The 72,089-nt window shown below is 36.1% G+C and overlaps 2 protein-coding genes across 2 annotated transcripts in view; both read left to right on the top strand.

Annotated features, from left to right (window-relative positions):
• The first annotated feature begins 39,551 nt into the window (after positions 1-39,551).
• On the top strand, positions 39,552-40,012 carry LOC127121844 (uncharacterized). Its single transcript, XM_051052278.1, has 2 exons — positions 39,552-39,867; positions 39,957-40,012. Exons 1-2 carry the CDS (start codon positions 39,552-39,554, stop codon positions 40,010-40,012), a joined length of 372 nt encoding a protein of 123 aa, XP_050908235.1.
• A 31,165-nt stretch (positions 40,013-71,177) lies between these two features.
• Positions 71,178-72,089, top strand: part of LOC127117984 (lysM domain receptor-like kinase 3) — a 4,194-nt gene continuing 3,282 nt past the window's right edge. The window contains exon 1 of the mRNA XM_051048112.1: positions 71,178-71,899. Coding sequence (XP_050904069.1) covers positions 71,254-71,899 — 646 coding nt within the window. The 5' untranslated portion in view covers positions 71,178-71,253. The remainder of the gene's footprint in view (positions 71,900-72,089) is intronic.

The raw sequence follows: 72,089 nt of genomic DNA, 5'->3' as shown, positions 1-72,089 counted from the left end.
ATTTCAAGCCGGTGGCTCAACCACAACGCCGCTTAAATCCTACAATGAAAGAGGTTGTAAGAAAGGAAGTGGTGAAGCTTTTGGATGCGGGAATGATTTACCCGATCTCGGATAGTCCGTGGGTTAGTCCCGTGCACGTGGTTCCGAAGAAGGGTGGAATGACCGTAATCCGTAATGACAAAGACGAATTGATCCCGACTAAAGTAGCAACGGGGTGGAGAATGTGTATAGATTATAGACGGTTGAATACCGCGACTCGTAAGGACCATTTTCCACTCCCATTTATGGATCAAATGCTTGAAAGACTATCGGGCCAACAATACTACTGTTTTTTAGACGGCTACTCCGGGTACAACCAAATCGCGGTTGACCCGGTTGATCATGAGAAGACGGCTTTCACGTGTCCGTTTGGAGTGTTCGCATACAGAAAAATGCCTTTTGGGCTTTGCAATGCGCCGGCGACATTCCAACGATGTGTCCAAGCTATTTTTGCCGATCTAATAGAGAAAACAATGGAAGTCTTCATGGATGACTTCTCGGTGTTTGGTGGGACGTTTAGTCTATGCTTGGCAAATTTGAAGACGGTGTTGGAAAGGTGTGTGAAGACTAATTTGGTGCTAAATTGGGAAAAGTGTCACTTTATGGTGACCGAGGGGATTGTGCTAGGCCACAAAGTCTCTAAAAGGGGGCTTGAAGTGGATAGAGCTAAGGTTGATGTAATTGAAAAATTACCCCCTCCGGTCAATGTGAAGGGCATCCGTAGTTTTTTGGGGCACGCGGGGTTCTACCGGCGCTTCATCAAGGACTTCTCAAAGGTGGCTAAACCTTTGAGCAATTTACTCGCCAAAGATCAGGTATTTCTCTTCACCGACGATTGTTTGCAAGCTTTCGAGGTTTTAAAAGAAAAATTGGTTACCGCTCCAATAATAGTCGCTCCCGATTGGAATGAAAATTTTGAACTAATGTGTGACGCGAGTGACTATGCCGTTGGAGCGGTACTTGGCCAAAGAAAGGACAAAACTTTTCATGCTATACATTATGCGAGTAAGGTTCTTAACGAGGCTCAAATAAATTATGCCACAACGGAAAAAGAACTACTCGCAATAGTGTATGCGCTAGAAAAGTTTAGGTCCTATCTTATAGGGTCTAAAGTCGTGGTGTACACCGACCACGCGGCGATTAAATATCTGCTGACCAAGCCGGATTCGAAGCAAAGGCTCATCCGTTGGATCCTCTTGTTACAAGAATTCGATGTCGAAATTAAAGACAAGAAGGGGTCGGAAAACTTGGTAGCGGATCATTTATCCCGCTTGGTGAATGTCGAGGTTACCGCATCTGAAAAGGAAATCTGGGAAGAATTTCCTGATGAAAAATTGTTTAAGGTTCAAGTTAGGCCATGGTTTGCAGACTTTGCAAACCACAAGGCTAGTGGTTGTGTGCCGGCCGACCTAACTTCGAACCAAAAGAGGAAGTTCCTTTCGGATGCGAAGTATTATGTTTGGGATGACCCATACTTGTTTAAGTTGGGTAGCGATAACCTGTTAAGGAGATGCGTAACTGGTGATGAAGCCCAAAGCATCCTTTGGCATTGTCACAACTCGCCTTATGGCGGACATTATAATGGGGTTAGAACGGCCACAAAAATTCTTCAATCGGGATTTTATTGGCCAACTATTTTCAAAGACGCACATACCCATGCGCAAAGTTGTGACAGTTGCCAAAGAAGTGGTGGGATAGGTAAGAGAGATGAGATGCCTCTCCAAAATATCCAAGAAGTGGAAGTGTTCGATTGTTGGGGCATAGATTTTGTTGGACCTTTCCCACCATCTTACGGGAATGAGTACATGCTTGTAGCTGTTGATTATGTCTCTAAGTGGGTTGAGGCGATTGCCTCACCTCGGGCGGATGCCAAAACGGTGATAAAATTTTTAAAGAAAAACATCTTTTCCCGTTTTGGAACCCCCCGAGTGTTGATAAGTGACGGAGGGTCACACTTTTGCAATGCACCTTTGGAAACAATTCTAAAACATTATGGTGTGTCGCATAGGGTGACAACTCCGTACCACCCTCAGGCTAACGGGCAAGCGGAGGTCTCTAATCTAGAGATTAAGAGAATCCTAGAAAAAACCGTGTCTAATTCTAAAAAAGAGTGGTCCCAAAAATTGGACGAAGCATTATGGGCCTACCGTACGGCCTTTAAAGCTCCAATTGGCCTAACTCCGTTTCAATTGGTATTTGGTAAAACTTGCCATTTGCCGGTTGAATTGGAGCACAAGGCCTTGTGGGCCCTAAAATTTCTAAATTTTGAACATGAGTTGGCCGGTAACAAAAGGAAAGTACAACTACTTGAGTTGGAGGAGATGCGCAATGCCGCATACCACTCAAGTTGGTTGTACAAGGAAAAAGCAAAGAAGTATCATGACAAGAAGATCCGTACCAAAGAATTTGTGCCCGGACAATTGGTCCTATTGTTCAACTCCCGGTTGAAGTTGTTTCCCGGGAAGTTGAAATCGAAATGGTCCGGGCCATTTCGGGTGAAAGAAGTAAAAGAGTACGGGGCCATTATCATTGAAGACATGGACGAGAAAGACAGTTGGACCGTGAACGGCCAACGATTGAAAGTGTATCTCGGCGGTCATGTGGATCGCGAGAGTTGTGCTCAGCCGCTCGATGCTCCCCTGTGAGCATCGCACCGTCGAGCTTAGCCGACGTTAAACAAGCGCTAGTTGGGAGGCACCCCAACATTGTAAGTATTTATTGTTTTATGTATCATGTTGAATTCTGTTACAGTGTGCGAAACAAGGCTGGATGACTTGCAAGTGCTGCATTTGCAAATGCATTTGCTGTCATGCTCGCTTGCAGCTCGCTAGGCGAGGCAGAAGCGAGCATGCTCGCAAGCTGCTCGCTAGGCGAGGCAGCAGCGAGCGCTGCAGTACTGTTTTCTATTTAAACACTTCAGCAGAGCCATTTTGCCCTACCTTCAAAAATTTGTCTGAACGGCTCTGCTGAGGATTTCGTGCGTGGTTTCTCAAACTCCCTCTGTTGCATCTTTATCACCGACACGTGCTTCTTTCGCCAATTGCAAACTCTCCCCACTTCTCTTTTCCAAATCCGTTTACCAAGGTTTGCCCCACTTCTTTTTCTTTTTGTTTACTCTTAAATTCCAAATATGCATAGCAAATAGGATAAATTTGGTATGGGAAACATGGAGGTTGCATGAGATATTGTGGAGTTTGCAATGTTAGGTCGTTTAGGTTTTCAAATTGGGGATTTCATCTATTTTAGGTTTTGCATGCAATTAGCCAATCCCCAATAGCATAGAACGACTCATTGTCATTAGAAATCATTAGGTTTCTGTGTAGGAACCATAGAGTACGGGTATTGGGAGAAACATCTTTGAAAATGCAGAAAATCCCAAAACCCGTAAGGTTCGCTAGCAGCTCGCTAGGCGACCTGGGGCGAACGTTCGCTGCAACTTCGCTAGGCGAAGCAGCAGCGAACATGACAGTATTTTGAATTTTGTTTTAATGGCTAATCTGTTTGTTGGTGTGTATTGTTTCTTTGTATATTTTGCAGAATGGAGTCTAGATCTGGAGCTGGTAAGAAGAGAAAAGGAGATGCAACTACTTCCAGGACCGTGCCGATTCAATTCGACCACGACAAGTTTGTAGGCCCGAAACAAGCGGCACGTTACATCGCTTTGGAGAAGCGAAAAATCCTTCCTGAGAGGCGTTTTCTGATCAACCCGCAGGGCACTTACCGAACTTTCGCCGGGTTGATAGACGCCAAGAAGTGGGATAGGTTGATAAGTCCCTTGGAGCATTATGACATTGGTACAGTGCGGGAGTTTTATGCTAACGCACTGCCCGACGACGACGAGCCCTTCACTTGGGTTTCTAGAGTTGCCGGGCGTACTATTCCTTTTGACCGGGATGCGATCAACAGAATCCTAGGGGAACCGCTCCAGCTGGGAGCTGATCAGAGAGACCAGTACCACACCGACCTCAGACTTCATCGAGACGTCGCTGCCATTACCACCGACCTGCTTTTGGCTGGGAGATCGGTTGAGCCAAACCCATCTGGGGTTCCTGTGAGATATCACCGGGAGGACATGACTCCCATGGCTCAGCTGATTCTACTTCTGGTTTTAACCAACATCCAACCCAAATCACACACCTCTACTGTGCCGTAGCCCAGATGTGTTGGTGAAGGTCGACAAATTCTTTTTCCCGGTGGATTTTATTGTAATTGATATGGAGGAAGATGATGATGCTCCGCTCATATTGGGCCGACCATTCATGAAGACCGCAAGAATGATGATTGATGTTGATGACGGTTTAATGAAGGTGCGTGTTCAAAATGAGGAGGTCACCTTTGATCTATTCGAGGCGATGAAGCATTCCAAGGATAGAAATGATAGCTTTCGCATCGATGCGATCGAAGACGCTATTATGGAAGTTTCAAAGCATATTCACGAGATATCTCCTATGGAGTTAGCTCTCGACGACTCATTGGAGGTTTTCACTGTTGAAGAGGAGCTAGCTCTTGAGGAATGTTTGAAGGAACTTGATAGCTTGGAAGACCTACAACCGTGGGAAGTAGAGGAAGAAAATTTGAAGAAGGAGGTAATTGACGAGAAAGCGCCAATTGAATTAAAAGAGTTACCTTCGACTTTGAAATATGTGTTCCTAGATGAGACCGAGGCAAAGCCGGTCATCATAAGCAACCTTTTGACAAAAGAAGAAGAAGCCCGTCTAATCATTGTGCTAAAAACCAATCAAGAAGCTATGGGTTGGACTCTTTCCGATCTTAAAGGAATTAGTCCATCCTATTGTATGCACAAGATTTTGATGGAGGAGGATTTCAAGCCGGTGGCTCAACCACAACGCCGCTTAAATCCTACAATGAAAGAGGTTGTAAGAAAGGAAGTGGTGAAGCTTTTGGATGCGGGAATGATTTACCCGATCTCGGATAGTCCGTGGGTTAGTCCCGTGCACGTGGTTCCGAAGAAGGGTGGAATGACCGTAATCCGTAATGACAAAGACGAATTGATCCCGACTAAAGTAGCAACGGGGTGGAGAATGTGTATAGATTATAGACGGTTGAATACCGCGACTCGTAAGGACCATTTTCCACTCCCATTTATGGATCAAATGCTTGAAAGACTATCGGGCCAACAATACTACTGTTTTTTAGACGGCTACTCCGGGTACAACCAAATCGCGGTTGACCCGGTTGATCATGAGAAGACGGCTTTCACGTGTCCGTTTGGAGTGTTCGCATACAGAAAAATGCCTTTTGGGCTTTGCAATGCGCCGGCGACATTCCAACGATGTGTCCAAGCTATTTTTGCCGATCTAATAGAGAAAACAATGGAAGTCTTCATGGATGACTTCTCGGTGTTTGGTGGGACGTTTAGTCTATGCTTGGCAAATTTGAAGACGGTGTTGGAAAGGTGTGTGAAGACTAATTTGGTGCTAAATTGGGAAAAGTGTCACTTTATGGTGACCGAGGGGATTGTGCTAGGCCACAAAGTCTCTAAAAGGGGGCTTGAAGTGGATAGAGCTAAGGTTGATGTAATTGAAAAATTACCCCCTCCGGTCAATGTGAAGGGCATCCGTAGTTTTTTGGGGCACGCGGGGTTCTACCGGCGCTTCATCAAGGACTTCTCAAAGGTGGCTAAACCTTTGAGCAATTTACTCGCCAAAGATCAGGTATTTCTCTTCACCGACGATTGTTTGCAAGCTTTCGAGGTTTTAAAAGAAAAATTGGTTACCGCTCCAATAATAGTCGCTCCCGATTGGAATGAAAATTTTGAACTAATGTGTGACGCGAGTGACTATGCCGTTGGAGCGGTACTTGGCCAAAGAAAGGACAAAACTTTTCATGCTATACATTATGCGAGTAAGGTTCTTAACGAGGCTCAAATAAATTATGCCACAACGGAAAAAGAACTACTCGCAATAGTGTATGCGCTAGAAAAGTTTAGGTCCTATCTTATAGGGTCTAAAGTCGTGGTGTACACCGACCACGCGGCGATTAAATATCTGCTGACCAAGCCGGATTCGAAGCAAAGGCTCATCCGTTGGATCCTCTTGTTACAAGAATTCGATGTCGAAATTAAAGACAAGAAGGGGTCGGAAAACTTGGTAGCGGATCATTTATCCCGCTTGGTGAATGTCGAGGTTACCGCATCTGAAAAGGAAATCCGGGAAGAATTTCCTGATGAAAAATTGTTTAAGGTTCAAGTTAGGCCGTGGTTTGCAGACTTTGCAAACCACAAGGCTAGTGGTTGTGTGCCGGCCGACCTAACTTCGAACCAAAAGAGGAAGTTCCTTTCGGATGCGAAGTATTATGTTTGGGATGACCCATACTTGTTTAAGTTGGGTAGCGATAACCTGTTAAGGAGATGCGTAACTGGTGATGAAGCCCAAAGCATCCTTTGGCATTGTCACAACTCGCCTTATGGCGGACATTATAATGGGGTTAGAACGGCCACAAAAATTCTTCAATCGGGATTTTATTGGCCAACTATTTTCAAAGACGCACATACCCATGCGCAAAGTTGTGACAGTTGCCAAAGAAGTGGTGGGATAGGTAAGAGAGATGAGATGCCTCTCCAAAATATCCAAGAAGTGGAAGTGTTCGATTGTTGGGGCATAGATTTTGTTGGACCTTTCCCACCATCTTACGGGAATGAGTACATGCTTGTAGCTGTTGATTATGTCTCTAAGTGGGTTGAGGCGATTGCCTCACCTCGGGCGGATGCCAAAACGGTGATAAATTTTTTAAAGAAAAACATCTTTTCCCGTTTTGGAACCCCCCGAGTGTTGATAAGTGACGGAGGGTCACACTTTTGCAATGCACCTTTGGAAACAATTCTAAAACATTATGGTGTGTCGCATAGGGTGACAACTCCGTACCACCCTCAGGCTAACGGGCAAGCGGAGGTCTCTAATCTAGAGATTAAGAGAATCCTAGAAAAAACCGTGTCTAATTCTAAAAAAGAGTGGTCCCAAAAATTGGACGAAGCATTATGGGCCTACCGTACGGCCTTTAAAGCTCCAATTGGCCTAACTCCGTTTCAATTGGTATTTGGTAAAACTTGCCATTTGCCGGTTGAATTGGAGCACAAGGCCTTGTGGGCCCTAAAATTTCTAAATTTTGAACATGAGTTGGCCGGTAACAAAAGGAAAGTACAACTACTTGAGTTGGAGGAGATGCGCAATGCCGCATACCACTCAAGTTGGTTGTACAAGGAAAAAGCAAAGAAGTATCATGACAAGAAGATCCGTACCAAAGAATTTGTGCCCGGACAATTGGTCCTATTGTTCAACTCCCGGTTGAAGTTGTTTCCCGGGAAGTTGAAATCGAAATGGTCCGGGCCATTTCGGGTGAAAGAAGTAAAAGAGTACGGGGCCATTATCATTGAAGACATGGACGAGAAAGACAGTTGGACCGTGAACGGCCAACGATTGAAAGTGTATCTCGGCGGTCATGTGGATCGCGAGAGTTGTGCTCAGCCGCTCGATGCTCCCCTGTGAGCATCGCACCGTCGAGCTTAGCCGACGTTAAACAAGCGCTAGTTGGGAGGCACCCCAACATTGTAAGTATTTATTGTTTTATGTATCATGTTGAATTCTGTTACAGTGTGCGAAACAAGGCTGGATGACTTGCAAGTGCTGCATTTGCAAATGCATTTGCTGTCATGCTCGCTTGCAGCTCGCTAGGCGAGGCAGAAGCGAGCATGCTCGCAAGCTGCTCGCTAGGCGAGGCAGCAGCGAGCGCTGCAGTACTGTTTTCTATTTAAACACTTCAGCAGAGCCATTTTGCCCTACCTTCAAAAATTTGTCTGAACGGCTCTGCTGAGGATTTCGTGCGTGGTTTCTCAAACTCCCTCTGTTGCATCTTTATCACCGACACGTGCTTCTTTCGCCAATTGCAAACTCTCCCCACTTCTCTTTTCCAAATCCGTTTACCAAAGGTTTGCCCCACTTCTTTTTCTTTTTGTTTACTCTTAAATTCCAAATATGCATAGCAAATAGGATAAATTTGGTATGGGAAACATGGAGGTTGCATGAGATATTGTGGAGTTTGCAATGTTAGGTCGTTTAGGTTTTCAAATTGGGGATTTCATCTATTTTAGGTTTTGCATGCAATTAGCCAATCCCCAATAGCATAGAACGACTCATTGTCATTAGAAATCATTAGGTTCTGTGTAGGAACCATAGAGTACGGGTATTGGGAGAAACATCTTTGAAAATGCAGAAAATCCCAAAACCCGTAAGGTTCGCTAGCAGCTCGCTAGGCGACCTGGGGCGAACGTTCGCTGCAACTTCGCTAGGCGAAGCAGCAGCGAACATGACAGTATTTTGAATTTTGTTTTAATGGCTAATCTGTTTGTTGGTGTGTATTGTTTCTTTGTATATTTTGCAGAATGGAGTCTAGATCTGGAGCTGGTAAGAAGAGAAAAGGAGATGCAACTACTTCCAGGACCGTGCCGATTCAATTCGACCACGACAAGTTTGTAGGCCCGAAACAAGCGGCACGTTACATCGCTTTGGAGAAGCGAAAAATCCTTCCTGAGAGGCGTTTTCTGATCAACCCGCAGGGCACTTACCGAACTTTCGCCGGGTTGATAGACGCCAAGAAGTGGGATAGGTTGATAAGTCCCTTGGAGCATTATGACATTGGTACAGTGCGGGAGTTTTATGCTAACGCACTGCCCGACGACGACGAGCCCTTCACTTGGGTTTCTAGAGTTGCCGGGCGTACTATTCCTTTTGACCGGGATGCGATCAACAGAATCCTAGGGGAACCGCTCCAGCTGGGAGCTGATCAGAGAGACCAGTACCACACCGACCTCAGACTTCATCGAGACGTCGCTGCCATTACCACCGACCTGCTTTTGGCTGGGAGATCGGTTGAGCCAAACCCATCTGGGGTTCCTGTGAGATATCACCGGGAGGACATGACTCCCATGGCTCAGCTGATTCTACTTCTGGTTTTAACCAACATCCAACCCAAATCACACACCTCTACTGTGCCGATCCCAGTGGCACATTTAGTCCATTCCATCCTCACTAATGTTGAGATTGATGTGGCGAGGATAATCGCCAATGAGCTGAAGACTGTGGTTGAGAGTGGGCTGAAATCGGGGGCTCGTGTGAATTGCCCACTGGCCTTCCCGTGTTTGATTATGAGCTTATGTATTCAGGCTAGGGTGAGACTTCCGTCTCGTGGACAGGTTAGGATCCCGGCTCCAATTGATGATCGGTATGTAGCTAAGTATTGTAGAGCTAAGACTACCGCTGGCAGTGCGGCCTCGGGAAGTACTCGGGCTGCTGATGGTCCTAGTGCTTCTTCTCCCGGACTTGATCCGTACCTGAGGGCTGTTTGTGACTACAGTTTTGAGTGGATGGCAGCATTCCAACGAGCTATGATTGACATGCACAACAGTATGCAGAGGTTGGAGCTGCAAGGTAATGACCCCTCCGGTGCTCGAGCATTGTTAGCGCGTGAGCAGTTTATGCTCAACGCTAATTGGCCTGTGGACAGGCCAGTCTATGGTGAGGGGGAGGGAGCTGAAGCTGATGATGAGGATATTGATGATGAGGCTACCGGTTCTGAAGCCGGTAGTGAAGAGGAGTCTTGAGCCCTTTGTGGGTTAAGTTTTTGAGTATTTGTATTTCAGTTTTTATTATGTCATTTTTATTTGTACTTTCGAATTTTGTATTTTGACCATGGGTTGTACTATTGGGGTGTTTTGTCCCCCACGAACAAAATTTTATTTTTCAGTTAATGTTATTTATGTTTGTTGTTAATTTTGTGTGTTTAATAAATTTTTGGTTGAATGAGTGGCAAACCCTTTTAGATTGGTTGCTCCTCAAGAAGTACCCAATGAAGGTGCATCCGAGCTTGGATGGCAATGATAAGAATAACAAGTGAATGAAGCTAAGGTACATGGTTACCGTCGGCTAGAATTTTAGAATGCATTAGGAACTTTACTCTTTTTGGTAAATTGAATATTGTCTTTGTGCAACATAATTGAATGAATGTTTCATCTAGAACCTAAAACCACAAAGTGTGAGGAAACCTCCATTGTTCACTTAAATGCTGGATTCTAATAAGTTTTGTTGATTCATGTGATTCATTATTTGTCTGTTATTATTGTGAAATTGTGGAAGCAATTAGAAATGATCAAGGCACTTGTTTTCTTTCGAGCACAACTACATCCAAAAACAACTTACCTGTGAGCAGAGAGAGTATTTGTTAACCCCTTTGAGCCTAAACAGTTGAATCTCGGCTTGAAATAAAGCGAGATCTCAAAAATCTTTTTTTTTTACAACCCGGAAAATATTGATTATTGTTCTTTTGCCGTAAAAAGGTAAGAGCATTCACTTAGGGTGTGGAAGAAATAAGTTGGGGAGAACGAAAAAGAATTGGTAAGCACCACAACTCTTGAAAAAGAAAAGAAAAACCGAGCAAGCATAGAAAAATATATGTATAGAAAATATAGAAAAGAAACATCTGTTTTGTACATTTGATGTGAAAGAAAAGAACAAAAATATAAAGAATGAAAATGAATGCTTGCTTGGAAGAAAAATAGTGAAAAATAAGAGTTGAGTTGTGGAATATGTGTTGTGAAGGTTACAAATAAGAAACAGATGAAACAAGTCGAGTAGTGTGAATAATACTGTGAATGTCTCTTTTGCATCGGCACTTTCGTTTCAATAGCCTTAGAAATGACCCTTGTTTGTTAACCTAACCAAGCTTCAACCGAAAAGCCCTTAGTGATCTTTATGCTTCCACAGTAGCATTTTTAATTGATTAGACATTGTATGAATCTGTTTGATTTCTTCATTATTTGTTAGAGAGTGAGATTAGTCCCGCGGTTGCAAACGCGCAAAATCTTCATTCCTTATTCGAAGAGGAGAGATAGGATGATTCATTCAGAAGAGTATTGTTGTAGATAGATAAATATTTTGCATTGCTATTTAAGTTTAAGTTCCTAGGTATTATTTTATTCAAACCGTTGGGAACTTGTATATGCGAATTTCGCTTGTGTTTGAGCCGTTTATCCAACTTCGGAGAAACCGTTTCTTTATGCAAATCCTCTTGTCTTTCAAGAGGCATACTTTGCTTGAGGACAAGCAAGAATCTAGTTGGGGAGAGTTGTTAGATGCCCAAAAGTGCTTATTCGAGCTATCATATGTGGGCATCTTTCACTCTTTTGCCTTGCTAAAATTGTCAAAATCACATTTATTTTACATGGAATGCGTACATTGATAAACAAGCTTGGTGCCTTTGATGTGTTTGTTATTGTGCAGGAAAGGCATGAATTAATTGATAATAAAGACACAAGAGAATTGGCAAAGGAACCAAAGCAAAGGAGCATTTCATCTGCCTGCTCGCTAGGCGAGGCTGTGGCGAAGAATGGGTTCGCTAGGCGAGCTCCTGGCGAACAACTCCAGTAAATTAGCAAATTAATTCGCTAGGCGAGCTCATGGCGAAGTCTGCAGCGAATTCATTCTGTTTTGGTGAAAAAGTGCAGCCAGCACTCACTCGCTAGGCGAGGCTCTAGCGAGTCCCCAGCGAGCATTCCAGTAGCAAAACCTCTCAACCTCGCTGGGGGCGAGCTTGAAGCGTTTCCTTCGCTAGGCGAAGGTATGTTCGCTAGGCGAACATGACAGTTTAGCAGGCCCTGTTTGCTCTGGGCGCAGGGGCTTTTTGTGCCCATTTTAGGACCTCGCTAGGCGAGCTATTATGCTCGCCTAGCGAACATGACAGTTCTGCACTTGTCTATAAGTAGCAGGTGCCACTTTTGGGCACCATACCTCATTTTTACCAACTTTTCCATTTTTTGTACTTTCTCCTAGATATTTTACAGCATTGCTTTGTGGGAAATTTTATGCCCTAATTTCATTTCTCTTCATCTAGCAACCATCTTCCACAAAAAGAAGGTGGATTCCCATCCAACTTCGATTATTCGACTTGGATGTTGATCAACCCTCTTTCCTTACTTGCCGACCAAGCTACCATGAAAATGAGTAGCTAAGTCTTCCATTTGTCAAGGTTAGATATAGGTGATTGCTAGCTTTGTGTGTAAATGTAAGGATCCTCATATGTAAACTCTTTAACGGTAAATATATGATGAAAACTTTGTTTCTATTTAAAACTCTTTGTGTTGGTATTTGATCGAGAGATGTTTACCGATTCTTGACCTAGGTTTTCATCCAAACTTGTTTGTTAGCTAGAGATAGTAACGAATGATTTTGTTCACCATAAGGTTGAACCAAAACGTTGTCTTTTTGATAGATTGTGTTCGAGAGAAACAATGGATCAAAATGACAAAACTCACAATGGGTGTTCGAGAGAAACGCATTGAGAGGACTTTGTGAAATTATTTATCATCCAAAGGAGTTTATAAGATGATTGACCGAGCAAATACATGCAAAGCAAATGTAATCATTGAAACCTAACTTTGACAATATTTCTCATATTAATCAAAACGTAACTTTTACCGCAATTAATTACTTTGTATGCAAGATAACTTGATTAAAACCAAAACCCTAGTGTTACATTAAGTTAAGATTAATTCAACCATTGAACGGCAGTGATATCTTACAATCTCTGTGGATACGATAACAAAAACCCGACACTTAAAAACTGTCTCAACACAATCCTAATTGTTAATTTTCTTAGAACAAGAAAATGCTAGCACCGCGTTCCACTTTATACTCGTGTGGACTTCATAGAAATGATGGTATTTTCCACGTTCTTGATCAAAGTTTAAGCATACTTTAAGAGGTAACTATGAATCCTTATTTTGTGTTTGATTTGTAATTAATGGTTTAATCAATATCTGTTCATCGGGATTGTTTCGCCAAGAGAACAAATTTTTGAAAATTCCCTCTTAAACCTTTCTGAAAAACCATCTTAATATCATAACATTCATTAATTTATCATCATCAAAAGTGGATTTCAACACCTTACTAAAAATATCCTCTAGATTATGTTCAAACCCAAATATGGTCATCCACCTTGTTAGGAAGACAATATTTTTCAATTTCTTTCGTGTGAGCATCATCACACATTTGAAGAAAGCCTTCATCAACTCCTTCAATTTTCTTTCGCAACCTAAATCCACTATTATCATACCCCTAATCTTTTACTAAGCTACTACCTCAAATATATATATATATATATATATATATATATATATATATATATATATATATATATATATATATATATATATATATATATATATATATAATATATATATAATATATATATATATATATATATATATATATGAATCTTAACCCTCCACAATTATTTCAACACCTCCTATGTAAAACAAGAATTTTTCTTCAATAAAATTACCCCATGATGAAATATCAGATTGAATAGACCCACGTCTGCAATGAACTAAATAAATCACTCAGTAAATTAATTCACTTAGTCGTACAAAGTAAAGAAAGCCTATTTAATATCCCAACCACAATAAACGAACAATAAATTACAAAATAACAAATTTTACACTTACTTTTTACAAACACAAACATGTGGGCTCGGGACCTTATAAGATTTGCCTCCAATAGAAAATTGTAAGTTTAAGTAGTGCCTTAGAGGGGGGGTGAATGAGGCACTTAGACGATTTTCCGGATTTTTCACGGTTTATGACTTTTACTTTCTTGAGATGCTTATGTGATGAAAAACAGTAAAGTGCGGAAAGTAAAGAACACCACGATGTATAGTGGTTCCCCTCACAGATCGAGAGTACTCCACTCCCCTTTCAACATGAAAGAGAATTCACTATAATGTTAGATTCCTAGACAAGACACCTTAAGTTCTTTCTATCTAATTCTAACACACCAAGCACAATCCTCTTGGATTTACAATGTTTAAAGTCCAATCGAGACTCAATTTCTCACAAAAGGACCTCTTGTATCCACACACCGGATAACAAGGATAACACCTTACAAACTTATTCTTAACAATCCTAAAAATAAGTTGTAATCAAGAAATACAATTCTGAATTTTTGTAGAAGATAAAATAGTTGGAAGTTTGAAGTATATCAATTTATCAATTGATCTTCTCCTTTATAACACTCAATTCTCACAATAATTATACAAGTGTTCTTTGTATGGAATGAAACTATGATACTTAAAAAGAAGGTTTATGCAAGGTTTCACTCTTAAGAAAATTTGGAAGAACACTTAAAAATATGTGTAATTGATTTGAAATTTTTGCAAGGAGGTGAATTTGAAATCTGAAAAAAATGATGTATATATATTGTCTAAACACCTCCTCAAGTGGATGCAACTGCCCAAAGGATGCCATGGTTCATGGTAAAGAAAATAGAAAAGTCTCCATGAAGAGATGCACTGATTTTTTCCTCTGGGTCAGTGGTAATCGATTACCTTAATATGGGTAATCGGTTACTTACCTCCAACGTGCAAAAATATTTGAATTTTCACAGAGTAATCGATTACTTCAAAAAGGATAATCGATTACTTGTTTCCAACGTTCAAAAAATATTTGAATTTTACACAGAGTAATCGGTTATCATAAAATGGATAATCGATTACTTTGTCATAAATTTGAAAAATAGTTAAAAGAAAGAAGTGTTATGATTTGTTTGATGCATAAAAATACTTTCAATGATTATGGCATGGATGAGACATGTTTTGAACACTTGTATAAATATCTAGAGGTCAAGTGTTATACCTATCCATTTGAAAGATGATTCTTCATGAGTTTCATCGAGACTTGATCATTAGTTGAAAACTTCCTTCATGAGCTTGAATCTTGATCAATCCTTTTTGTTAATCAATCTTAGACTTGTAGAGAAGTTTGTTGTCATCAAATTATTTGAGAAGTCATGTCTTCACAATCTCCCCCTTTTTTATGATGACAACCCAAAAGAGTGAAGGTTCGATCCAAGCATGTTTCTTTAGCAAATGTTCCCCCTTAATTGATGCTCCCCCTTAATTTATGTTTTAAAGAGTCTTTTGAAATTTGCATTTTGTTAGAGAGAAACAGAAAACAAGGAAATAACACAGTAACAATTTCTTCTCCCCTTTGTCATTAACAAAAAGGGTGAAATAGGGAAACAAGTAATAACATGCAAACAACATATACTAAGCACCACATAACATAAAACATAATGCAAACATAACATAAGAAGGCCAATGGTCATAGCATAGTCTTAAAAGGAACTAAAAATGTACTAACTTGAAAAAACATAAACTAGTGAATATAAAAAAATGACCAACTTAATCACTTTTTGAAGGTTGGAGAGAGAGTATCAATGCTGAAGTAATTGACTTAAGTAAAAAGAGCACTTAACACAAACAATGCAAAAACTCACGTGTATTTAAAAATTTAAAAAAATTCTGGAAGGAACAGTGGTAATCGATTAATCTAAAGAGGGCAATCGGTTACACAATTTAAAAATTCGTGAGTGAGGTAAAAACATGCAGGGTAATCGATATGGAGTAATCGGTTACACAGATGCAAAAAGTTCATATACACATTTTAAAGAGAAATTTCACAAAATAAGAAAGATTAAGAACTTGTGTACCTTGGCCTCATTATAATGTATAATGAATAATTGTGAAAGATTTATATATCACCTTCATCCAAAATGCCAACTTCTCTTCAAATCTTATAAAATGGTTCTTTTGCGAGTGGTTTTGTGAAAATGTCCGCCAGTTGATTATGAGTATCGACAAAGGTAACTTTGACATCGCCTTTAAGCACATGATCACGAAGAAAATGGTGTTGAATGCCTATGTGTTTGGTTCTTGAGTGCATGACCGGATTCTTTGTGATACTAATCGCACTTGTGTTGTCGCATCGGAGTGGTATGCATCCAAGATCGATTCCATAGTCACTTAATTGTTGCTTTAGCCAAAGATTCTGTGCACAACAACTACCCGCTGCTATGTATTCTGCTTCAGCCGTACTAAGAGCAACACATGCTTGTTTCTTACATGACCATGAGACTAACGCATTACCAAGGATGTGACACGTTCCACTAGTACTTTTTCTATCTGTTTTACAACCTGCATAATCCGCGTCAGAATAACCAATTAACTTACAAACACTACCTTTTGGATACCATAAGCCAACGTTGGTTGTTCCTTTGAGATACTTCATGATTCTTTTGACCGCCGTGAGATGTGACTCCTTTGGATTTGCTTGGAAGTGAGCACATAAACACACGCTAAACATTATGTCAGGACGGCTTGCCGTCAAATATAATAAAGAACCAATCATACCTCGATACTTCGTAATATCAATTGACACATCTGATTCGTCTTGATCAACATAGGTTCCGGAGCCCATTGGTGTTGACATTGCTTTACAACCATCCATTTCAAATCTCTTTAACAACTCTTTGCAATACTTTGATTGGTTGATAAAGATTCCATCTTTTAGTTGCTTGATTTGTAATCCAAGGAAATAGTTCATCTTTCCCATCATAGACATTTCAAATTCACCTTGTATTATCAACGCAAATTCTTCACATAGTTCTTTGTTGGTTAAACCGAAGATTATGTCGTCTGCGTAGACTTGAATAAGTAAGGTGTTCCCTTTTATCTTCTTGATAAATAAAGTCTTGTCTACCTTGCCTTTTTTAAAACCTTTTTCACATAGAAAATTACTTAGACGATCATACCAGGCCCTTAGTGCTTGTTTTAATCCATAGAGCGCTTTCTTCAATTTGTATACATGTGAAGGATGCTTGAAGTCTTCAAAGCCCGGGGGTTATTTGACATAGACTTCTTCATTGATGTATCCGTTCAAGAAGGCGATTTTGACGTCCATTTGAAATAACTGAAAATTCACTGAACATGCGTAAGCAAGTAATAAACGAATAACTTCTAACCTTGCACCCGGAGCGAAGGTTTCTTCAAAGTCGATTCCTTCTTCTTGATTATACCTTTGAGCGACCAATCTTTCTTTATTTCGAACAATTATTCCATTTTCATCAAGTTTGTTCTTAAACACCCATCTTGTTCCAATGATGTGCTTACCACTTGGTCTAGAAACCAGTTCCCAAACTTGATTTTCATGCATAGCAACAATCCATTGATCATCTCCTAGAGCTTCATCAATTTTAGAGGGTTCTATTTGCGAAACGAACGCCATGTTTAAGCATGCATCCTTGAGATTCAATCTTGTAGCAACACCTTGACTAATGTCACCAATTACTTTGTCAATAGGATGATCTTTATGAGTCCTTCATTCCTTAGGTAGATCATTTTCATTTGACTCTAGTTGAATCGGTTCTTCTTGATTCTTATTTGAAGTATCTTCTTTAGGAATTTCTACAAAATCATCATCATCACAAATAACAATTTCCTCTTTCGAGGGGTTAGATTCGTCAAACTTAACATGCATAGATTCTTCTATATTTAAAGTTCTTTTATTATAAATTCTATATGCTTTACTTGTAAGAGAATAACCAAGAAAAATACCTTCATCCGATTTTTCGTCGAACTTACCAAGGTTGTCTTTGTCATTGTTAAGGACAAAGCACTTGCATCCAAAGATATGAAACAAAGCAATGTTGGGTTTCCTTCCTTTTAAGAGTTCATATGGAGTCTTCTTTAGGATAGGTCTTATGTTAACTCTATTGCTTACAAAACATGTCGTGCTAACCGCATCCGCCCAAAAATACTTAGAAAGATTTGAGTTGCTAAGCATTATTCTTGAAAGTTCCACCAATGACCTATTCTTTCTTTCAACTACTCCATTTTGTTGAGGAGTTCTTGGAGCAGAGAAGTTGTGAAATATTCCTTGATCTTCACAAAAGTCTTCAAAAGAGGTATTTTGGAATTCTCCACCATGATCGCTTCTTATGGAGGCAATTGTTAATGATTTCTCATTTTGAATTTTCTTTTCATACTTCTTGAATGCTTTGAATGCATCACTTTTCTGCACTAAAAAGAATGTCCAAGTATATCTAGAATAATCATCAACAATAACTAGAGCATATAAGTTACCTCCGAAGCTTCTTGTTCTTGATGGACCAAATAAGTCCATATGTAACAATTATAGTGGCCTAGAAGTGGACACCACATTCTTGGATGTGAAAGTTGATTTGGTTTGTTTCCCCTTTTGACAAGCATCGCAAAGTCTATCTTTGATGAATTTTATCTTTGGAAATCCAATGATAAAGTCATGTTTTACTAACTTATTCAAGTGCTCCATGTGAATATGAGCAAATCTCTTATGCCATAACCATGAGTCATTGTTATTTGCCACAAGACACTTAACCTTCAAAGAAACATCATCAAGGGAAATCATGAAAATATTATTAATTCGCTTACCTATAAGCATTACCTCTTGTGTGACTTCGTCTTCAATTAAACATTCATCTTTTGTGAAGCTTAATTTGAATCCTTTGTCACAAAGTTGGCTTATGCTTAAGAGGTTATGCTTTAGTCCTTCGACATATAGCACATCTTCGATGGATATGAAATTTGGTGCACCTACTTTGCCTATGCCAAGAATTCTTCCTTTTTTGTTATCTCCATAAGTAACATAACTCTTGGCCTTAAGCTTTAGATCAGAAAATTTGTGCACATCACCGGTCATATGCTTGGAGCACCCACTATCCAAATACCAAAGATTTGATGTGGCCTTCAAGCATACCTACAAGACAAAGTTAAGTTTTGTTAGGTACCCAAATTGCTTTAGGTCCTTTATAATTAGTACCTTTCTCAACCCATACATAATGCCCCTTTGCTACACTAAACTTTCTAATATAGCAAGCATTAGGTGTATGGCCAATAATACCACAATAAAAATAAGTTGGTTCAAAATTGCTTTTATGTCTAGGAACATAGGACTTTTTCTTTGTAAACTTTTTCTTTTTAGGATGTTGATGCACAACTTTTGGTGTGTTGACTCTTTCTTTTGGAGATTGATCCTTACGCCTAACAAAGATAGTTTTATTTGAACTTGGTTTAGAAATTTTGGAGTAACTAAGTCCACTTTTGTCATTTGAGTACTTTGTTGGCTAAGAACCCCTTCCAAACAAATTTGTCCTTTTTCATACCTTTCAAGGACTCTTTTAATTTGGACAATATGGAAAGAGAGAGACTCACACTCTAGACATACAAAATTCTTCTTTTCACTAATCATCTTTTGTTTTCATTTTCAAAACTTTCAATCTTTTCTTCCAAGGAAGAAATTTGTTTCTTTTGAGATGATATAGTTTTATAAAAAAATTTGCATTCATTTAACAATTCATTAATTGCATCTTGTGCATCATCATCAAAAAGATAAAAATTATTACTAACCTCTTCTTCATCATCGAAATGATGAGAAGCCATTAGCGCCAAGTTTGCACATTCCTCGCTATCCGATCCGGATGAAGAACTAATTTCATTGTCCTCCCTTGCAAGATATGCCTTTTTATTCTTGAAATCCTTATTGTTCTTGAATCCTCCTTTCTTTGAAAGTTTAGGACATTTCGCCTTTGTGTGGCCTTGCTTTCCACATTCGTAGCATGTTACATCTTGCGTAGATGTGGTGGCCTCCTTTTTCCTGAAATGTCTATTCTTTTTAGCGTTAAAGGATTTATCATTTTTGTTAAAGAACTTACCAAGCCTTTTAACAAGGAGCATGAAATTCTCATCTTCCTCCAATGCGTCATCATCTTTATCTTTTTTTGAGTCTACCTTCAAGGCAATCCCTTTAGATTTCTTTTCTTGACTTTCATGTTTCTCAAGCCTACCAAGTTCTAACTCATGTTCTTGAAGTTTGCCAAAGAGTGATGCAGACGTCATTGTTGAAAGACTTTTCTTTTCGGAGATAGCCGTCACCTTCGGTTGCCATTCTCGAGTCAATGATCTTAGTACTTTAATATTGAGATCATCATTTGTAAATGTTTTTCCGAGAGCAATCAAGTGGTTAGTCAAGTGAACAAATATCTTTTGTAGCACCACGATGGATTCTCCGGGCAGCATTCTAAACATCTCATATTCTTGACTTAATGTATTCAACATTGATCTCTTTACTTCGGCGGTGCCTTCATGTGTCTCCACTAAGGTGTCCCATATTTGTTTTGCTGACTTGCATTGAGATATGCGGAAGAACTCGTCCATGCTTAAAGCACTTTGAAGAATGTTTATTGCTTTCTTTTCATTTAAGATTTTTTTTCTTATCATCTTCATCATACGAACTCTTTATCTTTGGAGTACCAACGTCATTGACCACACTCATAGGATTATGCGGACCATCTTCAACGGCTTCCCATATGCCTTCTCCTTGGGCTTCTAGATGTGCCTTCATAAGGATCTTCCAAAAATCAAAATATTCTCCAGAGAACAGTGGTGGTTTGTTACTACTTCCACCGTCTTTAAAAACCGGATTCGTGCTTGCGGAAGCCATGTGGATCTTTTAGGAACAGGTTACCTATAACCTGCTCTGATGCCAATTGTAAGTTTAAGGAGTGCCTTAGAGGGGGGGTGAATGAGGCACTTAGACGATTTTCCGGATTTTTCACAGTTTATGACTTTTACTTTCTTGAGATGCTTATGTGATGAAAAGCGGTTAAGTGCAGAAAGTAAAGAACACCACGATGTATAGTGGTTCCCCTCACAGATCGAGAGTACTCCACTCCCCTTTCAACATGAAAGAGAATTCACTATAATGTTAGATTCCTAGACAAGACACCTTAAGGTCTTTCTATTTAATTCTAACACACCAAGAACAATCCTCTTGGATTTACAATGTTTAAAGTCCAATCGAGACTCAATTTCTCACAAAAGGACCTCTTGTATCCACACACCGGATAACAAGGATAACACCTTACAAACTTATTCTTAACAATCCTAAAAATAAGTTGTAATCAAGAAATACAATTCTGAATTTTTGTAGAAGATGAAATAGTTGGAAGTTTGAAGTATATCAATTTATCAATTGATCTTCTCCTTTATAACACTCAATTCTCACAATAATTATACAAGTGTTCTTTGTATGGAATGAAACTATGATGATTAAAAAGAAGGTTTATGCAAGGTTTCACTCTTAAGAAAATTTGGAAGAACACTTAAAAATGTGTGTAATTGATTTGAAATTTTTGCGAGGTGAATTTGAAATCTAAAAAAAAATGATGTATATATATTGTCTAAACACCTCCTCAAGTGGATGCAACTTCCCAAAGGATGCCATGGTTCATGGTAAAGAAAATAGAAAAGTTTCCATGAAGAGATGCACTGATTTTTGCCTCTGGGTCAGTGGTAATCGATTACCTTAATATGGGTAATCGGTTACTTGCCTCCAACGTGCAAAAATATTTGAATTTTCACAGAGTAATCGATTACTTCAAAAAGGATAATCAATTACTTGTTTCCAACGTTCAAAAAATATTTGAATTTTACACAGAGTAATCGGTTATCATAAAATGGATAATCGATTACTTTGTCATAAATTTGAAAAATAGTTAAAAGAAAGAAGTGTTATGATTTTTTTGATGCATAAAAATACTTTCAATGATTATGGCATGGATGAGACATGTTTTGAACACTTGTATAAATATCTAGAGGTCAAGTGTTATACCTATCCATTTGAAAGATGATTCTTCATGAGTTTCATCGAGACTTGATCATTAGTTGAAAACTTCCTTTATGAGCTTGAATCTTGATCAATCCTTTTTGTTAATCAATCTTAGACTTGTAGAGAAGTTTGTCGTCATCAAAACATTTGAGAAGTCATTCTTCACAAAAATAAAATATAATTTTATGCCTTTATTGTAAGAACGCAAAAACAACATCAAGCAATGTTGATAAAGTGTGGTGAGCAAGAAGAGAAACAAGAAAGTTTTAGATAATAACAACAATGAATATGAATTCATATTGGTGATGAAGAAGCTACACTCGAGTTACATGGGTGAATATGAAAGGTTTTGACATGAATTTGAGATTCTAGAAAATTAAGGTTCAATTGATTAGTCCGACAATATTAATCATACTATGTTTATTATTATTTTTTAGTTTAATAAAATTATTTGTTACCTGTATTTGTACATTTTTTTATGGATAACACTCAACAATTTTTTTTATTTTAAGTAAAAGTGGATGCAAAAATCAGCACCAGTCAATAGATTAAAAGAAGAAATAGTACAAACAAACTGATGGGTCATAAAACTAAACTCAGCACAACTAAAAAGCAAACAAAACATAAAAGAAAATCTGAATACAAGAACTATCACTCATGCATCACGTGCACAATCCAACGAACTTATGTACGGGTGCAAAATCAAATTGCAAAAAAGTGTGAAACGTGAATTGGATAGCACCAAACTCATATTTAAAAATTGATAAATAAACTCGACCGCTAACACAGTAATAAATTCATTAACCAATAACTCACTAAAAAATTGCAGCGAGTCATCACGATCATTTCTGGTCAAATAAAGTTGAGACAACAAAACAAAAGATGAAGAAAAAAAGAAATTCATCTTAGTTAGGTGTCTGAAAAGCTTAATGGAAAACACAAATAAAACAACAAGCACTATAACAACCATATCAAACAAAATAAAACTAGATTTGAAATAGTACCAACGTCAGAAAAGCCTCAAAACTTCCGCAAGTCAAAGCTCCCAAAACTCACCAAAATGAAGCTAAAAGTCATGTCATGGAGGGAGGAAGGACGTCAGACTACTTCCAAAAATGAAATTTACCGAAGCTATATCGAAAAACCATCGGAAAAATGACCATCGAAAAATTGTGGTGGTGCGGGTGGTAAACACCGACCATCACATCACCAGATAATGTTGTTACATTTTTTATTTGAGGGGAGGAAGACGTGTTTGTTGCTTCTCAAGATGAGGGAAAGAGCAATTAAAGAGAAAGAAGAGAGCTTCCCTCAAATAAATGACACCCAGCTTAAATTTAAGTGAAAAAAAATGATAACATATTCTTATCACGTCAGACTGAATTAAATTAAAGACAAAAAAATCTTTAACTATCTATTCATTAAAATAAACTGACACTAAATTTTCTAATATATCATTTTATTTATAAAAAAAATTGTACTAGCAAAAGAGTATTTTTGTAATTAGAAAATACTAAAAAAATTGAAATTACCTCATTTCGCCACCTCATTCATTTTCCACTTTTTTACTTTAAACTTTCTCACTCTTGTTGGAAATCCACCACAATCTATGGAGAATTTCTATCAATCTTGATGAACAAGATCGTTATCAACTACACAATGACAAATGAAAAGAAAAGAAACATTGGGAAAGAAAGAAAAAAGCGTTGGAAAAGAAGAAGAATATTTTCTGCAGAGCTTTCTCTCTGTCCACAACCCGTGGAAAACTTCTTTATTCACTTTGCAACTGCAAAATTTTGTGAATAATGTTATGAGTTATTTCTTATCTTCATACAAGAATAAGAGTTACTCACTCTATTTATAGATTTAGGTTAGCTTACTCCCTAAGTCAAAAACCCAAAACTATAAAATGCCAAAATAGTTAACACTACTAAAAATAGGCCTAAGTCGAAATCCTGTGTGAAGCAACATGCTTCGACACTTCGACACACTAATATAACTCAACACACTAGGTGATTCGACACTTCCTTTATTCTATACAAGGAAATACAATTCAACACACCACATAATTCATTGTGTCTAAGCTATGTACATTCATTATAGCTCTTAGTCTTCTGAACACTTCGACCTGGACGCCCTTTGTCATGATGTATGCAATCTAATTCTCGGTTCTGCAGTGTTCCAAATTCATCTTCCCATCTACTACCTACTCTCCAAGATAATGGAACCTCATTTCTATGTGCTTGCTTCGACCATGTGCTATCGGATTCTTTGCCATACTGATAGCTGACATGTTATTGATCTTCATGGTAATTACTCCATGACTCTTCGTTGTTATCTCTTCGACCAGATTCACCATCCATGTTGCTTGACATGCACAAAGGGAAACAACTATGCATTCTACCTCGCACGATGATAATGTCACTACTGACTCCTTTCTCGAACTTCAAGCAGCTGGTGTACCACCTAGTATAAACACATTGCCAGCTATAGATTTTCGATCCTCAGCATCACTACACCAACTTGAGTCGGTGTACCCCACTAGTTTGCATTTTTCCTTTATCAACAGCAGGAAATGAAATGCCATAGTCGAGAGTTCCTCTCAGATACCTTAGTATCATCTTCGCCTCTGCTAGATGTGATACCTTTGGCTTCTGCATGAATATACTCACCATACCTATATTGTATGCTAAGTCAGGCCTTGTGTGACAAAGGTATCGAAGTGACCCAATAAGTCTTCTATATTGGGTTGGATCGACATCATCTTCATATGAATCTTCCGACAGTTGTAATATGGGCTCAACTGGAGTCGTAGTTGGGCTGCAATCTAGCATCTCAAATCTCTTGAGTATTTCTCATGTATACCTTATTTGATGCATCATCAAACCTCTACCACTCTTGTAGAATTTGAGGCCAAATAAATATGAAATATCACCCAAATCTAACATTTCGAATTCCTTGTTGATATCACTTTTGAAGTCTTAGATCTCTTTCTTGCAGCTACATATTATCAATAAGTCATCGACATAAAGACATAGTATAAACAATTCACTCTTTCTTCTTCTTACATATACTCCATGTTCAGTTTTGCACTTTACAAATTCCTTCTCCCTTAGAAAGCTATCTATCTTCTTCTTCCAAGCTCTTGGAGCTTGTTTAACTCCATACAAGGATTTATGCAGTCTGTACACCTTTCTTTCTTAGTCTTGTTTCATAAACCCAGTTGGTTGTGTAACATAAACTTCTTCTTCTAAGGGTCCATTCAAGAATGCACATTTCACATTCATCTGAGACATCTTCCAGTTGTTCATGTTTGCTAGACCGACAACCAAACTTATTGTTTCGGTCCTAGCAACAGGTGCAAAAACTTCATCGAAGTCGATTCCTTCTTTCTGAAGAAATACTTTCACCATAAGTCTCGCCTTATGTTGAGTCACTTCTCCTTTGGGATTCAACTTTACCTTGTATACCCACTTCACATCGATTTCCTTCTTGTCTTGGGGTAATTCGACAAGTGACCAAGTTCTGTTGACTTTAATTGACTTTTGTTCTTTGTTCATTGCTTTCACCCACTTCGAATCTTTCAATGCCTCAGCTGCATTGACTGGTTCGATATCTGCGTAGAAAGCATACTATAACAACTCACCTTCTTTATTGACCATATCATCTGATGTAATCACACATTCTTGCAACCTTGCAGGCATGTGTCTTATTCTTTGAGGTCTGGTTGGGCCTGCTTCTCCTCTGACTTCTTGTCGAACTTCTCTTTCGACTTCACTAGTTGGTTCATTGCAAAAGATTCTCATTGAGTCCTTCTTAACATTCTCAATACAATCTCATTCCTTAAGCTTACCTATGATCACGTCCCTATTGATCACCACTTGCTTTTTCACTGGGTCGAACAACTTGTATCCTCCAGTCAAATGATATCCTATCCGGATCATCTGACTTAACCCGTCATCAAATTTTCTTCTCAACTGATCTAGCACATGTCTATGTGAGATAGATCCAAACACCTTCAGATGACTCAAGCTAGGCTTGACACTAGACCAACATTCTTCTGGCGTGATTCCTTCTAGCTTCTTTGTCGGACATCTGCTCAGGATATATATTGCAGTCGATACAGCTTGTCCCCATAATTCTTTGGGTAGATGCTTGTCTTTTAACATACTTTTCACCATATTAATGGTGGTTTTATTCTTCCTTTATGCGACTCCATTCTACTGTGGAGTGTAGGGTGGAACCACCTTTTGCACAATCCCTTCTTTCACACATAATACATTGAAGTCTTTTGACACATATTCTCCACCACCATCAGTCCTCGGAATCTTAAGCTTTCGACCGTTTTATCTTTCGACCATATATTAAAACTTGGCAAATACCTCGATCACTTCACTTTTCTTCTTGATCAGGTAAACCCAAAATTTTCGACTGAAATAGCCTATGAATGTAACAAAGTATTTGTTACCTCCAATCTAATCCATATGGATAGGACCACATACATCAGAGTATATGACTTCAAGAATTTCCTTCAACCTGTTTCTTTCATCTTTACTGAAGTTGTTCTTGTGCTGCTTCGTCTGCAGACATTCTTCACACACTTTGTTTGGAATGTCGATTTCTGGTAATCCTGAAACCATATTTCTTCTCTTCAAATCTCTGATGTCTTTGAATTTGAGATGGCCAAGTCTATAATGCCATATCCATTCATCTCTGTTGGCTACTGTTGCAAGGCAGTTATGCTCCATCACATTAAGCTTAATATTCAAGGTTATATTCTAAGACATTGGAGCCTTCAAGATCAACCTTCAATTTGAGTCGAGAACTCTCATCATCTTGTCTTCGATCGACACCTTGTAGTTTTTTTCGACTAACTGTCATATGCTGAGCAAACTGCTCTTCATGTCTGGTATGTACAACACATTTAAAATTACTGACCTTTTTCCATCTTTCCTCATAATCAGAATATCACCAACACTTTCAGCTGCTAGAGTATTATCATTTTCAAATTTCACCATGTTCTTCATTAAGGGCTTTATGTTGACAAACCAATCTTTCCTTCCAGACATGTGTGATGAGCATCACGAGTCCAAGTATCATTGATCCTTGAATCTCTCTTCATCTCTTGTTGTAACCATCAGCAACATCTCTTTTTCTTCATGTTTCGCTAGCTTTACATCAATTTCTTGATTCTTCTTCTTTTCTGGACAATCACTAGAATAGTGACCATGCTTTTGATAATTGTAACATTGAATGTGACTTTTTTCTGGCTTTCGACCACCACCTCTTCCTCTACCTGCATCACCACCTCTTTGGTTGCCTTGGTTCCAGGGTTTTATCTGATTCGACCAGTTTCCTTCTTGCTGATTTTGACCAGTCGAATTGTTGTAGCCTCCTCTGCCTTTGTTGCCATTCCAACTTCCTTTTCCTTTCCTTTATTTTGGTGATTGCGCCTGCAAAGCCACGTCACTCTTTGACTTTCCTGCAGCTCTTTCAACCATTCTTTATTCATGAGATTCAAGCGTCCCTTGAAGCTATTCTTTTGTCAGTTTTGACAAATATTTCGACTCTTTTATGGCTACTACCACGTGATCGAACTTTAGAGCCAACGACCTCAGGATCTTTCTAATAACAAATCTTGATGTCAACATTTCTTCACATACCTTGATTTGATTCACCAGTTTTATAACCTTAGTGAAGAAATCAGTTATGCTTTCATTGTCTTCCATTTGAAGCAATTCATACGTCTTTTTGTGAGTTTGTAACCTCACCTCTTTCACCTTTTCCGCGCCTCCAAACGACTTCTCCATAATTTCCCGTGCTTCTTTCGCTGACTCTACATCACTAACCTTTTCAAAGTTATCTGAATCAACACATTGATGGATTATAAAGAGAGCTTTATAATCTTTTTTTTTTCAATTCTTTATGTGCAACCCTTTCTTGATCCTTCGCGTTTTCTGCAAGCATTGTTACTCCTTCCTTCACAAGATCCCAAGATCTTGATAACATAACACAACTTTCATCTGCTTGCACTAATTCTCATAATGATTGTTCTTGAGAATCAGAAGATTTGCTAGAAAATACCCGTTTGAATTATTCATTGTCATCATGGTTTTCTTCCCACAAATCGCTTAAACCGGAGCTCTTGATATCAGATGTTGAAAATCCACCACAACCTAGGGAGAGTTTCTATCAATCTTGATGAACAAGATTGTTATCAACCACGCAATGACAAATGAAAAGAAAAGAACGATTGGGAAAGAAAGAAAAAAACGTTGGAGAAGAAGAAGAATATTTTTGGTAGAGTTTTCTCTCTGTCCACGACTTATGAAAAACTTCTTTATTCACTTTGCAACTGCAAAATTCTGTGAATACAATGTTATGAGTTCTTTCTTCTCTTCATACAAGAATAAGAGTTACTCCCTCTATTTATAGATTTAGGTTAGCTTACTCCCTAAGTCAAAGCCCAAAATTATAAAAGATCAAAATAATTAACACTACTAAAAATAGACCTAAGTCGAAATCCTTCGTGAAACAACATACTTCAACACGTCGACACAGACACACTAGGTGATTCGACACTTCTTTGCTTCTTCGAGCAACCTACTTCGGCACAAGGAATTATAATTCAACAACTCCTCATTTTATTCTCTTAATTCAAATTTCAAAATTTCTACACATTATTTTTTCTCACATCTTCTCCCTCTCATTTTAATTTTTTCGCACTCCATTTTTTTTTAAGTATAAATAATAAATTTGAATATTTTTAAATTTAGTGAAGAACAACACAGAAAAATATTAATTTTTTAAATAATTAATAATAAAAAAAATTCTTCAATTTTATTTTTTCATTTCAAATTTATTCTCGTATTTAAATATATTATACAAAAAAGTTGTCTTTTCTACATAATGTTTTTGGGACTCGCCGCAAACTAGATATTAACCTTATAATTACCTAATCTTGTACGATGTAAAAAGTAAAATCTGAATTCTTGTTTATGTCGTTGAAGTCTTCTAATAAGATTACTTATCTCTAATAGAAGGGGACATGGAATTTCATCAACAAAATTGTGAGGTCAATTGAGGAACTTTTGAAGCTTATACGAAAAACTATAACTTTTCTAGTCCAGCAAAATAAAATATTGTGAAAGTTGTTAAGTCAAAAAAGAAATCATGAATGTTGTTGACACTGAAATATCCACCTTCCACCGACATGTGGATATTACTTTCAATTTTCAAACACGTCTTTGGAACCAACTTTGGAACCTTGATGCTCTATAAAAAAATGTATAGTTGGTGTATATTCATATGTGATAGTTTAGACATTATTAAAATAAAAATTAAATATTTATAAAAATTTAACAATTATGATTAATTAATAGTGTGACATATCTTTATACTATCAAGCATATCAATTCAATTTCATTTTTGATTTTTTTATGTAAAAATTATTTAATTTTAAATGTATTTATAATCTTTTTTATACAAAATACATTTATTGAAAATTTTATTTATTATTTAAAATATATAAATAATTATATAAAATTAACACATAATTTTTACAAATTTTTTATTATAATATTACTTATATAACTACTATTCTTATTAAAAATAGTCTCTTGTTAAAATGTTATATTCTATAATCTAATAGCCTCTATATCTATAGATAAAATAGATATTAATGTTTGTGCTGACACATTTTTCTTCTAAAATTATGTTTTTAACTATTTTTATATTTAATAGGAAAAAGAGAAGAGGAGAAATGATGCCAACCATTTCCATTTTGATATAGTTTTCCTACGGGAGCAACCGTTTTTTGTTGTATTGTAAAATTAAAGGAAAAATGACGGGTAGCACCTTACAACAATGCAAATATGAAGAAAAAAAAACTTCTTCTTTCTTGGTTTCCGGTAAACTTGTCTCTTAAACATTCTTTCAATGGAAGAAAGAGAGTAAAATTGATTACCATAATTTTTATTTTTATTTTGTATATCCACTTTTTTTTATTTGTTGTTGTTGAGACGAACATTTTAAGAAAAAAATTAGAGTGAGAAAGAAATTGTTGTGTACAAGTGTGAGTTGGAAATCTCACATTGTTTAAAAAAGTGAAGATTAAGCATTTGAAAGTACTCATACACCTATCATATTAAGATTTTGAATGAATATATGGTGTCTCTCTCACTTGTGTGTTGCTCTTGACTCAATGTGGATGCTCCTCATGATGATCCAACTGTGGTATCAGAGTCGATGCTTCAAGGATCAACTCCTTGTATCGAAAGTCTTCCTGACAATGTGGTGGTCAGACGGCGTGTTTACACTATGCCAAATAAGGGAAAAGAGGGCGTTTTTTTGGCCTATAACAGCGCTTTAAAGCGCCCTCTAATCTGGCGCTGGCATAGGTAAAGACAGCGCTTTTTTTCCTAGTGAAAGCGCTGTCTAAAGTGGCTCTTTAAGCCCTTTAAGGGCCACTTTAGAGGGTGCTTTTTAAAAAAAGCGCTCTCTAAAGTGGAAACTTTTAAGGGTTTAGAGGGCGCTTTCCAGTAAAAGCGCCCTCTAAACCCTTAAATGTTTCCACTTTAGAGGGCGCTTTTTTTAAAAAGCGCCCTCTAAAGTGGGTGGTTATTTAAATTTTTTTTTTTAAAAAGCGCTATATTTTTTTATTTATTTTAGACAACCTGTATATTGAAGCAGTACACCCAAAACTATATAATTTGAAGCCCTTTTTCACACATTGCATTCAACAAGCCTTATATACAACAATCCATACATATACAACAATCCACTGATATATAATCGTTTAACTTCTAAAGATTCTATATACAACCAATTCATAACTTAAAAAGAAATAAAACTAAGTAGCAAAAGCATCTCTGAGATGTATGTTTTTTTTGCTAGCAGCAGTCTTCTTAGCAACAACCTCTTTTTGTTCAATATCAATAGCATGAACCTAAAATATCATAAAATTAGTTAGGTGATGTATAAGATCAAGAATTAACATTTTCTATGCATAAATATCATATAATTGTGTTTATACCTTTTTTTTTGATGCAACTGACTCGATTTGCTGCGTAATCCCCTTATATTTTTTGTCTCTTATCTTTTGAAGATAGAATTGATATTTGTTTAGATGGACATGTTCCATTGTCATAGAGGGATACTTTCAAATATCCAGCATCATCATCTACGCGAATGAGGCTTGACGACAATGGAACATCTCCATCTAAACAAATATCAATTGATACTTTCGAGTATCCCTTGCCCCTTGCACGAATGATTGACTTCATAATAGCCATTTTACCTGTAATAAAGAAAACAATTAAAATCAGATGACAAATGTAAAAACAATTAAAATCATAAAAGTCATTTTACCTGTAATAAAGAGCACAATTAAAATCATTTGACCTGTACCTTTTTCACTAAGTTCTCTTTCTTTTCTTGGTTGGAATATGTTTTACATGTCTCTTAACAACACGGACGGTTGGATTGATCCAAATACCCTCATTATGATCATTTCTAATATATGAATCATTTGATATAATATTCTCATCTTGATCATTTCTGGTAAACGATTCAATCTCAACATCAATATCACCTTGATCTCCAGTGTTTTCATCAATTACTTTGTTGGAAAAAAGAACTATAGACCATTTCGTACTTTTCGGATCATTGACATAGAACACTTGTCTAGCTTGAGAGGCTAGAATAAAAGACTCATCTTTGTATCCCACCCTATTAAGATCCACTTGCAAAAATCCTGACTTATCCATTCGAATGCCGTTATTATTTTCAACCCACTTGCAACCAAATATAGGAATCTGAAACTTCTCATAATCAAACACCCAAATGCGCTCGATAACACCAAAATACGACAGATTTGCAAATTTGGGGTTTAAGTCCTTCACACTTGATATGTGCATTGCTTCAGCTACCACGGTGACACCACTATTCTGCATAGTACTTTTATCATCTTGTTCTTTGGTATAAAATGTGTATCCATTAATCGCGTATGCGCTATAAGAAAAAACATGGAAACTTGGACCATATGCTAAGCATCTCAACCTTTCTGTTATTGAAGCGGGATCTGAATAATACTTTGAATAAATATGATCCTTAAACCAAGGTATAAAACATCGATTGTGCTCTCGTACTATCCAATTTTCATTTCTATTGGGATTTAAACCTCGGAGAACATCCTTGTGAATTTCAACATACGGCTCAACCTCATTCTCATTGTGCAGAACATACAAATGCACTTGATCCCGTTCGACCCTTGATACTGCCACGATTTTATTTCCAATTAGATTTTTTCCTTCTTTCTTTTCGACAAGCTGAGACTTGGGGAGTCCGATTGACTGAACATTAGACAAATATTCAGTACAAAACTCAATCGCTTCTTCAACAATGTATCTTTCAACCATACAACCTTCTGGTCGACTTCGGTTCTTCACGTACCCTTTTAATATTTTCATATAACGTTCAATAGGGTACATCCATCTCATATAAGCTGGTCCACACAATTGTGTCTCTTTCACAAGATGAACAACTAGATGTACCATTATGTCAAAAAATGATGGAGGAAAAAACATTTCAAGCTCACATAAAATAATAACGATTTCTTTTTGCAACATTGGTAAGATCGCAGGATTGATCACCTTACTGCAAATTGACTTGAAGAAAGAACACAACTTAGTTATAGAGCTTCTTACTTTTTCTGGAAGAATAGAACGTATACCTATTGGGAGAAAATGTTCCATTATAACATGGCAATCATGGGTCTTTAAACTCTTTAACTTGAGGTCTTTCATAGACACAAGTCTTCTAATATCTGAAGAGTACCCTTCTGGAACTTTAACTTCACTTAGAAACTTACACAATGTTTTTTTCTCCTTTCTAGATAGAGTATAAGCAGCAGGCGGTAGATATGTTCGTTTTCCTTTCTTCAAGGGTCCTAATTCAGTTCTTATTCCCATCGCTATCAAGTCCTTTCTTGCCTTAAGGCCATCCTTAGACTTTCCTTGTATATTGAGTAACGTGCCAATAACACTTTCAAATACATTTTTTTTCAATATGCATAACATCAAGAAAATGTCTCACATACAAGGACTTCCAATACGGCAATTCAAAAAAAACTGACCTCTTCTTCCACCCACTTTTGACAAGTGTGTGGGCAAAAGGCTTGCCAAACTGAGTATCCAAATCTTTCACCTTTTCAAAAATTTGATCACCCGTCAATATAGGTGGAGCTCTGCCTTGTTCTGTCTCTCCATTGAACGCCTTTCTCCATCCACGGTAGTGATGATTTGAATTTAAGAATCTCCGATGACCGAGAAAGACATTCTTCTGACCAAACTCCAAGCGCTTCCAATCTGTTTTATCTTCACAAATAGGACACGCACATTGACCTTTTATGCTATACCCTGATAGATTTCCGTATGCTGGAAAATCATTAATTGTGCCAAACAACATCGCCCTCAAGTTGAAACTTTCTTTCCTATATCCATCATAAACCTCCACACCGGTCTCCCACAAAATCTTTAAATCTTCGATTAAGGGCTTCAAGTACACGTCTATGTCATTCCCTGGTTGTTTAGGTCCAGAAATCAACATAGACAACATCATGTACTTACGCTTCATACATAGCCATGGAGGTAGGTTATAAATCATAATAATCACAGGCCATGTACTGTGTGAGATACTCTGGATACCGTGTGGGTTCATTCCATCAGTAGATAATGCCAAGCGAAGGTTTCTTGATTCTTCTCCAAATTCAGGATAATCATTATCAATTTTCAACCATTGTGGTGAATCTGCCGGATGTCGATACTTTCCATCTATAATTCTTTCATCTGCATGCCAGGTCAAGTGTCTTGAATCGGTTTCACTACGAAACATGCGTCTAAATCTCGGAATAACAGGAAAATACCACAAGACTTTTGCTGGAGACAACTTGTTCTTAAATCGCGAGACACCGCATTTAGGACACTCATTTAACGATGCATACTCATTTCGAAACAAAACGCAATCGTTTGGACATGCATGTATCTTATCATAGCTCATTCCAATAGAGCACAACATCTTTTTGGTCTCATATGTTCGATTGGGAAGAACATTATCCTCAGGAAGCATATCTTTCAAAAGGGCTAATAACTCTGTGAAACTTTTATCCGACCATCCATTGCCCGCCTTTAAGTTGTACAACTTTAATACCGCAGACAATCTTGTGAATTTAGTGCAACCATCATACAAAGGTTTCTCTGCATCACTTACCAACCTCTCAAACATTTCGGGACAATCCTTAAGATCTCCTTCAAGTGCTTCTGCAATCTCTTCAACTCGATCACAATCGTATGTATCTGCGCCACTATAGTTTGAGCCATAGGTCGTACTATCACCCGGTTCAACATTCTCGTTACTTTTCTCACCATGCAAATTCCAACATGTATAACTTCGATCAATTCCATGCCTCATTAGATGCGATGTCAACTGAACTGCGTCAACCCGTTTCCCATAACAACAACCCAAGCAAGGACATATCATTCTACTGGGGTCTTCGGCGTGCGCAACGACAAACTTAACGAATTCTGATACCCCATTCTCGTACTCTCTCGACAATCGATTGGAAGACATCCATGTATTATCCATTACTAATTAGAATAAATAAAAAACAATTTCAGAAGAGTTCAAACACATTCGGACCTAGGTTTCTAATGATACTGGTGTTGACACAAAATCAGATGTTCATAGGTCGTATAACCCTAACTACTGGGTAATGTAGTCCCATTGCATGCGCTAAAACAAAGCTAAAACAAAGCAATAGTAAACGCGCAGCTAAAACAAAGCAATAGTAAAACAATAACATAAAACTGAAATTGGGCAAAGCTAAAACAAAGCAATAATAAGGATGAAACGCGCAGTAACAATAACATCGTGTACCTTTGATTGGTAGAAGGATGAAACGCGCAGTAATAATGTAGATCTAACAGAGGTGGAAGGAAAACGCCTTAGAACCCTAACGTGAAAAAGAACGAAAATAACAGAGAGTGAAATAACAAAACGCGCAGTATGTTATAATTTTAATATTTACTAAAGGGGACCTTAGAGGGCGCTTGTGGAAAAAAAGCGCCCTCTAAAGGGGGCCTAAGAGGGCGCTTATGGAAGCGCTCTCTAAGGCTTTCCAGAAGCGCTTTATAAGCTGGAAATGCACATGGACTTATAACAGCGCTTTATTAAAAGCGCCCTCTAAGGTATCTCCTCCTTATTTTTTCGCTTCACCTTAGAGGGCGCTTTATTAAAAAAGCGCCCTCTAAAGGGGGCCTAAGAGGGCGCTTATGGAAGCGCTCTCTAAGGCTTTCCAGAAGCGCTTTATAAGCTGGAAATGCACATGGACTTATAACAGCGCTTTATTAAAAGCGCCCTCTAAGGGTAACCTTAGAGGGCGCTTTCTAAAGAGCGCCATGTATTGTTGTCCCTCTATCTCCTCCTTATTTTTTCGCTTCACCTTAGAGGGCGCTTTATTACAAAAGCGCCCTCTAAAGTGCGTTATCTATTGCTCCTTATTTTTTCGCTTCACTTTAGAGAGCGCTTTTGTAATAAAGCGCCCTCTAAGGTGCGCTGTCTATTCCAGTTTTTGGCGTAGTGTTAGTTGTAATGCTTGCAACGATGGTACAAGTCTATGTGAATGAAAGAGTTTCCGTTTGAGGATGAACATAGTTACTGGATTCACACTTGATATGGAGATTGGTGTGTACAAGTGTGAGTTGAAAGTCTCACATTGCTTAGAAAAGTGGAGGTTGAACACTTTATAAGTGAGAGAATCCATGCACCTGTCACCTTACTGTTTTTGGTGAATATGTAGTGTCTCTCTCACTTGTGTGTTGCTCTTGATCCAATATATATGCTCCTCATAATCACCCAATAGTGATATCAGAGCCGATGGTAATTAAAGTGACTGACTCATTATATTGAAAGTCTTCCCAATAATATGGTAGTCTGTCGTCATGTTCCGATATAGTGCCCACAAGGGCGGTACAAATGTATGTGGATGAAAGAGTTTTCGCTTGAGGTGTAACATAGTGGATGAACTCATATTTGAGGTGGAGATTGTTGTGTATAAGTGTGAGTTGAAAGTCCTACATTACTTTAAAAAAATGGACTCAATGTAGATGTTTCTCGTAATGATCCAACAAGAATGTCATACTATATACTAATTTAACTTGACAAATAATTTAACCTAAAATCAAAATAAAAAAATGGTATTAAAATTTATTATGCAAATAATAAATTAAGATTAAATAAAAAATATTAATTTATATTTTGATGCGCGTGTTCATTAAAAATACCGACAAACGAACACAAAAATACATGTTTGAACACTAGTATATTATGAAGAAACTTCAAACTATTAAATTAGTTAAGTTATTTTTTGGTATTGTGCCATTAGAAACACAATTATTTTTTAAAATAACTTTCCGAATTATAAAATAAATCAATTTAAAAAAAATTGCCTCTTTCAGAACCTTTTCTTATACCTTTTGAACACCATCTTGAACCTTTTCTTGACCAACCTAACCCTCTACCTCATATTCCATCTGAACAAGACAATTCTATTGATCCTATATCTGCATACCTTGACCACACCACTACTCTTATTGAATATGACCTTATTCTTCTTGTCACAATTAACCTGCCTCTTTCAGATACTTCTAGCAATGAAATACATGTTCCATTTTTGCCTTTATGAAAGTCTGCTAGAATAGCCGGACAACCTACATATTTGCAAGACTTTCATTGTAATTTTATGTTACATACTAATCATGTTGCACATAATCATATTGCATACTGATAATCATTAGTTATTTCTTATAATCATTGCACACCTTCATATCAAGCATTTTGTTGTTCCCTTTTCACTCATATTGATCCAAAGGTGGAAACAAGCGATGGAAATTGAGTTACTTGCTCTTGATCAGAATCATAATTGGTCCCTTGTTGATCTTTTTCCAAGTAAAAGTATTGTTGGTTGCAGGTGGGCTTACAAAATCAAGCACAAAGTTGATGGCACAATTGAAACGCATAAAACAAGACTTATATCCAAAGGTTATACTCAAATGGAAGGAGTTGATTACTTTGACGCCTCTTCTCATATTTCCAAACTTTTCACAGTTAGGGTTCTTCTTGCCTTAACTACCATCAATCATTAGCATCTTGAACCATTACATGTCAACAATTCCTTTTTGCATATTGAGCTCGATGAAGAAATCTATATGGATTTACCTTCTGGTCATCATGCATCCAATTTTAACCTTCCTCATGTGTGTAAGCTTAAAAAATCCGTCTATGGATTGAAAGAAGCAAGTAGACAATGGTATTCAAAAGTGCCTTACTTAATTTGGGATACAAACAATCACAAGTAGATTACTCCCTCTACCTTAAATCCAATTCCAACTCTTTCACAACACGTATGGTTTATATGGATGATATACTTCTTTCTGGAAATTGCTTGACATAAATTCAACATGTCAAATAGTTCCTTGACCAACAATTTAGTATCAAAGATCTTGGCAATCTAAGACTCTTCCTCATCTTGAAATTTCAAGAACACATGAAGGATTGTAGTCAACCATATGAAATATACCATTGAATTTCTTGAGGACACTAGTTACTTGGGAGCCAAGCCATCTCTCGTACCAATCAATCCTACCACCAAACTCTCCCAAAATGAGGACACTCCTCTTGAAGACCTTACTTCCTATAGAAGACTCATTAGAATACTTGTCTATCTTACTCACATAAGGCCTGGTATTTCATTCTTTATACAACATCTAAGTCAATTCATATCAAAACCCTTGGCACCTCATTTTATTGCAGCAATCACTTTTCTTTGGTACCTTAAATCATCACTAGGAAAATGCATTTTCTACTCTAGCACAATTCCAATAAAGCTTCATTAAATTTCAAACTCTAATTAGGAAAGATTCCCTAATTCAAGGAAATCAATCACTGAATATTATGTTTCTCTAGGAACCTCTCTCATTTCCTGAAAGTCTAAAACGCAAAATACATTTTCAAGGTCTTCCATTTAAGCACAATATTAAGTTATTGCCTCTCTCACATGTGAACTTCAATGGCTTCATAGTATCATTTCTGATTTTTGAATACCTCTACCTCAACCATATTCTATCTATTACGATAGCAAATCAGCCATATATTTGGCACAAAAGCCCACCTTTCATGAAAGAAGAAAACATATAAAAATAGATTGCCATGTTATTCGAGAGAAAATTCAAAACAAGCTTGTATTGTCCAAAAAAGTACAGTGTGTGTGTGTGTGTGTGTGTTCCCCTGCAAGGGAATAGAGACTCAAAGGTCCTAGTAGATATATTACACATATGGAGTGAGGGTCAGCTGATAAGTGCCAAAATATGGTAAATGGAGACATGGAATTAGGGCACTTACCTATTTCATAAGTTTCTAGCATAAAAACTCAAACCATAGTGAAAATCTTGGATATCAGTCAATTATGCATTGTATAACTGATGCTAACCATTTTTGTAGGTATTTTTATTCACTTTGAATATTGGTCAAGCAAAGCATAGATTTTAGCTTCACTACTCTCGCCTAACGTGGCATAGTGAACACCAGACATGTGGGGTCAAAAAGTACAAAAATATTCCAACATCAACAATCTCGTCTAGCGTGCCATAGTGAGCACTAGGAGAAAGAAGGTAGAAAGTGCAATAATCTTAAAATCAGCCTTCTCGCCTAGTGATCCATAGCGAGCACCAAGCGAGAGAAGGCAGAAAGTTCAAGATTTTCAAAATCAACCTTCTCATCTAGCGAGACATAGCGAGCTTTAGGCAAGCAAAGTCATAATGTCCAAGATCCCAGAAATTAATAGTTTCTCCTAGATATACCTAGCGAGGTTATTGAGAGAAATCTCTCTAAGTGAGCCAAAGTCTCGCTAGGTAAGGAAAGGCAATTTTAGGAAGGTGGTTCAGAATTTTTCATAGTGAAGGAAGGTCATCTTCTTAGGCGAGACATTGGCTCAATAAGTGAGAAGGTGATTTCAGGACCAGTATCAAAAGCATTCAAACATAAATAGAAGCATTATCACACTTTTCCAGAGATATAAAATAGAGCAAAAATAAGGGAGAGCTATAACTCGGAGAATCAAAGGTAGATATGCAATAATTATCGAGAAATCAACGTTGATGCTAATTCATCTCTATTCTTCTCATTTGTACCAAGCTACCATGACAATGAGTCTCTCTCTCTCTCTCGTTTGGATTAGGTATAGTTAACCATACTTATATGTATTCTTTTTTATCATGATATTATCGATAATCTAGTTATTCATTACTATAGATAATCAATATGCATGTTGATTTTAATGATACTTATATTTCAACATTATTTTATGTAGATTAGCATGACAATAAACACGTCTAACAACATTTTGTTATCAATCCTTAATAAGGAAAAATTATCTGGGACAAATTTTTTGGATTGACACCGAAACTTGAGGATTATCCTCAAACATGATTAAAAACTGTATATCTTAGAGACACATATTCCTGAAGATGAGCCTCCTAGTTTTACTCCGAAGACTGAAAGAGATGCTTATAAGAAGCATGTCGATGATGCCAATGAAACTATTTTCCTCATACTGGCTACCATGAATTTTGAATTGCAAAAGCAATATGAAAACATGGCAGAATTCGATATGATTAAACACCTGAAGATGTTTTATCAAGAGCATGCAAGGCATGAGAGATTTGAAGTTTCAAAAGCCTTTTTTCAATGCAAACTAGTCGAGGGAGCCACAGTAGGTCCCCGTGTACTTAAGATGATTGGGTATGTGGAGAACCTTGAAAGGTTGGGTTTTCCCCTAAAAAGGGAGCTTGTGATTGACTTGATCCTGTAATTATTGTCAGAGAGCTTCAATCAATTTATCATTAATTTCAACATGAATGATATGGACAAAAGTCTTCTAGAGTTGCTAGGCATGTTAAGAACTGTTGAGCAGAATCTGAAGTCAAAAGGGAGGTCCATTGTAATGGTCAGTAATGGAAAGAAGCAGAACAAAAGGCCCACCAAGAAGGGTGTTAAAGTGAAAGGCAGGGAAGTTACTAGACCTAAACCTACTAATCATGCTTTTAAGCCTAGTGAATGTATAATAAAGGTGGACACTTACTTCTATTGCAGTAAGACTGGACACTGGAAGAGAAACTGCCCAAAGTACCTGGACGATAAGAAGAATGGAATAGAGACTTCAACTTCAGGTATTTTTGTTATAGAAATAAATTTATCTACTTATGCCTCATGATTATTAGATACTAGATGTGATTCTCACATTTCTACTAATGTGCAGGGGAAAAGGTGAAGTTGATCTACGAGTTGGCAATGAAGCAAAGTTTGTTGCTTTAGCTATAGGAACTTATGTATTAACTTTACATAGTGATTTAGTAATTTAGCTAGAGAACTGTTATTATGTACCTGTAAATAGCAAGAATATTATTTTTGTTTCTTGTTTGGACAAGTTTGATTTTTCATTCATAATAAAGAATAATTGTTGCTCTATTTATTTGAATGGTGTATTTTATGCTACTTCACAATTTAACAATGTATTGTGTGTCCTTGATCTTGAAATGTCAATTCATAACATTAATACTAAAAGGATGAAACCTAATGAGTTAAATCCAAGTTACCTTTGGCATTGTCGCTTAGGCCATATTAATGAGAAGCGTATTTCCAAACTCCATAAAGATGAACTCTTGGACTCTTTTGATTATGAATTATATGATACATGCATGTCTTGTTTAATTGGAAAGATGAAAAAGTCCTCATTCGTAGGAGAATATGAAAGGGCTAATAGTCTATTGGCCCTTATACATACTAATGTATGTGGACCAGTGAACATACCAACCCGAGGAGGTTTTCAATACTTCATCATATTTACTAATGATTTCAGTATATCTGGTCATGTCTATTTAATGAAACATAAATATGAATCCTTTGAAAAGTTCAAGGAATTCAAGAATGAAGTGCAAAACCAACTAGGTAAGAATATTAAAACTCTTCAATCAGATCGAGGTGGTGGATATTTAAGCCTAGAGTTTGATGACCATCTAAAAGAGCATGGAGTTCTATCCCAACTTACTCCTCCTGGAACACCCCAATGGAACGGTGTATTAGAGAGAAGAAATTAAACCTTGTTAAACATGGCCAGATCCATGATGAGTCATTCCAATCTTCTAAAAAATCCTTTTATGGACCTGCACTATTGACATCAACTTACACACTTAACCGTGTTCCATCCAAAAAGGTTGAGAAGACGCAATATGAGGTATGGAGTGGTAAGAAACCATATATATCTTATATTAAGATTTAGGGTTGTGAAGTTTATGTGAAACAACAAATTTCAATTAAGCTTGAGCCCATATCTGATAAATGTTTATTTATGTAGTATCTTAAAGAAACAATAGGGAATTACTTCTATAATCCTTCCAAGGGAAAAATGTTTATCGCTAAAACTAGAGTATTCCTGAAAAGGGACTTTATTTCCAAAGGAATCGATGGGAGGAAAGTAGAGCTTGAAGAAATTCAAGAATCACAAAGCATTGATACACCTATGGAGGAAATGGAGCAGGAAACACAAGTAGTTGTGGAAGAGAAACCTGCTCGAGTATAATAAGACCATCGTAGGTCAAACATGATATGTCACCAACCCGAGAGATATGGTTATCTCGTAACTTATAAAGGTGATATACTACTCATGGATCAAGATGAGCATGTGACCTACCAAGAGGCTATCATTAGTCTTGAGTCTGAGAAGTGGCTATAAGCCATGAAATCTGAAATGGGTTCCATGTACACAAACCAGATTTGGACCTTGGTAGAGCTTTCTGTAGGATTTAATCCTATAGGATGCAAGTGGGTCTTTAAATAGAAGACTCACATGGATGGTAAGGTATATACCTATAAGTCAAGACTAGTTTCTAAGGGCTATAAGTATATTCATGGTGTAGACTATGATGAAACCTCTTCTCTAGTTGCAATGCTTAAATTTATTCGTATTTTACTTTCTTTCACTGCATATCATGATTATGAAATATGACAGATGGATGTCAAGACTTATTTCCTTAATGGGAATCTTCTTCAGAATGTCTACATGCCATAACTTGAAGGATTTGACATACCATAAGAAGCCCAAAATATATACAAGTTACAACGATCAATCTATGGATTGAAGCAAGCTTCCAGAAGCTGGAATCTTTGTTTTAATGAAAAAGTAAAACAATATGGATTCATAAAAAATGAAAATGAACCTTGTGTCTATAAGAAGGTTAGTAGGATCATGATCGTCTTCTTGATATTATATGTAGATGACATATTACTCATTGGAGATTTCCCTACCTTGCAGCAAGTAAAAACATGGCTAGGGAAATGCTTTTCTATGAAGAACCTGGGTGAAGCAACCTATAAACTAGGAATTAGGATCTATAGAGATAGAGCACGAAACTGCTTGTCCTAAGTCATAGTACATACATAGACATAGTGCTGAGACGCTTTAATATGCATGATTCCACGAAAGGATTCATACCTATACAACATGGCATGTGTTTATCAAAAACACATTTCCCTTCAACTAAGGAAGAAAGAGACCGCATGAATAAGATTACATATGCATTTACAATGGGATTTATCATGTATGTCATGTTATGTACTCGACCAGATGTCTTGTATGCTTTAAGTACAACGAGTATGTACCAATCTGATCTCGGTGATGCTCATTATGTTGTTGTCAAGAATATGCTTAAGTACTTGAGAATGACTAAGGACTAATTCTTGATATACGGAGGTCAGGAAGAGCTCGTTGTAATTGGATACACCGTTCCTAGCTTTCAGACAGATAAGAATGATCTTAGATCGCAATCTAGTTATGTATTTTGCTTAAATGATGGTGATATGAGCTGGAAAAGTTCAAAGTAAGATACAGTTGTTGATTCTACAACTGAGACCGAGTACATTGCTGCCTAAAATGCAGCAAAGGAAGCTGTTTGGATCAAGAAGTTCATCAGTGAACTTGACATAGTCCCTAGAATTATGGATCCCATTTATTTCTATTGTGATAACAACGGTGATATCGCACAAGCTAAGGAGCCTAAATCTCACCAAAGATCTAAACACAAACTTAGGAGATATCACCTCATTCTAGAGATAATAGATAGAGAAGATGTGAAGATATACAGAGTACCAACACTTAACAATGTCACTGACCCACTAACAAAGCCTCTTGCGCAGCAGAAGCATGATGGACATACTAGATCTATAGGTATTAGGGGTATGCCTGATTGACTCTAGTGCTAGTGGGAGATTGTTGGTGTAAGCCCTAGAGGAAAATAGTTGTAATACTTATATAAAATTATTTATTAATAATTAAGAAGGCATTTCTTTATTATGTTTGTTTTTCTAAAATGACAAAGTCCCTAAAATAGCTAGTCCATTTAATGAAATGATAAGTGTGACTTAATCATGAGATCCTATTAAACATAAGGACATTATTCTTAAAGTAAAAATAGTTGAGCTTTATTGTGAAGTTGGATAACATTAAAGCATTGAGACTATTATGTGTATAGACTGATGATCACATCTCATGGATCATGGATAAAGAGTTATCAAGTCTTCGCATAGGTATAAATATTTGGAGTAATATTTATACTGGATTGACTCTCTATGAGAATACTACATAGAAAATTATGCAAAGTGTCATAAGTTATTCTTATGGTGATATTGGTGTATATCACCCTTTAACCTAAAACCACTATGGACCCTAGATATAGAGTCGAGTACTTTATTGTTGATCAAACATTGTCCATAACTGGATGACCATAAAGACAGTTGATGGATACTCCACAAAATATGTTGAGGGACATGAGTGACCTAAATGAAATTTTTCCATCTTGCGTAACAGGATAAATGTCTAAGGATCCAATATTGAACTCGACAAGGGTGATACGATTTATGTCTTGTGTTCAATATAGACATGAGTGCAAAAGAGTAATTGTACACACTAATATCATCACAAAAAAGTTTTGTCAAATCACATGACATTTTAGTGACTTGGGTAGAAGTGATGTGTTGCTAGATACCAGTGAGATTGAAGGCACTCTATTCGTGTGGACTGAGTAGAGACGTTGGTGATGTTGAGTTGTGTATTGAATGTGTGTTGTGTTATATGTTTCTCTACCTTGCCATTTTTTACACTGTTTATATTGAATGTTATTTCTCACCCCCTTTGCTTCATGTTGTCAACCATGGACATCTTGTAGATAACCAGAAGTAAGCATTATTGTTGTGTGTGGAAAGTGGCTTGTTGGAGCTACTCTTTGTTTCCTTTACTTATCACTTAATTGTACATTAGTGGTTTATAATGCTAGGATCATGTAACATCGAGGACGGGAGTTCTTTATGCTTTATGTGATGTTGATTTTATTGTTTTGAAGTTTAGTACTTTATTTCTGAAGTTGCTATGAAATGTTTTTCCACTGCGTAGTTTCAAATGATTTGATGTGTTTCGAAGGGTTGTCGTTGGTGACACCTTAAATTATTGTGTAAATATTCTTAAATAAGTTTTGGGGTTTAGGGTTTTACGTTTTGCATGTCCGACTAAAGCAATCAATTCCCCACAGCGCCGAACGCACCTATAGATTTCAGGGGTGTTGTTAGAGACGCATTGCATGTCCAACTAAAAATAATCAATTCCTCACTGTATCGAGTGTGCATAAAGATTTTAGGGATGCTGTCGGAGACGCTTTGTACGTCCGACTACTATGATCAAATCCCACAGCGCCGAGTGCGCATGAAGAATTTAGGGGAGCTGTCGGAGACGCTTTGCACATTCGACTACAACAATCAATTCCCTTAGGAATGCTCTCAGAGGTTCTTTACACGTCTAACTATAACAATCAAATACCCTTTTATTAAAGAACCACGTGCATCCCTCCTGCGTAGTTAATACACTCCTTTTAGATCTAGTCAATCCAAGAGACGTGAGTGGTGAAGCCTGGAAACATCCACCTCCATCCAAACTTTACCTTGAAAGACACTAATTCTTAATTTCAATTTTTGTCTTTCTTTCATTTTCCATTTATTTTATTCTTTCATTTTCTCTTCCTATGAAAAAAAAATAGCATAGTTCAAACTCTCACTTTCTTAAATTTGTGCACCTTCACCGATTCAAACATAATATTGAAAAATCCTAACATTCGTTATTTTTAATTTTATATGCCTTATTGTGTGAGAATATCATTAAGATAGAATGTAGGCGGGTCAAAAATGGAGTATGGTTTGTTGTGCCAGCCTTGCTGAATAAATTGTTAGTGTAGCAAAACAAGATATGGGTGTGGCATGGCACCAAGTCATAGACCTAAAACGTATCTTTTACTTTTTCTTTGGGTGGTTTTTTCTTCTCACTCGATTGCTTATTGAACAAACTTTCAATTCAGTAGTTGTTTATGTGATATGCTTTAAGTCAACCCACTAAGCATATAATGGCTCATTCACATTGTAAGTTGCTGGTTGTTACTTAGGCAAAAAATTGCCGACCATGATCTTTACATTAATTGTTGTGCATTAACAATGGAAAAGTTTAGACTGTCAATAAATTAAAGCTATTCATAAATATAATTTTAGATATAATAATAAAATAAGACAAACCTATTAATCTAACAATTGTGATTGATTAACAATATAATAAAAGATTATAATATACGCTTTTCATTTGAATAGAGATAGAAGAATGTGCTCCTAGACTGAATTAATTTATCTTATAGTGGAAACTACATGTACTTTAAGTTACACACGTATTAGAGTTAATTTATAATTAAAAATAGTTTTATTTAGTACAAATTTGAAGTTAAATATTTTTTAATTTTTTAATTATGGCTGATAAAATAAAAGGTTACATGTGATTTTAATATGGGAAAAAACAGCATTAAGTATAAGTTTTACACATATACTTTATTATACCACAAGCTTATATTCACCACAAACATCAACTTTTGCTCTGCACATTTTAAAAAGAATTGAGCTAAGGGAACTAGCTTTAGTGACATCTTTTGTAGACAGTATAAAATACCAATTGATTGAGTGTGCGCACGGTTAAAAAAAATTGTCAAGAATTATATAAAAATTGATGTTGGATGTTAACAAATATGTCGATAAATTTTTTTTCCCAATGAATATAGGGATCAATGCGTAGGGTTTGGATATGATACTAAAGTAATCGTATATTTATTCGCAGTTGAAAAGAATATCTATGTATTCGAATCCATATTCATTTAAATATGAACGTTAATACTCGTATTCAATGAATATGTAAATGTTTGTATTCGTATCTTTTACATGCATTTCTAATAAAAATAAATATATTAAATATAAAATATCATATTATTTAAGTTTTAAAGATATAAAAAAGTTTTAAAAAATATTTTTTATTGAATTATAAAATAAATTATCACTTATATTAATTTTGTAGTAGTTAAAATTGATGTATTTTTAAAATTTAATAGATATTTATTTTTATATAATAATATAAATTAAAATATATAAATAATAATTATGTGTATATTAGGTGGGAGGATATTAATGTGCTCATACCGCAACCATTTTCGCCTATTTAAATAGGTAATTACTCGAGTCGGTATTTGTATTTATTTTTGTAGATTTTTATCCTATCTATTATGGATATTTTTATGGATACCTAAGGAGGAGTCAAATTGTCTTCCCTAATTAAACGTCATCATCAAAATTTAAATCGCATATAAATTTTTAATTATTATTACTAATTTGTTTATAGATAAAAAAATATTTTCTTTTTAAAAATAATGAAGACCGTATATACAAGATATTTTTTTGATTTTACAACCACGTGAATGATTTGGTCAAATGGAAAATGGACATTTGTATTTGACAATGTCGTAAAATTTCATTGATCTCCCGCATAAAAACAACATTAATTTCCCGCATAAAATTTCATTGACCAACCTTATTTCACAATGTTTTGTCTTTGATCTCCCGCATAAAATTTTGTGTGATATGTCTAATATAGTAGACATGCGTCGAAGGAGGATCCTGCCAGCCATTATCAATGTTTTTATACGCACTCATAATTGATGAGTCTCTGTCTGAGATCAAACATAAGTTAGGCTGGGGAGCAACATTCAATCAGAGATTTTTTAGGAAAAAACTCCACCCCCAACAGTCTCCTCTTCAAGTAGTGCATAGGCGATTGAAAAAATGTTGTTGTTGCCATTTTGTGTCACTACTATCAGTAGCATTCCTTTATATTTCTCGTACAACCACGTACCATCAATTTGTATAATAGGTTTACAGAAAGCAAAACCTTTGATGCATGGTTGATACGCCTGGAAGAGTCGGTGAATATGCCATTACCACTAACACAAGTCTCGTCTGGGGTAAGGTCGTAAAATGATAGATTTAACCAATATAACTCTATATGCGAGGATTTGTTGGGTGCCCCTTTGTGTGAAGACACAACTACGGGACATACTTCTGGTCAACCTAGGGGTCAAGGTATTAATTTAAAATATCTTAAACAATATTATTCAAGTATAATATTAAACGAAGAATCTACTGAGTATGAAAAGATAATTAAAGTTCATTGTTATATTATGATTCTATTTGGTAATTTTTTATTTCATGAAAGTACTGGTAATACGGTAAATATTATGTCTTTGAGGCACATATAATTAGGGTTCAACTGTTTTGTCTCATCTATATAGTTCGTTGTGTAAAAGTGCCAAAAAATACTTGTACATTTTATTCTTGCACCTATTTGCTACAAGCATGAGGTTGGTCACGAATTTTGTCACTCGCCCCGGTCAACAAGAAGTCATTCACATTTCCCTACGCAACAAAGTAAGTATATCTTAAATCTTTTAATTTGTTAGGCTTTATACTACAACTGACTGTAACTAATATATTTTCAATCATTTCTATCTAGGTGGTCAGTTAAGGGGATGAACTACAACAGGTATTCCAAACATGTTGTAGTAGTCTATCACAATCTTTTAGACCACATTTGACAAGACGTGTATTACTACTAAACAACTCTACTTTTGATTTAAAAAAATTATCCAATTACATATCCTCTAATCATGTCAAACTCTTATACAATTTATCTGGAGGTCGTATTTGAGTCTTGACCATCAGGTTAACCATGATGATGGTGCAGTTTGGACAACAAAAACACCAATCATCTGATTCACTACTATGGATATGCACCAGAGTGGCTGTGTGAAATTGCAGTTCGGTATGCAACAACAAATTCTAGAACCTCCGACGTGTTTGGGAGATTGACATCAACAAAGAGTCGATGACTAATGAGATTATTCCGATTGGAGAGACTTTGCAAAAGAGATGTGTCGTCATTGGAGGAATCGACGACAATACATCTTAAACGAACCAATCATACATGGTGCTAGGCCAACTCAACATTATATGGAATAGTTAAGGCTGGTTACAACGCCACAGTTTGTGTCTGAGCCAAGGTATTTGATTGATCCATGCCAACGAGCTTCGTCATCATACGAACAACAACAAATCTCCGTCCAAGAACAATGTCAACCCACCCAAACCCAACGACCAACCTCACACCATCACCCCGCCCATATACATCCAACCACCAAACACCCAACCTTACAACCAATTCATGTCACACACTCAAAATCAAAATCAAGAATCAAATCCTAACCACCAACAATCATACACATCCACCACATTTGTCTATAGCCCGAATGATTCATACGATTCAACCTCATGCCATCATAGCCCCCACTTATGAACACCCAAATATCTCATCGCCGCAACACCAACCATTATTTGACTTTATTACACCACCGAAACCATTGCTTATTTTCAAAACGATCCAATGTCCCAAACAACACAACCACAATGACCCAACTACGACAACATGGGCACCGAACTCAATTACGGCTACACCATTGGCGGTAACACCCCTAACTATTAGGAAGAAATGATGATAAATTTATCAAATATCGCTGGACCTTCACACCAGCCAATATTGCATCATGTCAGCACTCAAAGATCCCAAACACCTCGGAGTAATCGTGGGAGACCTCGAAGGCAACCTAACGCATCGGGATGTGGAACAGGGGGACGTTTCAATCGGGCGGGTCATTGATTTTCTTGTCAATTGTTATGTATTTTAACTTTATATCATAATATTAATAATTATTTTTTATTTACCTATTTATTTTATTTATTTCAATTTTATATAAGTATAACATATAAAATTTTAAAAAAATAATAATATAGAAAGTATATGCCAATATGCAATGGCGCATACACTTGATATAATAAAGTATGCGTCAATTGCATTGGCTTCACCTGCATGCATGCACCATTGGTATTGGCGTCTATGTTCATTGAAAACATGCATGCACTAATCCAACTGACACATGCTTTAGAGGAGTGCATGAAATGTGGTTATATTGATAAATAACTTAAAATTGTGGTTATTTTAGAAATTAAATTAATTTTTTTTATTATTTTTAAAAAAAACCGTATTCTCGGATGAAATTTTCTAAATTCTATTTAACATAAAATATATGTTATCAAAAAGATCTTCCCAAAAATTTTCAGGATTTCAGAGTGGATTGGGAAACTTTCAAAATTATTTGCTATTAGACTTTAAAATTTCAAAAGTGCAAATAGACCCCTTGCTAGATCTCAAAGTTATTTTTCTTAAGCCCACTAGCCCAGCTCATGAGGTCTGCTAATTGAATTAGATCATCTTCTTTGTGTTTTTCCCAATTTAATTGTTGCCCCCACATGTCACTTTATTCCGGTAGTATATTTAAGATGATAGCATATTTTAATAAATTTGAAAATATTATAAGGGATCGAATTGGAAAATAATCTACAAATTATACCCCTACATCTAGTTCTTCAGACTCCACAAATGTTACACGGATTAAAATAGTGAAAAAAGGAAAGGGTTAGAATTTTAAAGAAAAAAAAATGGAGGTGAGAAAAGCAGATAGTGAATGTATGAGAAGATTTTTTTAACTATTCATTCAGAAATTGTGTGGGCTGAAAATGCCCAAGCCCAAGGTTAGAAGCAAATTCAACGGAGAAACTTTGAACGGAAAATTTTCAAATCTATATTTTACTTATAAGTTTTATCTATTTGATGCATTTTGTTTAGGGTATGTTTGTTTCAAGGTTTTAAAAAATATTTTTGGGAACGCAACATTTTCATGTTTGATTCAATTTTTAAAAAATTATTCTAAGGTATATTTTATTCCCATAAATTTTATTTACATATGGTTCTTTTATTTTTATTCTAATGTTTAAAGGGTGAGAATCCAATATTCCCATGGGAATAAAGTTCAACTAACTACAACTCCCTACTACTACTCACATTTATTTATTTATTTATTATAATTTTTAAATTAAATAAATATTATAAACATTTCTAAGAAATTTAGTTTTTGTCAAACACTTAGATAATAATATTAGAAATTTTTACAAAAATAATCCACTTTTTTAAGGAAATTCCCAAAATACCCCTGGTTTCAAAACAATTCTCAAACTACCCCACTTTTAGGAGGAGTCGCCAATTGAATTGGAGACTCCTCTTAAAAATCAAATGGAGACGCCAATTGGATTGGCTAAGGCAGGTGCCCTAGCCAATTGGATTGGCGCCCCTGTGTAGGACTTAGCAGGAGGCACTAGTTCAATTGGAGCCTTAGTGTAAAATGCAATTTTTGTCTTATAAATAGATGTGTTGTGTGAGTCATTGTTCCACATCTCAATTAATCATTTGGCAATCATGTTTGGTGTTCGTCCCCGATACGGAAATGTGATTTATGCGAGAGACAAACCTCAGATGTTGATGTTGTTCTAGAACATCACTACGTTTGATCAACTGAAGAGGGAACTGGTTCGTAGGTTAGATAGGAAAATACCAGAAGGGGAAAAAATTAGAAGTATTGAGAGACTCGACAATATCTTTCGTTGGGTGCGAATGAAGACTGATAAGGATGCTAGGGAAATGATGTTCGGTCGAGATGACATCAATTTGATTGTTGTAATCAGTTAGAAATATTTATGTTTTCAGATAGCTTATTTTGTACTGATGTCTGTTGTGAACCTCGTTGTAACAAAAACTTAATGATATAATGATTTAAGGTTACAGAAATACAATGTTACAAAAAGCTTAAGACCCAGATGATGCTCCTCAATTGGGACAGTTGTTCTTGTTGTGTCCTGGTTGACGACAAATACTACATAATCTTATCATTTTATCTGTGGAATCCATCTCTGTCCTGATACGTGTGCTGTTTGGTCTTCCTTTTTTATTTCTACGCATCTCGTCATTGTGCCAAACTATATCACCTTCATATGGAGGCCAGTATTCCTACATTGGTAGTACCTGTAGCGGTGTATTCGTCGCTATATGATTTATTGATTAAATCAAAAGCAAAGCATACAATGAATCGAGTCGCCACCGCACTTTTATTTATCCAAAGGACTGGCTAAAAAGCGAACAAAAGCCTAAGAAGTTTTACACATAGAAAACTAATGAAAAGATCAGAGAGTTTGGGTAAGGGGTAAATTACGCAATGGGAAGGTGTTAGGCACCCAAAACGTCCTAGGTACTCCTAGGGAGCCCTTTTCGCACTTGTTGTATAAAATTGTTATTTGTTATGAAATATTTATTGTGAAAACATGATTGGGATGATGAGAAAAGAATGTACAATTTTTATTATTTTTGTGTTTGAACGGATGAACCCGTTGCCTACGTACCTTCCATCAAAGGTAAGGATCAAAACGCCGTAGTTCGGCTAAAAGATTTCCAAAAGTTAGTGGGTTCAATTTTAAACACAAGCCCTAAGGTCTTACGTTATCCACGGGAGAAAACTCAACCTTATACAAACAACGAGTCCACCATGTGAGAAAAGCTTCAACTTGCTAGTGAGGGGTTAACCCTATAATAAGCAAGGAAGACTTACAATTCAATCAACTAAGGACGAATAGGTGAGATTAACATCAACCAACTAGGATAAATCAAACCTATGGCTAATGTATGAAAACTTAACAATAATGGACAAAGCCACAAAACAATTGAATGGGTGAAGTTAATTGATTATGATTATTCACAAAAGGAGGGTCAAAGTATGATTAAGATTGATTCAAAAGAAGTATTATGAAATGGAGTTTGAAAAGTCAAGGACTTAGGGTCCAGGTTTCTAATTTGAAAGCATGAAGATGTTTGCACAATATTTATCTCAAGTTTTGAAAGTAATGTGTGAAAAGGTTTAGGACAAAGAGGGATGAATGGATGAAGATGGAGTGTAAAACTTCCTGGAAGGTTCACCTCTTGAAATCATATAGAAGATGACTCAAGTGTGTCCTTTGGAATAGGCAATGAGCAATAACAAACAAGCAAAGCAAAAGAAGAAAGTCAACACAAAGCGGATACCGGATGCCAATTACTGGACTTATACCAATCTCCTAAAACAAAACTGGATATCAGAGGCCACTCTATGGACTTATACCAATCTCCTCAACAAAGAAATAAAAATTGGATACCGGATGCCAATCTATCTGGGCTTATACCAATCTCCCACAAAAACAAAGCAGACACTTGGATGTCAGATGCCAATCTATCTGGGCTTACTCTAACCTCCAACATATGATCATAGGAAAACAAATGCCAAATTATATGGACTTACAATTGCATCCTCACATAAAACACACAAATGCATCAAGCTGAGAGAAGATGAGTGGCCAATGAAATGGTCTTATACTCACTTCCATATCATAGGAACAATGGCCAATGAATGGTCTTACAATTGTCCTCAATGGGCAAACAACAAAGATATGTTACAAAGACAAATGAAATGATCATGCACTAATGGGAAATTAATGATGATAAATGCACAAATCATACAAGCAAACATGTGCATATGAAGTAAGCAATCAATCAACCAAAGTCATTCAGCACACTCTATAACCAAACAATTAGGCTCATACAAAGGGTAGGCATTGAAGCCACCTGGAATGGGGTTAATGGTGCTCTTAACCTTGACATTGAGAGCCAAGGTGAAGCAGATGAAAGGATATGAGGGGTGTGCCTCATCACTCTTATCCCTGGTCAGGGAGAGCATTGAATATCAGAAAGTGTGGGAGTTCAGAAAGATGGAACTCTCTCCACAAGTTAGACTCTATAGATCTTGGGTTTTTACTCACTATGCATCAACACAAGTAGTGTGAGCAAGGTGAGTGACTCACAGAATAGTAGGAGATAGGCTACATATCTCTTTGATCTACCAATTGCCTCAAATGAGGACTTTTCCTGCTTGGGACAAAAGTAAACAAGCACAGACATTGCCTCTTAAGGAGGACTTCAGACAGTTGCCTGGCCAAGTAACAGGCCAGGTCTTCCAAACTACATGAAGACAAGAGATTCTACCTCAATGCAAATGCTATCAAGCAAAGCAATGCAAGTTCTCAAAGAACTATTAGCAACTAATGGTACCTGAAATCAATCAAATAAAATCAGTACACAACTCAAATTCAAAACCAATATAAGATAAGGGTCAACACAATCAGTCAAATGTGCAATGCACAAAGCTCAAAGCATATGAGCTAAGCATCCTACAAAACAAACAAGTTAGTTCATGATAATCAATCAAACTCAATCAACTTGCATTGATCTCCTTAAAGCATTTGCTTCTTAACCTGAAAAACCAAACTCAAACAGGAGCAACAAGACCACTAGGACAAGCCTAGGGTCAAAAGGAGATAAAAAATCCAAAACAGCAAGGGAAAGCTATCCAAAATCAAGTTCAAACAATTAAGAAACAAACCCAAGTGGTTTCTCATTCATATCATTCATCACCATCATTTCACAAACAAATTAGGTCAAAGCATAACAAATAGAACCTCAAAGAAGTCAACAGAAAGACTCCATTCAAATCTAGTCACAAACATTTCAATAAATCCTCAAATAATTCATGATCAAACATCATCCATAACATGATAAGCATACCAAATTTCAGCTCATTTGGATCAAGGGAAGTAGGTCAATGAAAATCAGAAAGTCAAAGCAAGTTCAAGCAAACTCATACAAAGCATCAAAACATGCACCATCTTCAATTAATCATGAAACAGAAACAAAACATGATAAATGAATGGGACCAAAGCCATGACAAAGCTTAAGATGTCTACATTACTCATGCCAAATTTCACATCCATCCAATTAATAACCAGAATTTCACAAACCAAATACAAACATGTATCACAAAAAATCAACAAATGGCCAAACAGGGGAGAAAATTCCAATCAAATAGGAAATACCATCAATAATTCCAGAAACATTCACATGTATTCTCAACATCCATAAGTATGTTCATGCAAAAATCCAGACCATTTTGAGTTCAATAAGCATGGTAACAAAAATCATGAAGTTGGACATGAATGGTGTGACACAAATTGTCACACCTCCATTCAAAAAATCATATCTCATCAACCAGCAATGATAAATTCACAAACTCTACACCGAAATCACCATGAACATGTCTAGTTTAAGCACAAAAAATTTGAGAGGCATTGGATTATGTATCATCATTTCACAAACAAAATGGCAAGGCATACATAAAATGGACACACATGAACAAACCCTAGCACATTTAAAAATCCACACGTGCAAAAAATCTGGAAAAATCACCATAATAAACTAGAGATCAAGAGGAGAATTTCACAAAAAATCCCATCAAATTTGGATTAAAATTGAGTGACTTATGAATTTTTAAAGATTGTCATGCCAAATGAAATAAATATTGAAAAAAGAAAATGATTTAATTGAATTAATAAACGGCAATGGCAAAATTGTAATTAAGCGGTCCCTTAAGTGAAACGCCGCGTTTCACTTAAGGGCGTGTCGCGTGCTTACTGGTGCATGGCCAATGAAACAGTGACCTCATGCAGCAAACCACCAAATACGATCAAACAGGGTTCTGGGTACAGAGAAATTAGGGTTTATGCTACAGTTGCCATGTTCATCATCCAAAATCCCAGCAAGAACACTTGGCAACCAAAATCAAAAAGCGACATACCAATCAACTCATCTTGCAGTGTACATCAATAATCTAACCCTAGTTTTCACTAACTCGAGCTAACATGAAAGAACTAAGCACAACAACATTTGACCAACAAACTTTAAATCAACATTTCACTCTCAATACTTAACTAAAATCCAAACCATAACATTCAGTGAACTCAGCATGGCAAGATCTATCCAAAGCACAACATGATTTCAAGAATAATGAGGTTCGAAAGTTCACCTGATTTGAAGAGCAGTGGTGAAATCGTGGTTTTCTGGCCGTGTTGAGCTGAAACAGATGCACAATGATGTTCCAAATGATGAATGAACAACGAATTTTAGCTCAACAACCCTTGAGGCGGCTCCAATCGATACTTGCCATGGAAGAACTTCAATGTAACAGTGCTGGAAATGGCTCTACAGTTGTGGAATGATGCTTGCAAAGGCTTCCAAAAGGATGGTAGATGATGGCACAATGGACAAGAGCACGAGTCCTTTGAAGATTTTTCAGAAAAATCCAAGTAAGGAAATGAGAGTTTTTGAGAGGAAATGAATTTCAGATCTGATTTGTGAATAGTGGCTAGGGTTTTTCAGTCTGAAATGAGTCATATATACTCTGATTAACAAAGCCTAAGTTTTGGTTAGTGGAATGGTAATTGAATTTAGCTTAATGAAAGTGTTTTGGTCAATTGGTGAAATCCACTCATGTTGCATGTGCATGGCATGCTACAGTGCGAAAATGGGCCTAAACACATCCCAAATTTGATTTTTGAACATTTGTAATTGGTAGAATGTGTAGGCAATGATTAATTTGAAAGTCAATTTTTCACCCCCTCTCTTTTTTAATTCAATGCACTTGAAAAAGGCCATTTTGATTGGATGATTTTTGATGAAATGTGATGAAGGATTTGGATAGAGCATATCAAATGTGACTTGTAGCAAAAAACCTCACTCAATTTGGCCAAATGGTTTGGAAGTTATCTCATTTTGAAGTTCAAAAATTCTTGAGAATGATTTGATCATAACTTGCCAACCACACATGAGAAATGAGTGTTCTTTGACTTTTTGGAAATGGGAGAACAAGATATTAAACTTTCATGTTGGACAAAAATTCATTTGAAGCTTGTATGATGAAGTAATTTTGAGGAGAAGAACTTTCCATTTTTGGCAAATTCCAATTACAGGTCAACTTACTATTTTTGGAAACTTTTTGTCTGACCTCCAATTCTTCACTGTGGATGTTTGACATGTTATATGAGGCTTGTATGGACATGAATGAGACCTCTCAAACCAATTCCCACCATCAAATCACTGATTAAATGCACAGTTGACCACAGTTGACTTTAGTTGACTTTGCTAGGGTTTTGGTTGACTGAACCATGTTCTGATGAATTCCAAGCCCCTACCACTTGAGATCTTGATTCAAAATGATGTCACAACTCATATGAACTCTTTATGAATGATCATGGTGCCCAAATTCTTCAAGAATGGCCACCATCCACTGTTCAATGGATAATTTGACTGTTTTGACCTAACTTGCTTCATCTGCAAGTAGCATGGTTAGATGACAATATTTTTGTACTTTTGGTTAATAGATAGATGAAAAGCAATGATACACAAATGCAATACATGCTTGGTGATCAAGAACCACACTCACGGGATAACCCACCCACTAGGAGGGAAGCAAATATGTACAAAGATCCTTGAGGCAATGATATGGTATGATATGATGCCATGAGGGATCTTAGGGACAAAATTGGGGTCTTACAGTACCGAGAAGCTTTAATTGTATACATTCATGACGGTGACAGTCTTGTACACATAAGATAAATAGCTGTAAGCGTCTTGACGAGTATAAGCGCATGCTGCAATGACATGGGAGCAAGGAATGCGGAAGGCCTAAAATTTTCCACAATCTCACCAACTTCTGTTTAGTCTAACAACATAGGCTAAATTTGGTCTCCCCTCGTTGTGATCCATTGTTTCCTAGACGCTGAAATTTTGCCTATGACGGTCAAAGACTGTTACAGCGTGTGTGCTAGCTTTGATGCTCTCCTCTTTCTTGACCTTCATGCAACACTCACTGAATACTTGCACGGACATTAACACCGCACTCCATCTTTCACCTCTGGTTGTGAACGTAGAAGCCAACCTATAATAGTTCGATCTTACCAAGGAGGTTATCGGCAGATTTCGAATTCCTTTGAATACCCCGTTCATTCATTCCACAAGGTTTGTTGTCATGTGGCCCCATCGACAACCTCCGTCAAATGCCCTTGTCCACTGCTCTACTGGTATGTTATTTAGCCATCTCCCTGCGTCTTTATTAGACAGTCTAATTTCATCACGATAATATTGAAATAACGACTGAGTTAGAGCATACCCAACATTCACCACCTTCTTGTGAAGATTCTTATCTTTTATAGCACGCATGAAGTTTTGTGCAATGTGTCTGATGCAATAGACATGAGTAGAAGGAGGATCATGCCATTCGTTGTCATGGTTGTTGTAGGCACTCTCAATGGCAGCATGTCTATCAGAAATCAAACAGAGATTGGCTTATGGAGCCACATGCGTTCTGATATGTCGAAGAAAGAAACCCCATCCACCAGCCGTGTCACCTTCAACAAGAGCAAAGGCAATGGGAAAGACATTGTTGTTGTTGTCTTATGCAACCGCCATGACCAAAGTACCCTTGTATTTGCCGTATAACCAAGTGTCATCAATTTGAATAATATGTTTGCAGAATGCGAAACCTTTGATGCACGGGTCAAATGCCCAAAAGAGACGGTGAAAGATTCTATTACCTGTAGCACAGGTTCCGCCTGGCATCATCGCTGGCAATGTCTCCATAATTGCCACAGTTCCTGGGACATATGTTTTTAGTGCCCATAAAAACCGTGGCAATTCCTTGTATGAATCCTTCCAGTTGCTGAAAACTTGTTCAACAACCCTTGTCCTCGCAATCCAGGCTTTCTTGTAAGATGAAGTATAATTATATGTTGTTCTGATATGGGATATAATTATACTCACCTTCACGGATGGGTCTTTATTAACCAACGGCAGAATGTCTTGACATATCAACGTTGCGCTTAGTTTGCGGTGATCTTGTTCAACGTTAGTTGCATTGCAACTGTGAGGTGGGTTTATTGAAGCGATCTCCCAAGAGTTATTTTTCTTTATGTAAGACGCAGCCAAACGAAACTTATAAAGCATGTTGCGACATTCGATAACATACCTTCTAGAATCAGTGTGTTTCACTGTAAAATGGTCTGCACGTGGTATGAGTTACAACAGATGTTCAAGACATTGTATTACTTAGTATCGCAACCTGTTGGATCACCTTCAACCGACATACGTAAGGAAAATAACTTAATAATTTCGTTATATTTTGTTAACTTCTTCTACCTAGATTATAATCCTATCTTCTTTCACATTTCAGTTCATTTGGTGTCCATACCTTAATTTGGATCATGACCATCAGGTCAACGCTGAAGACGTGGCCGTATGGACTGCATGCACACCGATAATACGGTTCACAACTGTGGAGATGCACAACAGTGATCGTGTGAAGCTGCAGTTCGGTATGCCCCAAAACATCCCAGATCCCCCAGCTAGCCTAGGAGAATGGCACTGCGCAAAGTTAACGACCAATGGAACTTCAATCCATGGAAAAGCTTCGCAAGATCGGAGTGTCGTAAATGGAAGCACCGTCATGACCATGTGTTAACTGACACAGTCATGCCAACTGCAGAAAAACTAAGTCGTACTTATATGGCTTGGTACAGATCGGTTGGTTTTCAGTTCATCGCCGAGGATATGTACTTGTACGACCCACGCCAGATGACTTACACACCTGACACCTCAACATCAAACCCCTAACAACTGTGTCAGACCAGATACACACAACCCCCTGTTCGTCAAACGTTCTGTTCAACCAACACACAAACATACAACCAAAACATGACATACACCTAACCCTAATACCAAGAGCATACCCCATACCACCACCAACAAATTGACCATCAACCTGAGACTCAACAATGCTTCGCACCCACCCCATCACCCTACCAAAGTCGCCTAAGCCAGAACACCTAACGATCATTCAACACCAACCGCCCCTCCTCCTACCATAGCCAAGAAGCCCAAACCTCACAAAACCAAAACATCCAACAGCCCTATCACTACCAAACACCCCAACAACCTTTCCAACCTTTCCTCGATGCATCATTCACACCCATGTCTCCCTTCAACTGTCCCGGTCGCCCATCAATGAGTCATCCACAACCCAACTTCTCTGGCATGGGTCATGAGCTCAGCTACGGCGCTACACCTTCGATGCATACTGAAGACTATGCCTATTTGTCTGACTACCTTAACAGGCCTTCTCCTATAGTTGGAAGTGACGCTCATGGCCCCTCAGATGCTCAAACACCGGTACCGAATCATCAACATGGGTTAGGGCCACGGGTAGCCAGAGGATGTGGGACCGGAGGTCGGTTAGGTGATCCCGGTCATCACCATTAGGTTTCTTTGTGTAAATGACAATTTTTATTAATGTCAATTGGTCCTATATCAAATTTATCTATCACGTATACCATTTACCAAAAAAAATTACATTTTACACTAAGGCTCCAATTGAATTGGCGTCTCCTCTTAAGTCCTACACAAGGGCGCCAATTCAATTGGCTAGGGAACCTGCCCTAGCCAATCCAATTGGCGCCTCCATTCAATTTTTAAGAGGAGTCTCCAATTCAATTGGCGACTCCTCCTAAAAGTGGGGGTAGTTTGAGATTTTTTTTGAAACCAGGGGTATTTTGGAAATTTTCTTGAAAAAGTGGGTTATTTTTGTAAAAATTTCATAATATTATTCCAAGTAATATTAATGATGGAAATAAGATTCTAAAGAATATTACTTCTAAACTTGAAACAAACACACCCTTAAAAGTTCTATGGATAGCTAAGTAACTATCTATATATAAGAGGCACACTTCATCTTCTTTTTCATTTTTTATTTAAACAAAATAAAAAGTTTAATATCCTATGTTAGGACTATATCATATAATTAATGCATATAGCATTTTATATAAATATGTTTAATTGTATTTAACCATATCAATTATAATTAATAGAATAACAGTTGTATTTAAATAGTGTTAATTGTATTTAAATAGGTAGGTTTTCATTTTAGACAAATTATAGGTTAGAATTTAATGTATAGATTCTTTATTTTATATGTTATTCGTTATTTGTCCTCTTTTTGACTGACAATTTAATTTTCATTAGGAATGATATTTGACTTTCTTTAGTGGATACTTGCATAAAACTATCAATAACGATTAGGATAAAAATTCGTAAAATGGGTATGAACACGAGCATGAGCAATTACCCATTAAAATAAGCGGGTATGGTGTGAGTACGAGCACCTTAGTACTCAATCCGCCCCATACAGGCACAATATATTTTTGTATATTGTTATTACATGTTAATCTATCAATTTTATTAAATATATCACTATTAAATTTTTAAGCATTTATAATGATCGATCATTTTTATTAGAAATATGGATAAACAGATATGGGTATGGGTACTTAGGTACCCATAGGATACATGTACAAGTACAAACGTTGGTGCTTACACATGTATGGACTCGGGTACAAGGATTTTTTTAAACCACGGGTTTAAGGACGAGTATTATATTACCATATCCATTATCATCCCTAGTTTTTATTTGCCACCAACGTTTGATATTCCAACCCCAATAATTCTTGACCTTTCTTCTGCAAACCCACCCCTCAATGATCACTCCACAACAACCTCAAACACAAATCTATGTGTTATTCACCATTAAGATATTCATTCAACTGTTTTTGTCACCCTTTACTTATAGGTGATAACTATGGTTCATGAAGTCGTATAGTGACAATGACACTTTGTGCAAAAAAAACTAGACTTTGTTGATGGGTCACTTGACATTTCAAAGAATAAAGAAGGAATTCCTACATGGAAACAATGCATTGATTTGTTTGTAAGTTGGATTCTTAATTTAGTTTCAACTGAGATTTGTCTTAGTATTTTGTATGCTGAAACTGCAAAACAAATTTGGTCCAATATAAAAGATTGGTTTTCTCAATCAATTGCTCATAAAACATATCAATTAAAACAATCAATTTATGTCCTTAAACAAGAAGGCGTGTATGTTTCCATTTATTTCACCCAACTCATATCTCTTTGGGACGAATTCAACTCTATTACTCATGTCAATCCATGTATATGTGGTAATCTTAAAAGCATTCTTGACCACCAATATCAAGATCGTGTCGTGGAATTCCTTCAAGGTGTACATGATCGTTTTTTAATTATTCACAATCAAATTCTTCTAATGGATCCATTTCCTTCAATTCAATGTATCAATAATCTAGTTCGTCTAGAAGAAAAGCAACAAGAGATCAAATTTTGACCTCCCCTTGCTGTAGAATATGTTGCACTCCAAACCTCTAAAGGGCCATATCACACTCCAGGAAAGCGTTTGAGTCCTTGTTGTGAGCATTGCAATAAGCATGGTCACACTCTTACTACTTGTTATTAGTTTCATAGTTTACCAAATAAGCCACATAAGAAATCAGAACCATCATCATCACCCAATTCTGCTAATCAACTGTGAAGTGCATAATATCACAAACTTCTAAGTCTATTACTAAAGAGGATATTTGGTATCATCAATGAACTTTACATGTACAACTTTTACTTGTATCTCTTTTTCATGGATGATTGATTATGGTGCTTCTAACCATATTTGTACATATCTTTCTTTTTTTTCTTCATATTCTTTGGTTCATACTCATATCTCTATTAAAATACCTGATGGCTCTAAGCGCTCGTGAAACACATATGCACTATCAATTGTTCACCGTCACTAACACTCACAAATGTTTACCAGATTTCGACTTTCAAATTCAATGTGTTATCTATTTCACAATTAACAAAATCAATAAATTATGATGCAATATTTTCATCTTCTGGTTGCATATTTCAGGACCGGGCAACGAAGAAAAAGATAGGTCGGGGTAGTGCTCAAAATGGACTATCCTATATGAATTATGAGTTAGTATCAAATAAGCATGATAAGAATAGTTATTTCCTTAGTAATACACCAAGTTCTTTTCTTAGTTCTAAGCATTATAATATGTTTGATCTATGGCATTTACACCTAGGTCATCCATCTATGTCTCATTTCAATTTCATTGTTAAAAATTCTTCAAATATTAATGCAAATAAAGACTTTATTTGTGAAATTTATCTGTGTTCAAAAAAATTATGTTTACCTTTTTCTTCAAGAACAACTTATTCATCTCATTGTTTTGAATTAATTCATGTTGATATTTTGGGTCCATTCTCCATGCCATCCAACAATGGATCACATTATCTTTTTAACAATTATCAATGATTATTCATGATCTACTTGGTTGTATCTAATGCAATGTAAATTTGAAACATTCATTATGTTAGTTCATATTTTTAATCAAATAAATTATCAATTTAATACTAAAATTGATCAAACTAACAATGGTAATGGGGACATTTTTCTTCCCTAACTCCAAACAATTCGTTTTGACGATGGTTCAGAATTTTTGTCCAAACAGATGCAAACATGGTTTCATGATCATGGCATCATTAATCAACGTAGTTGCGTTGCAACTCCTTAACAAAATGGAGCCGTGAAACGAAAAAATTGACACCTTCTTGATGTTCCAAGAGAGTTATGCTTTCAAGCAAACTTACCTCTTTCTTTTTGGGGAGAATGTGATCTTATTGCAACATGTCTTATAAGAAAACTTCCAACTCCTATCCTAAAATATAAACCTCCTCATCAAATTTTTACTTGGTTCTCCCCTTTCATACCCATCACTTCATGTGTTTGGATGTCTATGTTTTGCTAAATATATGAATATTCAACATAAATTCTACGAGTGGTCTAAACCTAGTATTTTTATTGGATACTCTTTTAATAAGAAAGGATATCAAATGTATGACATGAAAACTCATCAAGTATATGTCTCTCATGATGTTCAGTTTCATGAAATTGTACTTCCTTATCAAGATCTTGAACCCCATCCATTTAATACTGCAATAAGCATTAACACTCAAATTCTTGATTATGAATTTAATGACACATCTTCCATTTTACCAACTCAACCTAATAATCTTCCAGGAAATAGTCACAATGATAATTCAATTTACATGTTGTGACTATTGTTAGGGAATCCGTTAGAGTTAGGATCACCAATGAGACTAATTCTCCAGGACCACAAGAGAGGGAGACACCATATCTCAACCAAAAACGTTAAGGTGTTAGGTAAATGGGCATCTCTCTTATAAATCTAACATTTCACCCATTCATAGTCAATTTGGGACTTTAACCACTCACACTTGCACCCAACATTCTCCCCCACAAGTGTGAGTCTCCCACATCCTATAATAGGATCCAACATCAGATCCAGCTCCCGCTCCCCCACAAAGTCAGACCAGGCTCTGATACCACCGTTGGGGAGTCCGGGAGAGTCAATATCACCAATGAGACTAATTCTCCAGGACCACAAGAGAGGGATACACCATATCTCAACCTAAAACCTTAAGGTGTTAGGTAAATGGGTCATCTCTCTTATAAATCCAACATTCCAGTCATTCATAAGAAATGTGGGACTTCTTCAACATGTATATTTTCAATCAAATCCAACAAAATCCACCTTGATTGAAAATAATACATAAGCTTCAATGTCTTCACCGACAATCATAATCCATCTTAACGAGTATTGACATGTATAGTTTCAACCAACCCCAACAACTATTCCCACTTCTCATGATGACACCGCATCCAATGTTCCATCATTTTTTATAGATACTCCCCCAAATAATTCTCCTACATAAATGAACTCTTCAAACCATCGTCATTCTCAACGTATTCTTAAACCTCCAATTCATCTCAAGGATTACATATGTAAAATTAATAACGTTACATAAAACATTAACTTTCCTATGGAAAATTATTTATCATTATCAAATCTAAGTAACTCTTATTGAGCTTTTCTCATCAATATCATTGAAAATAAATAACCAAAATCTTATTCTCAAGACATATAATCAACTGAATGATATGAATCTATGGCTAAATAAATTCAAGCCCTTGAATCAAACAACTTGGGTTGTATGTCCACTCCCTGAAGATAAATCAACAATTGGTTATAAGTGGGTTTAAAAAATAAAATATCACTATGATGGTTCTATTTAGAGATATAAGGCTCATTTAGTTGGCAAAGGATAAACTAAAGTTTAAGGCATCGACTATCATGATACCTTTGCACTTATCGCCAAACTAGTCAAAATTTGACTTCTTCTATCCATCGTTTCCATTAAAAACTGGTCATTACATCAACTTGATGTTAACAATGTGTTTCGTCAAAGATATCTCAATGGATAAGTTTATATGAAATTACCATATGGATTCTCTCATAAAAGGAAACCATATGTCTGTAAATTAAACAAATCAATTTATGGTCTTAAACATGCTTCTCGCCAATGGTTCTCGAAATTCTCCACCACTCTTATTCAAAAAGGTTTTTGTCAATCAATTTTTTGTTAGTTTTTTCACTTATAATTGTAATCAAACGACCATATTTTTCCTTGTTTATGTTGATGAGATTGTGATTACCGACAATAGCGAAGATGCCATCTCATATATAAAGCAACTCCTTTCCCAGTCTTTCTCCATCAAAGACCTTGGTAATCTTTGCTATTTTTTAGGTATTGAAGTATCTCATTATAAAAAGGGAATATTCTTATTTCAAAGAAAATATACGCTTGGCATTCTATCTGACTATGTTATGACTAGTTGTTGACCATCATATTTTCCTATGGAATAACACCTTTGTCTACAACCAAATGACAAAATCTCTCTTTCTGATCCAATAATCTATCTTCGCCTCATTGGTCTTCTTTTATATATAATAGTGACATGACCTGATATTCAATATGTTGTTAACACTCTCAATCAATTCAATCTCCATACTCCTCTCATCTTGATACGGCCACACAGGTTCTTTGATACGGCCACACGACTTATTTCTTTCAGAATCTAGCTCCATTAATTTAGTTGGTTATAACAACTATAATTGGGCTCATTGTCTTACAACTCGTCGATCCACTACCAGCTTTTTTACCATGTTTTGTTCTAATCGTATTTCATGGAAAACGAAGAAGCAACAAACCATTTCACGTTCTTTTGATGAATAAGAATATCGCTCCCTTGCAACTTTATTTTTCGAGTTGAAATGGTTAAAATATCTTCTCTCTAATCTCAGTATTGACCATCCTCAACTGATCACAGTTTATAGTGACAGTTAAGTTGTCATTCACATTGCTGGACATCCAGTTTTTCACAAACACACCAAACACATTGAAATTGATTGTCATTTTGTTTGTGAGAAGATTAAATAAGGTATTATTACTCATTCATATCTCCGATCTTTTGACCAAATACCTGACATCTTTACTAAACTACTTAGAGGTGATGCTTATAAATGAATAATTGATAAGTTAGGTGGTAGAGCAAGATCAATTATACCACCCCCGAGATTAGTCAACCAGAATAAGTCCCACAACAACAATAACAAGCTCTTGATCACTTGAAATGGGAACTTTAATTAATGAACTTGTTTAATACTGTTGTTTCTTTCAGTTTTCACTTTTTACCTTACTAGTGCCAATATAAAAAAGAAAAGAAAAGGTCACAATAAAAATAATGAACAAAAGTGATCAAATTGAAGTTCCCTTGTAGATTGAAAGTTAATGAAGAAAAGGGAAGCCAACTACTTATACTCAATCTCTAGATACTTCATCTAGTATGTGATCAACATTGAAGTTCCCATTGTTCACTTTTATTTCTTATGAGAGTATTCATACATTAGTTATTTTTCTAGAATTTGCATTGTTTCTACTTAGTCTATTCGTCAGATGAATACACACTGAGGCAGTTGTTTGTGCAAATTTTGAGCTTTTAAGGCAACCTAAATTAAAATGATTATATCCTTTGGTCACCACTTTGAACCTTACCCATTCTTTTGACAACATAGTATGTTATATAGCCATTTGATTTGAAATATTAAATCTTTACACCCTATTTAGAGTTAGGTAGAAAAGTTTATTTTCCTTGTCTAGTGCAAAAGAATAAGTTTAGGGTTGTTCTTAGAAGTTAGCAACATTTAAGTTTGGGGTTGGGGTACTAGAGAAATTGGTCAAAAGAAAGAAAAAGAAAATGAAAATCAAGAAGTTAAAAAATGACTTCTTCAAAAAAATTGTGAAAAAGAAAAAAAAATGATGATGAAAAGGACCAACAAATTAAATTCTTTAGTACCGATTGAAAAGAGTGATATGAAATGAATCAAGAAACATAAGGAAAACTAGGTACCTAACTCCAAAGGTTTAACCCTACTATCGCAAATTATTTTACCCTGACATAAGCCATGTTACAACCTTGAAAATACCTCAAACGTGTGTGTTTAAATATCACTCTGATTGACTTTGTTAGAATTTTTACAAACTCTTTGCTTAATACTTTTTTACGTTGATTGTGTGATTACCCTATAAAATTGAGCGAATAAATGTGAGATGAGAGACAAGTTGAGTACTTGTGTGTTTCGAAGAACTTTTCTAAGTTAATTGGATTGAAGCAGAGAACGAAATTGTTGATCAACAAAAGAAAGGTGACATTCATTGGTAATGTTAAGTATTTTAATTCTGATGAAATATGTAGTGTGCAGACATGTTACCTGAGGACAAGCAACATAGTAAGTTTGAGGTTGTGATGACACTCTATTATTATTAAATATAAATATAACAAATCGAACAAATTGGCGTAATAATGAGAAAAAGCAAAGCCAAAGTGTGGAAGAATTGAACAAAGTTGCAAAAGATTGAGAAATATGGATTTGGTGAAAAAATTAAAGAAAAGAATAAAAAAATGTGATTTTACTTCTCGATTTCTCATGGCCGCGATGCTGAGATTATGGGCTCTAATCACATCATGAAGTAACGCAGGTGCGATGGAGCGAATATCTGACACGCTTTTTGCAGCTTTAAAAGGAGAATTTGGCTACTTTTTTAGGGATTCCGAATTTGAGATAGAAAGTGACGGCTAGAAGCTTTTGAAGCACGGTTTTATGGAGAATTGGAGTCATTAGATAGCTTATGTTATATAGATTTTGAGAAATACTCCTTATCAACTCTCGATAATCGTTATTTCCACTATGAGTAGCTAAGTTGTTTAGATTATGTCTTTTGAGATGAACCTGTTGTACTCGGTTGGATCATATGACTGTTTGATATTTTTTGAATTACTTTATGTTATTATCTTATTTAAATATTCTTGTGTTCATTTCCTTTTGCGCGTTGGCGAGCGCACAAATTGATATCAAATGAGTAGGGATTATTGACCGTAAGGCTACTGGTATGAACAAGAAAAATTAATCAACTTAGTAATTAACTAGGAATAAATAATTATAAGTTATGGCTTGTGAATTAACGAATTTAGTAATTCCTGATTTATTTTTGAATTGGCCTAAGGAATTAGGGAGTTATTGTGTAACTTAATGAGTTGCACACTAAAGAATTGGGTACAGTGGTCTTGCTAGTTTGGCGTGAGATTTAATTGTAATTGTAATTCATCTAATACACAGTTCATCAACAAGTATAATTAGGGGATTCAGAATAAAGATCTAATCGTTTTTCATCATCAAAACTTCTTCGTTTATTTTCTCGTTCTTGTTTTTGAACCAAAACATTATCTAATGTTTTTGAACCCAAACATTATCGAACCAAAACATCAGTTCTTATGGAGACAAATTATTTTATTACTTCAATACTACTGGTACACTTTCCAGTTTAGTCCATTGGTCTTCCATGTGCTTGTTTAATTTCAAAGATGATGGATCTTGATAAATTGATACGTATGGATGAAGTTTACATTCACTAGAAAAGGATCCAGTTCAATGATGATGGTGTGATGAAGGATGATAAATCAAGTATAACTATTATGATTGAATGAGGAGTAACCCAAGATAGATTTTCGAAAGCTGGTGACATTATGAAATTGCACATCAAATAGCCGAGGAAGATTTCATATCTATAAACAACGAATTTGAGACCACTTTTGGAACCGGTTAAAACAAAAGGTTCCTCTAAAAAAGGTCAAACTGACACATCGTGACAACTCTACGAGATAGCCTTATTCATACTTTAATCATGTTGACTCACATTGGAAAGATGTCGCTTTTTAACAAACAATATCCTCCATCAACGTTACCAAAAATCATCCATCTTAGAGAGACGTCGCTTTTTATGCACAAATACATTGAGCAAATTGTAGATGTTAAAGGTGACGACAACTGTAGTTTTCGAGTTGTTTCGGGTTCGCTCGGTAAAAGAGAGGAGGACCACGAATTTGTCTACCATCAACTTATACAAGAGATGACGATGCATAGAGAATCATATGCATCCTTATGCAGGAAAAAAAGAAAATTACAATTCAATTTTCAATGCTCTTGTTCCTAGTGTTAGTGGTCGGATACCGTTTGACAAATGGATGTGCTTCCCAAAAATGAGACGTCTTATAGCAAGTTATTATGATAGGGTATATATTGATCTGACAAGATATTGTTTCTTGGAAACATTTTTTCCACTTTGGATCATGCCACCTCAAAATCCATCTAGACGCATCATGTGTATTGGTTAGCTTTCAAAAATACAATATTTTGTTCAAGTTTATTTGAAAGTGGGATGTCCTATACTAAAAACATCACCGGAGTGGATGACACATTTCATCCAAGATGTTGGAACTTGGATGAATCACTTTCAAGAAAGGATGGAAGAGTTCACCAAGTTGAGCGACGTTGAAAGGGAATCAAATAAGGAAATATTAAAGAAGGAACCACCAATAGATTTAGGCAGCGACATATGTTTTGATATATTTTAGTTTTAATCTAAAAATGTAACTAGTTTTTTGTATGTAATATTGTCAATGATGTAATCTCAATACAATTTGCAACATACGTAATGTCTATTCTACTTTAATGTTATAGAATTTGGGGATAAAATTTGGATAGTTATTGGACAATTTTTCAGTTTCTAAATTCTTCACTGCATATTATATTGGTTATGTATGAACAATGTTCCGGGGGAATCCATATATGCATCTTCGGACACACCCCATTTTAATTGTAAAAAAAATAGGGGATTTTACGGATGTGCATCTCCGTAAACACCCTTATTTTGTAAAAAAACAAGAACGTGTCAGAATATGCATATCCGAAATATGTCATAATAAAAGGATATGGGTTTAAGGTCCAAATTAATCTAAAACTTGTATAAATAGGATCTCTCATTCCACTTTCTTTACAAAAACCAGAATGAATACATATCCATATCTTGCATTTGTGTATTTCAACGGTGCAAATCCCCCACTTCAAATTAGTGTCTCTGAGGACATACTTTTTGTTGATCTGAAATCCAAACTGAATACTCTCATGCGATATCCAAAAAAAATCAGAGAGTTGTCAAGCTCGAGTATCGTTCACTCTCAAATGACAACGATGGGAATATACTATTCAACATGCTTGAACTGAAGACGAGTAAGGATTTAAAGGTTACGCGGAGTATATTTTACCATTACTCAATAAAGAGTCTGATTGAAGTGAATGCGAAAATTATAAGGATAATGTAACGTCATGAACCACTCGTTTGTAATAAAATGTAATGTTAAATTTATGTTAACGTTAACGATTATCTATGTAATGTTTATTTTGATGTTAGTTTATGTTGTTTTTTCATTATTTTGCCTTTGTTTCTGATTGTTTCTAGTTTGACCTAACAAGACATATTTCGAAGATGGATCTTCAGAACACTTACTGAATATTGATTGAAGGATTGCTACGGAGATGCATTCCTAGACTCACCCTAATGCGTATACGGAGTTGCATCTCCAGACTAAATTTTAATAAAATAAGGGTGTCTCAGCAATTTGATCTGACGTGTGTGTGAAAATGGTGAGTCCAGAGATGCATATTCTATAGACAATTGTAATTTTTCACCGTAGTGTGGAAACATCTTATGGGGTGGAATGAATATCTCCCAAAGTAATACCATATGCTAATGGATAATAAAAAAGCTTAAAGGCCCAACTAGGAGAGTTTAACTTGCTACCCCCACTTATACTTTACACATCTCATTTAAAACAATTTTATTGTTATACCCTTGAATGAATTCAGAAATTTTTAGAAATTTACATATTTTTATCGAAAGTTTTAAGTTTGTACCAGAAATTTACAGTTTTTTATGCAAAATTATCGAGAAATTTTTAATTTGCGAATTTTTTTGTTTTTTCCTGGAAATTTTGACAATTTCCGGTATGAGTTTAAAATTTCCCAGAAAAATACCAGAATTTTTGAATTTTCTAGTAATTTTTATTGGATTTTTTGAAATTTCCACTATTTTTTATTGAATTCTCCGGTATTTTTTACCCGATTTTTTAAAATTTCTGATATAAATGTGAGAATTTCCAAAAGTACGAAGAAACAAAAAATGTATTAAAATTTTTGATTGTACTACTTAAATTTACATTTTTGATATGTTAGTAAAAATAATTTTTTTGAAATAAAATAAAATATAGTTGATAAATAATAAGAAGGAAATTTTAAAATTAAAAGTTGTCGGTATAAATAGGGTGACAAGTTTAATCCTCCCCAATTAATAATATTTGAAATAAAGGCCGAACAAAATAAATTCCATAATCCAATGACATTTTGAGAAAGTAGTATTTATAAGATCTTAAAACACAAAAAGTGTTAAAGTGTGCCTATTTATTACTATATTGAATATAATACAACATTAATGATAATAAAATTTTAATATTTTTATTTCGTTATTGATAAAGTGGTAAAGACATATTCAATTAAACATTCAAACGAAAGAAATATATTAAGCCGGATTCGAATTTAAAATTTTATATAAAATATATCGAAAGTTAAATTTTATATAAAATATACATTATTATTTTTTTGTTAGGATGGGTCTGAGCCACCATGAAGAAATTTATACTAGTACTAGTCTAGAAGTTTGACAAACTATTTTGTCGACATTCCGAGAGAATTAATTGACCCATTTTCTGTTAACTTGTCGTGTGGGTTTTGTTATTGACCCATCCCTAAACAACAAGGGAATTGCCTCTTCTGTTCTATAATTTCCACTAAACCAACACTAACAAAATTTACTTATATATTTCTAAGAATCTTTTATAGAAGTCAAAGTGCATAGAAAGTGACATAAATGAAAATAAAATAAAAAATAAATAAATCTTTTATTCCACTAAAATTAATTAATTAATTTCAACTCTCTCACATTAATATTTCTATTTTCCATTGCATGTTTCTTTTGCATATTCAACACACCCAAGTTCTTCTCAATGGAAGTGGAACCAACCAAATTCATATCATCATTTTTATTCTTATTCCTATTACTAGCATCTAAATCCTTCACTGCAGAATCAAAATGTAGCAAAACCTGTGACATAGCTTTAGCTTCTTATTATCTATGGTTTGGTTCAAATCTCACATATGTTTCAAAAATCATGCAATCCAACCTTGTTACAAAACCTGAAGATATTGTCAGCTACAACACAGACACAATCAAGAACAAAGATTTGGTCCTCTCTGACACAAGAGTGAATGTTCCATTCCCTTGTGATTGCATCAATGATGAATTTCTTGGTCACACATTTCAGTACCATGTTGGTACAGGTGATACCTATTTGTCTGTTGCTAATAGGAATTACTCCAATTTGACAACTTCTGAGTGGTTGCATAGGTTTAATATCTATCCACCAGATAGTATTCCTGATACCGGAACTCTTAATGTTACTGTTAATTGTTCTTGTGGGAATAGTGATGTTTCTAAGGATTATGGTTTGTTTATTACTTATCCTCTTAGAATTGAGGATTCTTTGGAATTGATTTCGAATAAGACTAAAGTTGATGCTGAGTTGCTGAAGAAGTATAACCCTGGTGTGAATTTTAGTCAAGGGACTGGTTTGGTTTATATTCCCGGGAAAGGTACTTTCTTATTTTGCTGCTATGTATGTTTAGGTCTTTTGGTATCAGTTCATGATGTTCTTTTACATACTATTCAATTGGTTTTCATTTATGCATTCAACTGATTAAAGGGTACTCGGCATTTATCATTTTACTTCTGATTTGTGAAATTATCGATAGAATTGGGATTTTAAAAACAGACAAAACTTAA

The sequence above is a fragment of the Lathyrus oleraceus genome, chromosome 2 (genome assembly GCF_024323335.1).
Source record: "Lathyrus oleraceus cultivar Zhongwan6 chromosome 2, CAAS_Psat_ZW6_1.0, whole genome shotgun sequence".
Lineage (NCBI taxonomy): Eukaryota > Viridiplantae > Streptophyta > Magnoliopsida > Fabales > Fabaceae > Lathyrus > Lathyrus oleraceus.
The sequence above is the reverse complement of the archived record's forward strand: the minus strand, read 5'-3'. Positions and strand labels throughout refer to the sequence as shown.

What these genes read in the sequence shown, in the direction of transcription:
- LOC127121844 (XM_051052278.1), top strand. Translation starts at nt 39,552, where the DNA reads ATGAATGATATGGACAAAAGTCTTCTAGAGTTGCTAGGCATGTTAAGA. An exon ending in AATAGAGACTTCAACTTCAG is followed by an intron (nt 39,868 to 39,956) that starts GTATTTTTGTTA and finishes ACTAATGTGCAG; the next exon opens with GGGAAAAGGTGAAGTTGATC.